Raw genomic sequence first — 72,089 nt, forward strand, 5'->3', positions numbered from 1 at the left:
AGAAGGCTGGGTGAGGAACAGCCAAACTCTGCTTCCAAGCAAAAGTTAAGAAAGACAGTTTGATTACAGGTCATACACCATGGTGAAACTGAGCACAAAGAAACCAGTGCGACCCAGCTACACCCATCTGCTTTCTTAAGAAGTCTGGAACAGAAAGTTGAATAACACGTGTCTGAAGGAAACAGTGAAGCATGGTGGAAATTTCTTGCAAGTTTGGGGCTACATTACTGCAAATGAAGTTGAAGATTTGGTCAGCATTAATGGTGCCCTTAATGATGAGAAATACAGACAGATACTTATCCATCATGCACCATCATCAGGGAAGCATCTGATTGGTCCTAAATTAATTCTGCATCAGGACAACAGCCCAAAACATTCAGTCAATGTCCTTTTTCAGGGAAGTGTTGGTTTTGGACCCCACAGAGCCCTGATCTCAACATTATCAAGTCTCTCTGGGATTACATGAAAAGAGAAGAATTTAAAGCAGCCTACAATCACAGAAGATCTGTGATTAGTTCTCCTAGATGTTTGGAGCGACCTACCTGCTGGGTTCCTTCAAAAACTGTGCGCACGTGTACCTAGAATAACTGATGCTGTTTTGTAAGTAAGGGATGAACACACCAAATACTGATCTAATTTGGATTTCTCTTCTGTTCATTTATTTTCCATTTTGTTAAATGCTAAAAAAATTGAACTAATAAAATAAACATCTATTTTTCTTAAAGCATTATTACTTTACAGTATCATCTTTAACACCTGCCTAAAATATTTGCACAGTACAACACTAAAAAAAACCCCAACAACAACAAGATATACATACATTTTGTAGTAGAACACCTTAGACTCTCCTGAATTAGCAGCTGGAATAAGGTGCTTGTCCAGCACATCAAGGATGTCGTTGCAAATTGATTTCAGCTCCGTCTCAACCTGAATATGAAAAAACCATTGCGAATGAGACAGACCCAAACTGAAAATTGCTCTGCGATTTGATTAACTGGATTATAAAGGCTTACTGTTTGCCTGTACTCCCGGATCATCTTCAATTTGTCCTCTCCACCCTTGTTTTCTTCTTTCTGCTCAATGCTGCTGATTATCCGCCAGGATGCTCTTCTTGCTCCAATGACATTCTTGTAGGCCACCGACAGCAGATTTCTCTCCTCGACTGTGAGCTCGACATCCATCCCAGCCACTTTCTTCATGGACTCCACCATTTCTATATATATAAAAAAAAGAAGATATAAAATAAATAATTTAATAAAGCGATCTTTTACCAGTGGTATTTAATTCACTGCACTAATATCTCTCTCTCGAACATTTATTCATCACTGAGCCACATGGGGTACACATTAAGAGACAGAGTCGCAAATATTAAGACTATTTAAATACCTTTCTCTGTAAACAAATACAATAAGCATATGGTATGCTTAAACTTAAAATATATATATATTTTTTTTCTAGAACAAAACAATACAGTAGTTTTTAAGCACGACTGTTTGGATTTACTGTTGTGAACTTGTAAGTCCCCATAAATGTGGACATATTTTCAAAGATTTGACTGATCTACACAACAGTGAACACTATTCAGGATATGCCACACCCAGTTTAAACATAGCCTGGTAGTACCTTAGTGAACTAGCGCATTAAAAAATAGTTAAGCGATTAATGAGACATACACCCCCACACACACTGGAGCATTTCTCCACTTACACACTTTACCAAAGAATAGATGCGATGTAAATGATGACATGCCAAATTCAACTGTCAGCAGCACAAATGTAATGAAGAGTCATCAACTGGAGTAATCTGACATTTGAATACCAGATGATGGAAAACCCCTGAATGTGTACAAAGACAGAATGTGTGTTTGTGATGAGCGCATGGCAGAAAAAGACATCCTGCCAATAAACAGCAGAAACCTTGGTTAAAAAAAAACCTCATCTATAATGTTTCTCTCACATAACTAAATTGCAGAGATTTCTCCATCTTGAACTCCAACCAAAGTTTTCCTTCACTAAGGCAGAGATCAAGTAAAAAAAAAAAAATATTCAGAAAATCACAGACAAACAATGCTTGCTGCTGTAAAACAAGACCCACCCCAGGAGGCGGGACTTACATTCCTGACATCATTTCATTGGAGGAGCACAAGTCAAGTTCAGGATGAGTCATCAAAAAATTTAATCAGAGAAAAGATTGAATACTATTTTTATTTTGTGCAGTCTTATCGGTGTCCGTTACACTAAATGACAGATGCCCAAAAGCTCTTAAGGACCCGTTTTGATTTACAGTCCTACGTTTTGTGCGTGTGAATATCCTGACCACGGCTTCACAGAGCCAGATTTGACTGAATAACCGGTTCTCATTATTAACAGCTCAGCCATTTTTTTTGGAAATAAATTAAACGACAGATCACTGTATGTGTTTCATCTATCAGTCAGTTGAATTCACCTGCTCATTGTCATGTACCACGCTAAGAAGAAAGCGTCGTCGACATGCAGCAGTCACACACAACACGAGCTCAGCCTGCTGCTGGGGTGACTGCATGCCTTAACCTTTACTTAGTGAAATGAAAAGAACGTTCGGACGCCAGTATTGTGTTGACAACCGAGATGACTTCAAAAAGTAAACCAGCAGATTTGTATAATCACGATTACTGCAGCCTATAATTAAATGTGTCGGTGTCAGGTGGGGTGTAGAGGTCTGTTACTCCCCCCCGTCTTGGCTAGCAACAGCTCGCCTCGCCCAATAACTATCCGCCATTTTGTCTGCTCCACTAACGTCTCCATCTTCATTCCATCCCTCATCGTATTCTGATGAGCCAAGTATTTTTCATTCACCAGACCCCTATTCTCGTTCCACAACCCACAAGCAGGCTAACTACACATATTTATACCACCCACTAACTAGTCCCAACTAAGCGCTCACAACTGCTGCATAAGCTAGGTCGCTAAAACGAGCTACGATGCTTGCTACGGCTAGCTAGAAAGCACTGCGCCCGACAAGCTAGCAGGCGGTGTAAGGGAAGGGGGTAACGGGGCTGACTACACTCCTTTCAAATTCATCTTACCGTCATATCGCTCCGCTTGTTCAGCAAGCTTGGCTTGGTATACTAAATCATCCCGGTTAGCCATGGTGGGAAATGCGCGACAAGTGTACTTCAGCGACGGACTGGAAAAAAAGGAGTGGGAGTTAAGCAGCAGGCCCTCGCGCAAGCCAGCAGCTGCAGCCTGAATGATACTGAAGCGCGACCGCCGGTCAAACTGGAGGAAAAATGGCGGAGGCTCTCATCCGGGTATTTTGGACAACAGCAGCGACCAACCATAGTCCTTACTTTATCCTTCAACCTTCTACTATTAACATTAATATTAAAATTATGTTTATAAATTATTTATCATTAAAAAGGGGATATTTATTGATTTATTTTAAACAAATTAGTATTTTATTTTATTGTTGTGATTTATTGTGATCTCACATTCTCGTGTTCATGAACAATAGTGGACTCAAAAGGATGAGATTTTAATATTTATTATAAATATTTATTATAAAAAGATACACATTAGAGTAAACTTGTAAATATATAAAACATTAATGTTAGATTTTTCTGTCTAATCTGCACTGCAGGGACATTAGGGGTCCAGAGACTTCTTACCTGGGAAATTAATTATTGACATTTTATAGCTTTTATTCCTGAATTGTTCACTGACCTTTGGATTAATCCTGTCTGATCCAGTTAAACTGCCTATTATTATTAATAAAAATAATAAACTATAGATTAGTGGGTTGTGATTCATGTTTAATAATTATAATAATTATAATAATAATAATAATCAATTATATATTAGTGGTTTGTGATTCATGTTTAACACGAACAGTGATTTTTAGTTTCGTACTCCATTCCCTCAGGGTTCTCCATGTTTCTTTCCACCACTCAAAAAGATGCCACTTGGTGGATGGGATTAAGTGACCCCTGGTGTAAATGTGTGTGTAAGTGTGTATGTGCACGGTGGCCTCGGCCTCGTCCTGGACCGGTGTGTCACTCGGGTGTATTAACAGCATTTACTGTAAATGAGTCACTAAATTAAATGTAAAAAAAAAGCAAACACAAATTTTAGGAAGGTTCTCATTTTCCATAAATACTTATATAGAAATAGATTACAAATAGGTGGAAGGAGAAGAAGAAAAAGAGATGCTCCTAGATTATTTCTAGGGCTTTAAAAAAATACCTCAGGCTCTTTACAACATTAATGATCGAAATGGACACCTGCACCATTATTAATAATTGATACTGGTATTTGATTATATTAATCATTTACTAAGTCACAATTTCATTCTACTTTTTAAACAGTGCTGCTTTTTTAGTCACAGATTGATGGCATTGCACTGGAGTATGAGCAGTTGCACTGTCTATGCTTTTCTTATTTCTCTCTTGATTTGTATATAAAATATGTAACCCAACCCTAAGGCTGCTATTATTACCCAGGCCAACTTGTTATTCACCAATATAAATTAAGTTGAGCTAAATGATTTCGGCTACATGAATCAGTACTAATTATCTCACACTAATTAATTCAGCATTGTTAATTCACCTAGTTATTGTCAGTGAGAAAGTTAGAAAGCCAGTTCTCCATAATAAAGTGATGCAAATGTACACTGAGATACAAAGTGGCCATTAAATTCCAATCACATTGAGCATTTAAACAGGAACACCAATATTCACCTATACACTTACACATTCATGCAATTTTATAATCAGCCAAATCATATGGCAGCAGTGCAACACATAAATCATGCAAACATGATTGAGAATATGAGAGAATGAACCCAATCACAGCTTGAATTCCACAGACTCTTTTAGAGTATTGTTGTCAACTATATGCATCTATTCATCGCCATAATTTACCCATTTTTAAATGGAAATTCCCAGCATGTTATTGATCAGTCACAAAGCAAACGATCTCAAATTGGTTCCATGAACAGTGGTCTTCAGTGGTGGAGAAGAAGGGCATACCCAGTGTTACTAGTATCATTCCTAAAAAATGCTCAGTGTACATCCCTAAAGTGTTCTAAATGCACAGTACCAAACACAAGATCCAGTAACTAAAGGTAAAGCAAATACAATATTTGCTTAAAGGTTTTATATGAAGATATTCTAAATATAGATATAGCTAAACAACATTTCAGCAAATATGTATTTCAGTCATGTATGCTTCTTAAAATTACCTACACAGTCAAAAGAATGGGGTTTAAATAGTTTACTATTGGGGGTTATCTTCATTTCATGTACAGGAACAGGCTGATCTAAAAAAAAAAAAAAAAAAAACCAACACATTTAGATGTTTTATGAAGGACTTAGATGAACATAGATTAAAGTCACAAGTAAATATGTCAATTGAACTAAAGGCAATAAAAATAATACTTTTAAGTACAAAAACATCTGGGGCACTTTTTAACCAACTTGGATATAGCACACTTCTTTTAGGTGCATAAAGTATTATAAGTCTAAAGAATAAAATCGTCGGAAGGTCATCTCTTGTAGTGTGTACGAGAAAACTACCAAACAGCCTGCAAAACTAAGTTTGGTTTAAGTTTCTCTTGGATGTGAACACCCGATATTTTATGACTTAAATGTGCAGAATTCAATTTCACCATAGAACTTTAGCAACAGGACCTTGTGAGATTAAAATACTATTTGATGCTCCATTGCTGAATACTTGTCTTACTTGCATTTCACACTAAAGCTCAAACAATCCTTCATTAATGTGACATGTATACATTTGACTTATTTCTTCATTCCCAAAATTCACATTTTAGATATAACAGAGGGAGAAATTTATCAGGTGATTGTCCCTGTTCAAACGATTAAACATGTTGCAGATCATTCAAAGAATCGCTAACAATAATCATACCCATAGTGTTTTTTTTTTCTAATGACCTTAAAATCAGTATTCATTTGCTCATTAGATAATTTTTTAAAGTGATAAGCAGTTACAGTAAGTGTAATACATTGTTTTAAAAATTCAAGAGGGCTCATTACAATTCTTGTACACTTTGATCCATGGTTTATGAAGCTATATTAAAGATAATTTGCTTTAGTTATTCTGAGCTTCTGCAAAAAAAGGCAAACAGCTGGTTAAACGAACTATTATTGTTATATATAATAAGTGATAACATTGGCACTATGAAGCAGTGATGTGTGATTGCAAATACTGCTGTACGGTTAAACTGACACTCAGCTGGCTTACAGATACATAAAACAATCATAGATGAAGACTACTGTAGTGTCCTATACACTTCTAGAGAGTAGTGTTTGAGGCATTTACATTTTACACACAGTGACACATACAAACTCTGTGTATATCAGTGATAAAATTGGTTGCATCGTCGTATGACGTTTTAGCGGGGTAGCGGAAAAACTGTTTTGTACGAGTACTACTTCTTTTAACAGACACACAAGTTCAATCACATGACCTTGTGCTTTTTCCCCTAAGCCAAACTGATTTGTAACTGCTAAATAAAGTGTCCAAGGTTCAGATACCCTCCCCAGTAGTGATCGATAAGAAAGGGACAGTTTAACTAAATACAAAACACAAAAATACTTGTGTGCACAAAAGAATGCTTAAAAGTAAATACAAATTAAGCATGTAATAGTAAACAATATGTGAATGATCAGCATTTTTCTCTCAGACTTGTACATAATCACATGGTAGATTAATTGTAGTGTGATGGAAGGCTTCCAAAAAAAAAAAAATCCCCTTCAATGCAGCCGGCTTTTAGCAAATCAGTACGAGTAGTGTATGCTACTCAAACGCAGAGCAACAGTCCCTTATAGCAACACCAAAACTGCTTAAATATCGAGTCCAAGCAGACGTATGTGTGTGTCCCCCCCTTTTTAAATAGGCAATATTCACACCGACATTCCATGTATGGTAAACTATAGTAATGTCCATGGTCTTTAGTGTCTAGTGAACGATTAACTTCAATCGTTGCACAAGATGTAGTCAGTAAATGGCTGTATCTATTGGCATGAATGACATGATGGCACAGAATGAATAAACATACAGGAAAATGATCTAGTAGAAGAGGCTACTGCTGGGCATGTCAGTTATGAGGTGTGAGAGGAGAGGGTGTGTGCATTTAAGGGCTGTATAGGAACACCAGTCTCTAATCTCAGCTCGGGTCGTCATCAGGGTTGTGCTGATCCAGTAAGCGCACATGCGTGAAGGGAAAATGGCCTCTCTTTCCCCTGCACTCGCCCTCCCATTGCCCATTCACGTTGATCTTCGTCACTGCCACCAAGTCGCCGACCTAAAGCAGGGGACAAAACATCAATATACAACCACATAATAAAGAACAAAAACCACCAAGTTCAAGCTTCAGTTATTATTTACCTCTAAAGCCAAAGCTGTCTTATCATAGGCATTGGGAACTCTTTTCTGAACCGCTCTGGCCAACACAGGCCCGTTTTGCAGGTTGGGTAAAGATGAGGGCTGGGCGTACGGGCCTGGCTCACCATGCAGAGGAGTGGATTGGGAATTGTGGCCATCTGAATTCCCAACAGGGCCTATTCCTCCACCGCACATGGGTCCTGACGTGGGAGAAGCTGGTCGGAATTTCTCCACATACGGTACAGGAATCATACCCACACGGCCGTCCGAATTTTGCGCATTCCACCACTGCTCTTCAGGCTTTTCCAAAACTCGCAGGACGTCACCCTTTCGAAAGGGCAGGTCCTCGTCATCGTTGCCAGGGAAGTCAAACAGCGCACGGACAAATTCCTCTTCAAGCCTCTGAGGGACCCCTCCTGGCCCTGTGCTAGCAACACCAACTCCAGAGTACTTGGCTTTGTTGATGGGCTCGATCAAAGTGGTGGTGTCCAGGTAGTGTATCTTATAAAACTCCAGCAGGGCAGGTAGTGCGTCAAATTCCTGGTCTCCAATACGAAAGCGAGATGTAGCCAGGCCTGGCGAGATTACACAATGCAGAGTGAATACATTGCAAATTCATAGAAATGTCCACACTGTTCTGAATCAGAGGGAGACTGAAGTAATTACGCTTAGCATTTATATGCAAAAATACTTATGTAAAATATGTAAGAAATGGAGGACCTGCATTCTGTTTAGCCATTTTGATATCTTTAATGGGACTTGGGTTGCACTGAAATAAATCATTTTAAACTTGTCAATCTCAAAGGCTTAAACGTTTTACTTGCAACAAAAATGTACGTGTTAATAATAGAGAGATTCCTTAACAATGCGTAGAAGACAATTACACTGATACCTCAGGTCACGTCTAAACAGGAGAATTGCTAATCTACTGCATTGCATGCCCATGGAATTGGACGAGGTAGCAATCCTTTGCTACCTAGCAAAGCTTTAGGGATTCTAACTAATTATTTTCAACTTGATTTGTCATTTATCACTCCAAAACACTCCAGCACTTCACTCGACTCATATGTACAGGGATTAATCTTCTAAAAAAATGTGCATTACGTCAATTAACGTTAGTTGCTAACTGCAGGCAGCGTTAGCATGCGGCTAACTAACATAAGCTAGCCAGGCTAATGAGCAAGATTTATGAATACTCCGTTTATTATCGTTTAGAAGCTATTTAATTTGGATAAAACTGGTATGGATATTAAAAAAGGACACTTAAAATAAGTGCATTAAAAAAGACGCTAGCGCTAGTCAGTGTGTAATGTTAGCCATTAGCACAGGGTCTCACCCGGAGCGGACTGCCGGCTGTTGCTGATGCTGTTGATGATATAATGAGAGACTTTCGAGTTTTCGGACACAGACAGCACATAGTCTCCGGGGCTGGTGATGGAGTCCCGCACTAAAAACACACCATGTCTCTGTCCCTGGAGCAGGGACACGGCTTCTTGTCGGCTAAGTCTGCCCCAGTACCAGCTAACCCGGTCCTCCGCGTCGAAGTGTCCGGCCATGGCTGCCACCCAAAAGCCGAGGCTTTCACCCGGGCCTGCTGTGTGTCCGGATCCGCCAGACGAGCTCAGCTCAGTTCATACACACACTGACTCGCTCGCTCACTTACACACACAAAAACTTCAGCGCCTTTCCACCATTCAGCTCGTCCCGAGCAGCCAGCAGCATTCGCCTTTACTCACAACCAGGCCGGAATGAAAGTCGCAGCCCCAGCGCACATGTGCACAAGCGACCCGTGCGCCTGATGTTCCCGCAGTCGGAGCAGAGGAATGACGGCCCTCTGACCTGCACTGCAACTTCTCACCGAGGAAGTTCAAATATTTGAAATGGCGGACCTGCTGAAACAATCTTTGCCCTGATTTCCCGGATGTGACGTCACACACCCTCACCTCCCTCTCGACACCTTCCAGAAAATCCGTACCTTCCAGAAATAAACGTTTTTTTTTTTTTAATCAATAACATGTATAGAACATCACAATAACGTTGTCATTAAAAAGGGAGATGTAGATACGGAGAGCAAACCAGATCCCGCACATCCGCTTCATTACTCACTCATCACTAATCATTCATTCGGGTGTAGTTTTATTTGCAAAGCGTGACTCATGCTGAGGCTTTCTATCCGTTCGACACTGGGAAAACTTTCCACAACAATTTTAATCTGCTGTCAGTCTGTCTATACGAACTAAATGATTACTATTAGATGTTTCCACACGCACTCTTTAACAGAGCATTGGTATTTTTTGCAGTGGCTTGAATGACCACTGGGTGTCGCCATCGCCCGGAGATGCACATTCACATTTTCCACGACTGATTGATCATTACAGCCCACAAGCTATAAAACTATAATAAACTATAATAAACTATTAACCACTAAGTATCACTTACACATTTTTCAGATTCGAGATTCAGACGACATTAAATGTCTGACCAAGACACGATTTAAAAGTTACAAATCATTTGTTGTGGTTGCACATCCTGCTGATCCATGTCAAGATCATTAACATCCCTACTGAGAAAATATAAACCACTATGGACTTTGTAATGGTTTTAACGATTATAATAGGAATTATATCTGGTTTAATGGTCCCTGTGGGCCTAAAGTGGTAATTTGTTGCCTTATCTTGGTGGCATGTTATGTATAGTGTGAAGACGCCCAAACGAGGGGTCGGCATACCAAATGTGGCTCATGGTAACTTTGATTTGCCATGCCATATATGAGAAGAGAGTAAAAAAAAAAAATATTATGCCTTTGGAAAACTTTTGAAAAATTATAACCAACTTCATGTCTCATTAGAGGTCACTGAATAGCTGTGTTAGGCATTAAACTTGATTGTACCATATGCACCATATGTACCACTTTTATGTACCATACATTTTTATTGTTTCTTATTGTAATATTAATTTTCACTGGACTAGAACTTTGGAAATAAAACTGCTTTAATTAAGAAGATCAAAGTAATTTTTTTGTTTTATGTTTTGATTTTAAACCATAAATGAGAGGAACCATGTCAACTTAGTTTTTGTAATATTATGTTTGGTATAATACAACATTTATTTGCAGCCCATGGGCCCTCAGTAAATTTACATTTTTGGCACTTCATAGGAAATAGTTGGCAGCGGCCAAAAACCTTTTTTAATTTGTCGATCAGTTACTAGACACCAAAACATAGTATCTCATACAGATTCCAATAAGTTTTAATAAATGTTTCGTTGGTTTGATAATAATAACATAATTATATACACATAATGCATTATAGAAACCATTTGGCAATGGTTTTAATGGTTAACAGCCAATGGTAGGTAAAGTATTTGTAGTAGAAACCAATGAGGGTACTTTGATAGTTTTACATTTTTTCACTAGAAATGATTAGATTTGTTGCTTTACCTGAGATTTGGCAAATCATTCAATAAGCTCATTGACTAGGTTTGTTTTAGTAGATCCTGGTCTAAAATCTGTTTACTATTATAAATTCTAGTTTCCATCAATGATTTCTGTGTGGTATTAAACCTGCAGTGGTGTTTGATACTGTGAATCTGTAGAGACTACTTGTTGTGTGTTTAGTGTTAATAGAGAAATATGTACTGTTTTGATGTTTGTGATATGTTCAGTGATTTTGGTACTAATATGTTAGCTAGTGTGCATTTTTATTGTTCCTTTGAAAAGCCAGTAGTTGTCTGGCATGAATTTATGGCATGGATGTCAGATTTTATTGTTTGGTGCTTTAAAACAAAACAGCAAAAGCTTCTTTTCTCACTCCCCATTTTAGAAAGGTTCACTGTCACATACACAAAAGAAATCCAATGTTAGTGCTAGCAAAGTAACACAGATGTCCTGAGTAACTGCTGAGACCTGATTTTGCTAGTAAGTAACCTACATGACACAACACACGATTGTATTGATGGTGGTATTAGTAATGGCATTTTTAGCTTTTAAATGTTATCTTTTTGAGCAGAGTGTACAGATGAGAAGGTGAGAAAGCTGGACAGACTAAAAGTCAATTCTGAATTTAATTACAAAATAAATCTTGAACACAACTGCAGATTATGTCCCAGAAGGAGTAGCAATTTTTCAGGGTGATTTTTTCCCCCCTTTAATATGTTAATAAGCCTGTTAGACCACAGACCCTTTGATAAAGGTGATCTGAATATAACAAAAAAAATTTTTTTTAACCTTCAGAAAAAAGTAATTGTGTGAAATAAGTGTTATCTGTATATATGTAACATGATGTATTCCTGACTACCTCACTATGATCATCAAAGAAGGTTGCAGAAAACAGTCTACAACAGAAATATGGTCCTTACAAAATAATATATTTATTATAGAATCTCTGTACAAGAGCAAAATAGCAGAGCAAGACCTGATTCACAGATTTTATAAGTATTATAGTGGGGGATAATATTAGCCATGTCATAAACCGTCTTCAAGAGATCGAATATACTGTAGACGGGACCTACTGATGTATGAGTATGTGCTGGTGAGGTGATACTCAGTGAATAAATGGAAGTTATAAATGTGTCATAACTCGTAAATTAATATTTTAAACAAATACTCTATAATACAATGGCTGGGTGATTATATTAAAAATATACCAAAATAATTACAAATATAAAGCAGATTAGAATGACTATATAAAAGGAAGAGCAAAGCTTTGATACCTTTCAATATATAGTAATAATCAGGACGTTTATGTTTTATTTTTTATGTTATTCTGTCCTTCAGTCTTTGGTGCCAGTCCATCATACAGCACAACAATTTTCAAAAGTTGAACTGAGGGAATCATCAAAGTATTTTGGTTTCCTCTTTCCTTTCTTCGGGAGTACAGGCTGTTCTGACACTGGGGACATGCATTTCAAAGTCTGCTGAATGCATAGGCAGAGAAGGATATGTCCAACCTAGACCTAATAATGTCAAGCTGGTGAGTTTGTCCCCATATCTTAATCGCCGCATGCGCACCAACCCTCAGACTACCGTCACACTTCTGCACAAACATCCTTCTTAACAGGGTCAGACAGGCACATAGGTAACAGTCTGTTGTTAGGACCATACAATATAACCAAGGGGTATTACCTGAAAGAGAAGCATATAAACTGCAAAGGGTATCTTACCTTGCTCTAAATAATATGATTGTTATACCTCATAAATGGTATAGGTTTTAATTTTTATCAATGATATACACAAAATATAATTTATTTACCACATAGTGCCTTACTTTTAAGTGAGTCACCCCCCTTGTCTTTTACTACCTTGATATTCATCACTCTAACCTGTAAACACTCTAAACCAAGGTCTGTTCTGACTCTTGGGACAAGACAGGCTAAAAGGCTACAATTTCTAAATTGGGCAAATCTGCTCAGGTCAGGTTTCCAGGAGAATGACACCCCTTAGCCATACAAGTGTTCTTTCTCTCGCCGAAGGCTGCTGAAGAGTCCTCTGACTGACTAGAATACGACAGCTGAGAGCTCTGGCTGTGTGTGTCCTCCTCACCTTCAGCTTTAGTTGCTTTTTTTACACTGCTTTGTGTTTCATTTGGCCCTCTTGCAGCTCTCAGCTCCTCCATTGTCCACACACTTTCTTCATCATCTGGTCCTCTGACCTCCCTATCAAAGTCGAGCAGCTCTTCCATCATCTCTTCAATCTCCATCTCCCCGTCCATCTCACAGTCCACCTCAGACCTGAGCTCACCCAGGCTCAGGGTCTTGTTTGTATCGTCAGTGTTATCCGTGTCATCCTCATCTGGCCGGCCCTCTGGTTCACTTGCCTGGCTCTCACCGAACTCCAGAATGGTAGGCAGGTTGCCCTTCTTAGGGCAACGTTTACGCAAGCTGACTAGGAATGACTGCGGAAGCGAGAAGATGTCCACGTTGTTTCCAAGGTCGATCCATGTGATGCTAGGGAAACGATCAGGCTCCTTCAGTGTGTCTGTCAGCTCCTTGAGCACGGCTCGTGTCAGCCTGTTGCCGTTGAGTGCCAGTGTTTCAAGTCGAGGCAGTGAGGCCAGAGTAGGCAGGAGCACAAGAAAGGCCTCGTCTGTGAGCTCTGTGAAGCCCAGCTCAAGGCTGGAAATACGAGAGGCATGCCGCTGCAGGTGCGAGCACAGACGCTCCATATCCTTCACCCCCAGAGGAATGCTGGAGAGGTCTAATGCTCCATTGGCCGGTGGATTAGAAAGAATGGCTTTCAGGCTGAGAAGAGAACAGAAAAATAATCAAACACTAAAGATACAATTTTAAACAAATACGAGATTAATAGTAATTTTCATAACTCTTGAAGCAGATACAAAAAATAGAATTTTACTGTGAGGTACTAGTGAAGTATTGTGTAGTCATATTGAGAGCCGGAGCTTTTTTCTTTGGCATATCTTAATCATTCTGTCAGCTAAGTACCAACCCTTTTATTAGCTGATTTAACTGTGCATGACTAAGCTGAACACATGCCTTCAGGAACAGTACTGTGTTGAGAGTAGATTCGAACACTTTCTAACTGGTAAAATCTCTTCAGCCTGAAGAATTTTTAGTACTCTTCAAGAAAATGAAAAAAAAAAGTTATATATTTTAAAGGTTGTTTTGATATATTAAAATACTTAAGCAAATAAAATACATTTTATTGCAATGAAGTAAAAAAAAAAGTTGTGAGAACAGTGACTAAAATACAAAGGCAAACAAAATCAGACAATCAGGTTTTAAAATCTAATAAGGTGCCACCTCCATAATAATGAGCTGTTTGAAAAAAGCCCTTGCTTTGAACATCACATAAAAAAAAACCACTACCTGATCCTCAAAGAAGCATCAGTGGAACCATAATCGAAATTTGAAATACTTTGAGACCTTTGCCATGTTTGAAAAAAAAGAGGATTGAAAATAAGGAACCATGAATACTTTTGTGGTTATGGTACAGGGGTTATTATAAGAATTGATAGCTTAATAGATTCTTACTAGGATATTCTGGTTGCCTCTCTCATAAGCTTACTACTTGTCTGTGGGTAGAGTGTGTTAGGCCAAGATGAATTGGGATCTTGTCCAGGGAGATGCTAGTCCATCTGCCTTTTGCTATTGTTTTAGGAATCATGTCCAAAAATATGACCCTGACCAGATTAAAGCAGTTTTAAAAAATACAGTACTCGGATACAGCATACATATTTGTTTATTAGCTATTTATTATTATTATTATTATTATTATTATTATTATTATTATTATTATTATTATTATAATAATATGTTTTGTCTTTCTTTTAAGTTTATAATGTGAGTGTATTGTGTAATTTTAATGTCCATATCACTAAAGAGCTCTAACAGCATGTCCTACAGATGTTTATCTGGAGTTAAAGCATTAAAACGAAGCCAGCAAATTAAGCATAACACTTGCTGCACACGTTGAGAGCTAAAAATAAGCAAAACTGAGAGCACTGACATTCCGATAAACCAGCTCAGACATAGTCACAGAGATAGAGATGACAGAAATCTCTTGCAGCATTAATTGCCATAAAAAGAAAAAAACAGAATTAGGTTTAATAATCTTTTTGGCACCATGGAACACAGTGAACAGGCAGTGTAGGGTGGAGTAGAACTGATTTCAATTATGACCCAAGCTCTGAAAAATGTTGCTGGCCTCCGTATCTATGCTGTTGTAGAAAAGAAATGTTTGGCTTTTTGAGCGAATTTAAATCTTGAATGGATTTATAAAGTGCCTTAATAAATGCTTGTTCTTGATGTCTAAAGAACCACTAACAAATCTCAAATTTGTAAGCACTAACAACCAGAGATGTATTATTTTAGCACTTAAAAGAATAATTTTTTTGCATTTTGTTTAATATTAAATTGTTTACATATTAACAGTAGAAACTGCTATTATTTATTCTGAATTATCACAACCAACTCAGTAAATAAATGTAACCAAAACTAAACTAAAAAATAAAGGAAAACCACACAAATACAGTATACTGAGGCCAAGAGGCAAAAGAAGAGCCATAATCAGTCTCATGATTCAACAAGAGTGAGCTAATAAATGTTTTCAGTCCCCTCTGAAAATTTATTACTATAAATCATCTAGCCTGGACCTTCAACATTTTATTTTCCCATGTCTTGGTGAGCTGCTATTGTTTTCTTTATCACATCACATCACACACATCACAGAGCAATATATTGGAAAATACTTTGCAACATGCATATGCATATACAGTATATATGCCTATTTGCAGTATGTACACTTTGTCTAATGTAACTTATTACTGAACAAATAAATATTCTACATTTCTGCTATGTGGTACAGAATATATTAAATTCATACTCCTCTATATGCTGTATAGCTTTATTTAGTGAAATCTTGCTAGTGTCACAGTATTTATGAGGAGGTGAATGGAAGTGCAGGTATTGATTATTTAAGTAAGCCAACATGAAACACGAAGAAGAAAAGACAAATAAATGTGCAAAGCTTCTAGAAAAGATAGACATTGTTGTAAAGGTAATGGATTAAATTTTACTGCTGATATACATGAACATGAATCTGCTGCAAAGCAGCCATGTGACATGAGTGCCCTTTTCATGTGGTGTGCAGTGGCTTATAGAAGATGGAATCCTATGTTGACAGTTATTCCCTTATAGTTAAAAAAAAATTAAAGCTATAATAGGAATGGAAGAAAATTGGTCAACTAACCACAAGTTTCTTCAAAAGTAGGAAGTAAGTTTTCTTCACAAATAATTTATTTTTTGGCAACTGACAAACAATTCTATATTGCTATATTTTTTATTTCACTACATTTTGTGAAAGAAGTTGAAGCCTACAGAACATAAAAACCATGCATCTACATTGATTGTAAGTGTTAGCATAAAAATGCTGACCCAAAGAAATGTCAATTGTTTAATGCTTTTCAAAATAATGTATGTGCAGTAATATAATGCATTGGCATAGCACTTATTCTGGATATTTGTATTAATAAACTGAATATCAGTTCCAGCAATGCTACACTGAAACTAAGTCAAATAAAGATAAAAAGATTATACTTGGTCACATACACTCAACAGATTTATGCATATAACATTAACATTAATGTATGCAATATATAATGTTAATACATTAAGATACAATATATAATTGCATTAATATATAATCATAAACCCTTCTCACAATGAAAATAAGCAATAATCTATATTGTAAAATATATTTTCAATGTATGCAATTTAATCTATTAGACAGTAATGTATTGTCATATATTTTTATATATGACAATATATAAAGGATGACTAGAGCCATAAAGACAGGTTTTGTAATTGTAGGATTATTAATCCCCAAAATCAGGTATAACTAAATAATCTTTGTTAATGCAAAACAGTACCTGGTGTGTGTGTGTGTGTATCAGAGATGTGATACGCAAGATATGCAAAAACCTCCCTACAAAACAGGAAGACAAAGAGGACACACTTAAACAGTTGCTAATTCTGCTATTATTTATTGAGCACTGGCTTTCGCTTTGCAGTATCTTTAGTTCTCTTACGCGTGATCATCCCCCATGAAGCAGGCCTGGAGCCTTACAGTAAATGGTTTCCTCTTTCCTGTGTGAGGAAAAAGCACAGGTGGTGATAGCAGTATTTCCCATTAAAGTGCACAGCATGAAAGCCTGGGTTGAGGCAACACTTCTCTTCAACAATCTGCTAAACAATAAAGGTGTGAGGATGGGTCTTGGGTAAACAGCCCTGTTTGCATTCCAATGAAAAAGAGATGTTTGTAGTGAGAGCAGATAGGTAGGTCAGTGTAGGAGGTTAATCGTTTATGATTCTTAATGAACCACAAATGCTTTCTTCTGGTTAGAATCATTGTGGACACAAGGCATATCTAGGGAACACTACAGCAAACTAAGAATATGCCTTAGATCACCTGCATGTGTGTAAGAAAGGCCTCATAAGGCCTCCCACCAGGAAGGTCTCACTCTAATTAAAAGGTTGTGTAAATATATTTGGAATAAAATAAATTACCTTCAATATGAAACAAAACAAAACAACTAGTGGTGTGAGGCAGCCTGGCTCAAACAGAGTTACTGTTACCGCCTTAACAGTTTGCTTTACCTAAACATGTGTTAACCAGAAGTGTTTTATTCCTCCTATACCACAGTAATTTGTCAGAAATTGGCAGCATTTGTTTTATAAATGAATAACATACTTGTTATTGTATATTATGGTGACTCGATATATGTTAGTCATGGAACAGCAGTGAAATTAATGTGTTCCTGTTATCACTCATGTCACAGCTACTATAAACAGTTGTTGCCAGACAATCAGTATTTTAACAAAAAATGCAGTTGAGGATTAGGTCAGTTCACCACACAATCTCTGTGAAAGAGCTGTTTCCATAGAAACAATAACAAATTAGAATAATATAAACCTTCGATTTGCCTTATAGGCGCCACTATTGTCAGAGCTGCGGTTATAGAACACGAGTCAACATCTGTCCAATAAGATTCAATAATCTAATGGCACTCTGATATAAAAACATCTGCAGTGAAAAAAGGTTTTATTCATTCTGATTAGGCTGTTTGGCACCAGCATTCAGTAAGAAATATTGACCAAAAATGTCTACTGCTGCTCTATTGAAGTGTTTTATGTTTGTGTTTGTATGTGTTGAGTCATTTCTGATTGTAATATGTAGATCGGTCACTGCTAATTCACTGAAGCAAAAATTATGCTAAATACCCTTACAGCAAAAGGGCATAAACATCAAACAGAATGTCTGTTTATATCCTGGTTTGAAATGGATGGACATTGCTGTCAGAATCAGCGTGGGAGGAAAAGAGCGAGAAAGCAACACACAGGAGGCCAGGAAAGAATACTAATGCGGCAAGTTCATTTGCATATCACTCCCTGACCCCAGAGCTGCTCCCACATTGAGTAAAATGAGAAGCAGAGAGGAGGAGCACTAGAAGACAGATACAGATAGAGTAAGATAAATCATGGCATTTGAAAGTGTATGGAAAAGGAATAGGATGACATTGAATAGAACCATAATATTAAAAGAATGAGTATTGGGATTGATAAAAGAATGAAAATATGTATGAATGTTGGTGGGGAGAATGAGGGAATGTCAGATGAGAGGAGAAGAAAAAAAAGACATGCCGGAAAAATGACGCCATCATTTCCAACAAAAAAAGAATGCAGATGCACCTCTTTGAACCTGTATCGATCTAGCTTAAAGCACACATGCACACACATGACCTATACTCAAGAGCATGTTGAAATGAGATGGAATTGATGAAAAAAAAAAATCCATGACAATTCTTAAGCAGGAGTAAACTAGAAAATTTTGCCCAGAAGTAACCAAACATCTTGTGTGCAGACATTACAATAATTCCACTTTATCTGGTGACAGCACAATGCTAGTTATTAGGAGTTATTATAAACTACAGACAGCAGTGCAGACAGACCAGACAGCTGCCATGTCTCACACAATTCAGTTCGTTCAAAACACTCTGCACTGCCTGCACACATCAGCTGCAGCAATTTTCTTTCTATTGTGCCAATTCTTTGTCTGTTACAATGGATACAATGGATAAATCACAGATGAAATGCAAAATAAACATTTTACATTTACATCTATTATAATAACACAGAACAAACTCAGAGCGATCAAACTTCTTTTTTTTTCTTTTCACAATTAGGTTCCCAACATATAGTTTTTTTAGGGGATTTTAAGGTCAAACTGCTTTGAGAATTATAGAAATAATAGAAAATGGACATTAACATTTGATTAATGATTGGTATTATCTAGAGCAGATAAAAATCAAGCAAATCATCACTACACAGATCTTATGAATCATTACAAATGCACAGTGCAGCCTTTGCAGCTCTTATAATAAGGCTTAATGTCTCTCATTATCCCCAATGAGCCATTCGGAAGTGAAAATGGGGTTTATCTCTGCATCATGTCCTTAACCCTGGTAGGAGGCAAGAGTCATGTTTCCATGAAACATGTCAGGAGAGAAGCCCTGCCTTGGAGTGGATCATTAGCTCATGCTAATGTCCCTGTCCAATAAAACACTGGACGGAGTTTTTAAATCTAATCAAGGATCATAAGTTTGTAAGACTTCCAGAAGTTTTGCCCGACATGTAAGATATCCTGCCAAATGCACTGAGGACACCAACCTTGTTTATTTATTGCTCAAAACCCCAAACTGCTTTCTAAAATGACACAAAACCTTGCTATAGATATGGAAACATCTCTTTCTCTCGTTATACTGTTAACTTTACTCAGTCTGGTAAGTCACATTTATTTATTTATTTATTTTTCTGACTACATTTTGATTCTATGTTTTAAATGCTGGCATTGCCAGTCCAGCTAATATGGACATGTTCTCTCAGAGTGACTGTGTTTTACCCTCCATTGCCTCTAGATATTCCAGAGCATATCTGAGTTCATGTATGCAAATGAGGGCGGTTAGAGACTCTGAGTCTGTTAGCACCAGTTTCAAAATTTGTGTTGTCTGGCTTCACATGTCTCAGAGGAAGCACATGCTAGTCACCACACTTTCTTGACTGGTAGTAATTATGCGACAGATAGCTGAGAGTGGGCAGGAATTGGCAAATTGAAAAACTTTGAAGACAATGGGATCAAACTCCAGAATCATATACAGTAAAAAATCTAATTAAATTAAATACATAGATTTATTTCCTTTATAACATTATAAAGGATTGGTTAGTTTCTCCATAAGAGCCTCTCAGGTTGAGAGGTTGAGTCAGCACTCAGACATTGTCTCTACAGTCAAAAACAATATATCAATACCTTGGCATCTGACCTTGTTGTAACCATGGCGATGTTTGGATAAATCCCAAAATATAATAATTGTATCCACTGGTTGCAAAAATAATTCAATATAAAATCAAACCATGTGTTTATCAGCTAGAGGCAGAGGCATAAAAGTTGACCAGATACCTATCACTGTACAGTACCACATTCATTTTAAGCCTGTATCTTGACTAATCCATCATCTCTAAATATACATTAATGCATTAAATCTACATTAAGTTTATTTTCTGTCGCAGGTGGTGCATTTAAATTCCCCAAACTACACCCAAACACAAACTTGCAGTACTACATTAACTACTTTCAAACAGGGTTTTTGCATAATGGTATGCTTAGACCCTGACCTACTAGCATGAGCATATGTTTTGGTTGGGGACTAAAATGCACTCGAAGTCATGCTAAATCAGGGATCTGTTGAATTCTTCAGATGTAAATCTGAATGCACACTATAATAACTTTTTGATGTGCTACTTGTTTTTGGTGTACAAGGCACAAGCATGTAAAAACAAGTACTTCACTAGATGTGTAGAAAATGTTGTGTGGCAATTTGGTTTCATCTATAACAATGACTAATACTGCTGTACAGAAGCAGGAGGCCAGGAGGCCTCATTACGCAGTCACCTGTGTGGCTGCAAGCAAAGAAAGATATCTGATGTCCAGAAATGGACCTCTATGCCCACATCAACCCACATAACAGGCCATTAAACTTAAAAAAGCAAGTAAATAGCTTATTACTAATAATAAGCATAAGCATGAGCACAAGCTCTGGGATTACAGCAAAATGATGATGACAGCAGACATTTATGAAAACAGGTAGCTCGAACCCTTCAAGGCTTTTATCTTTTAATTTCTCAGTCCAGATATATATATATATATATATATATATATATATATATATATATATATATATATATATATATATATAGCACCAGGCTATTGTACCTTCACTCAGGTCGGCACTGTCCCAGACGCCGGCTTGTCCCCAGCTGCTCAATGTTTAATGAGCTTGAATGTGTGCATGTAGACCCTGGGGAGTCACTAGAGCTCTGACCTCTATGCCAATTTCATTTGAGCACTGACCTTCTGCTCTGCCTCTCTGGACTGAGAAATTAAAAGATAAAAGCCTTATATATATATATATATATATATATATATATATATATATATATATATATATATATATATATATATATATATATATATATATTAGTATGAAATAACTAGCAACCTAACAATTTTTTATTGGCTTTTTAAAAACAGTTTAAATTTGCCTTATCATTTTCAAAAAAATATAGAACACTTATTAAAGTAAAGTTTTATATTACTTTCCATATTTTTATTTTTACATTTCTGTTCTACTTTGCTTATATACTGAAGAAGTACCGTAATTTCCGGATTATTAAGCGCACCTATATATAAGCCGCACCGACTGAATTTGACAAAGATTTTTATTTTAAACATAAATAAGCCGCACCTGTCTATAAGCCGCGTCTACATTGAAACTAATGAACTTTACACAGGCTTTAACGACAGTGTCTGTTACACGGGTGAAATATGTTGTGGCTCCTTTAAAAACAGAGCGGCATTTTGGGAATAGCATGCTATTCCTGCATGTGTGCAAGGCCGAGGAATATGTCCTTAATATTTTCTGACGCTCATTTCTAAGTTTCTTTGCCTAACCCGTAACGCTGTTGCCAAGAAAAATAAAAAAGCATCAGTTTTTGAAACCTGTCTGTGCTTATATGATTTCTGTTGCAAATGGAGTTAGTGAGCTCTCCCTTCACCCAGACTCAACGTGTTACAACGACTTGTATCTAAACAGTAGCCTACCAAGAAAGTCATTGTTCACTGTCTTCCTCCTTCCTTTCACAACTATTTCTCTCGAGAGTTTATCTTTTGTCATCGTCGTGCGTTTAAAAAAAAGTTTTTTCTCCTGAAGCCGTGCAGCTCAGAACACAGGTGAGCTGCGTTTTTTCATTTCCCTTCGGAAATTTCATTGGTCTAATGTTATGTCGCTCAGTTTTTTGGCTTGAAGTTTGTGAAACCGGGAAAAACCCAGGAAAAATTTATAAATAAGCCGCTTCGTTGTTTAAGCCGCGGAGGTCAAAAAACGTGGGAAAAAAGTAGTGGCTTATTGTCCGAAAAATACGGTATATTTCTTATAATTCTTAGCTTTTGAAATATCTCATTCTATTTTAAAAACTCACAAGGCACTCTATAATTAAATTTAACTAATTAAATTAATTAAAAAAATTACTGATACGATTATGAACACAGACTTAGCCAATGAACCTTCACATGACTGTCACAAGTCATTAATCAATCACAACTGCTTATTTGTCACACTTGATTAGCACATATATTTAAGTGTCACCTTTCACAGCACACTTTGTCTCACATTTGTCTGCCATGATTTTTGTGATTCCTGTTCTCAGATGCAGGTATTGTTCTTTGTTTCCTTGTATTTTTTGTGTTTGGTTTACAATAAGAATATTTTTGCACCTTCTTAACTTTATCTGTGCTTGTATATTTCAGCAAATTATTTTATTTATTTTTTTTGTAATGGAAGAAGGGGTAGCTTAGTGGTTAAGATGTTTGACTTCTAAATAAAATATTGTGAGTTCAAACCCTGGCACCACAAAGCTGCCACTGCTGGGCCCTTGAGCAAGTCCATGAACCCTCAACTGCTCAGATGTATAAAAATGACTAAATGTACACCACTCTGGATAAGGGTGTCCAAATGCCATAAATGTAAATGTAATGCAGACGATTTTCCTTAAACTATGGGAGCAACCTGGGAGGGACAATTTGAATAGAGATCTTGAGAGTGGTTTGATTCCATTTGTCCCTTTAGAGTGTCTTTCAATAGAAGAAGTGCCAAACCAACCAATCTAACAAACCAAAAAACTTTTTGTATTTTTGCTACTTCTCATTATATTTGAATAAGGTCTGTGAATAATCTGTGCTATCTCTGGAAATAGAGAATCACATACTGCCTTCTAAACTCCACTGGGGATCTCTCTGTGTTGTTCGGAACCTAAAGGCCAGTATGAGATCTCTTTTATTGCTTCAGTATTTAATTTGTTTACTCTCCTAGTGCTAACAAATCAGTGCTTTAAAGAAGCAGCTGGCCCAGTGATGACTTCAGCTGCCTGTTACGAGGAAGCTGAGAGTGTTTTGATTTCATAATTTATCTAATGAATGAAGACTTGCGTTTGGCTCTTTTGAGTGGATTTGGAGATTAGTCCTTTCAATCATCTGCAGATGAATTAAAATAGGAATTCAATAATATGAAAGCAGCAGGCCTTGACCATTGACAAATGCTGATGTTCTAGGAGGCTATATTACTGCTGATGCTAGAGGAGGTTATGATAACCTAATGGAGAAACAGAATACATCATACAAAAAGAGAGAAAGATGGAGAGAGAGAGAGAGAGAGAGAGAGAGAGAGAGAGAGAGAGAGAGAGAGAGAGAGAGAGAGAGAGAGAGAGAGAGAGAGAGAGATGGCACAGGATCAGAGGACAAACAGAAAAGCCATTACTATAAAGCCAGTATCAGATGCTTCCTTAGGTCAACCAATCGCATTCTGGTTCCTCAGTTTATGTGCACTATGTACTTACCAGGCCTGAGGTTTCCTCTTAAGCAGGCCCTGGCGTCTCCACTGCGAGTGTGGACTTAGATGGTACGTCAGCTGCCGGCACACCTTCTCCATTGCTCCCAGAGAATCACCCTCCTAAACAGGCAAATAATGTAGGAAGCAGAGAAAGAGGACAAGCTATCAATCATGCAATATACACAATGACTTCATGTTAACTACTGTGATGGCAGGAACATTTAATTTCCCAGGCAACAAAAAAAAAATTGAAGGTAGATTGCCTGTTAGTTTATCTCAAACAAGTAGTGGTGGCCCTATATGTGTGTGTGTGTGTGTGTGTGTGTGTGTGTGTGTGTGTGTGTGTGTGTGTGTGTGTGTGTGTGTGTGTGTGTGTGTGTGTGTTGTCTTTGTGTGTGTTCATGTTAAGATTTCTGAGTACATAATGCATTTTCAGACTGTGGTACTGCATGGTGCTACATTTTATGTATTTTATGTTTAGTTGCTATATGAAGCTTGTCTCTTTAATTGATAAATGTTTATTAAAGCTGCAATGAATTGTGTAAAAGTCATAAAATACCAGCTCATAAACAATTTGAGGAGAGACAAATCAGTTTGACCGAATTGACATTAAATTAAAACTCCATATCTGTTCAAATCCCCCAAAAATCAAAAATAATAATTAGCACTTGTCCCAATGTCTACAGCAACAGGCACAAAAACACGTATATACAAAAATCCTTTTAACACACCCTGAAAAAAATTATTGCTTCACTGTAACACATGCAGCTTACTCTGAGATTAGTTGCAGCTTTAGGGTACTAATATTATTAATACATCAAAGTATCAAGAAATACTGACATTTCTTAATAATATTCAGACCAAACCATTTTTTGTGCCTGTTATCAAAAAGAGTTATCAAAAACTGGCAAAGATAAAGGTATTTTATGGATAGAACAATGGTTAAGTGTCAAAGATTTACTGCTTTCTAAGCTGGTGTATTAAAAGAGAAAATAATTGTTATGTTCTGCAGTATACATTCTCTAGTCTTGCATCATTAGCAGTTTTTAGGTGTTCCTAATGCAATTATATTGTTCTTGTTCCTGTTTGCACTGAGAACTGCTGTTTTATTTGAAATCAGCTGTACGACAGCCATTTCCACAGAGCTGAGTTGTTGTTTTTTTCCGTGTTGTTGGGTTTATTTTGCTCCATTAAGTGCAGCAGCATTAGCAGAAGTTGCCTAGTGTAAACTCACTCATCTTCTCAACATGACTCATCCACAAGCAAAAAACTAGCCATGTCAATCAAGCACAGGCCGGCTCATAATCCCTCCTATGTCTACCAATATGTTTGCGACTGAAATTGCTTTTCTCTTCACTGCCGTGTGTAACATTCACTAATGCCTCTGAAATCTGGTATGATTGGAAAAATAGTCAATATACTGTATACTTCACTTAGATTTGTGATAGACACACCATTAAAAACTAGACCTTACTGACAAAAAGAGAGATTTGGGATGTGTGTTATTGCACATAGATAATATTAGTGGTTTGATAGGAAAAAACCAGCATGTGTTTTTTTTACTGAGCTGATATACAATATCAAGGCTTATAGTTATAAGTATCATTCATTTCCTGTTTCTCCGGAGCAATGAATCAGAATACAATCAGGACAAGAAAATTATAAATTGACCGTTTAGCTGCCTCAAGATATAATTAAATTTCCATTTCAGCTACAAAGAAAGAGTAATGATGCAGGTGAATATGTTTGTATGCATTTTTAAGAGTAAAGTTCTTTTTCACAGAAAGTGTCTTTTAAAGAAATTGGTAAATGCACTTGTATATGCATTGCATCTACTTCATTGTTTAGTACTGTGGTGTTCAAGCAGGGTCAGCATCCTCTCCAATATTGACAAATACAGCCAGGTCCTTCACATGTGATCCAGCTGCACATGCCTTGAGCTGAAGATAATGGCTAGTAGTTGTGAATACTGCATGTGTCAATCATTTTCAATATTATAATTCAAGGCTGCTATATTGGAAGCTTCACCAGGCTTTAAACTTGCACTAGGAAGGGCATTACTATAAATGCTACAGATCCATAAAAATCTTCCTTTCCTTTATTTTCACCCTAATTTGATCACCTGTCAATTCTTACCCAATTGACAGCTTTTCCCATGTTAAATAATAGCTTTCAACCTGGGAAGATAAGGGCTAGGATAAAGATAAGGCCAGACATGCTAAGCTACTGCATCTTTTTAAATTGTTACTCATGCTGTCAGAGGGCAGTGTACAGAGGTTTCCTCACTGCTAGTTTAATTAAAACTGTGAAAGACCGAGAAATGCAACATGGTACTAAACCAAGACTGAAACATGTGGTCTGGTTTTGGCTGCATTGGAACCATTACAGGATTACTGTGAGCATGAATGCAAATCATACTTGGGTGTGCACTTGTTCAAGAAGTAAAATAACCTGTGCATGTGTTTTCGCCGATTACTTTAGGTTATTTTACTTCCTGAACAATTTGCATTCACATTAACAGAAATTGAGGCACGGTGCAGCACAAAATGCAACAAAATTCAGTAGAATCAAGTGACCAAATTTAAAGATCACTGTCTGCCCTTTTGTGTACACAAGCTCAAAGACACTCAAGAATATATAATGGTGCTTTGATTGACAAGAGAGATTAAATATCATCCCTCCCTCCCAGAGAGAATATGGCCAAATTTTGCTCAGTTGGCTCCTGGCAGTGAATATCTATGACACTGTCAGGGATATGAATCTGTGATTTCCCAAAGATAAAACAAATGATTTTCTGTTGCAAAATGGCATAAACCAACATGGATGCTTCTGGAAATCCTTTCACCACAAAGCAAATCTTTTTTAAAATATTAAACTTATGTTATAACATTTTTCATGTCTGTGTTAATCTTCTGCTTTATTTGCACACATTTTTTACATTAATCCTATCCACCACATTATCATGCATTATTTAATCCATGTATAGTCTTAACACTTGACACCAACGCTTAAGAACCAAATGTCCAATTCAGCATTTAATCTGCAGAACTGGATGAGAGTTTTACAAAATTATTAAATGTTTATCAGTGATATTTAAGAATTTTTTGTTTTGTTTTGTTTATATGTGCAGATATTAAAATAAAATGTAGCATGAACCTTTGAATCTTTACACAGTAATCCAAAAAGGAACCTAATCGTAAGAATAAAGATTTGTTTTTGGTAATAAGTTTTAGTCCTCTGTGTTATGAATGAACTTTTTCAGCCAACATTTTTACATTTCAATGCAACATAAAAACTGTACCGTTTTCGGGCAATGAATGTATCTTGCCAAACTGATAATGAGGTCGTGTGTAATGGGATCCACCAGGTTCCGAAAACTGGCGTAGCGATAAAGGACATCATCCAAAGAGGTTGACTCCATTCCCAGATCCTAGAGCAAAAAAACAGACAAAACTGATTTTTAAATGAATTCCACTTAGCAGCAACCTTTTAGTTTTGTTAAAACTTTTCAAATTATGATCATAATCTTTTTGGATTACAATTTTAGTTTACAGCAAACTAGTGTTTTAGATTTTATCAATGAATATACTGTGCCTACATGTAGATTTTCAACTAATTTAATGCTTGAAATTTACTTATTTTACATACTCCAAGTCTTTATTTGTTGTAAGAATTTTTTTTTTAATTCATCATAATCCTAGAATGAGAATAATACATAAATTACACCATGTACCATTTCTTTTCTCTGTAATATATGTCTTTCTTCTGTAAAAATAAAAAAGTGACTGTTCAAACCCATCACTTCAGAAGATGAAACTGTGAATTATGCAGTGAAAATGTTTATTTGAATCTGTAAATGTGAAACCACTGCTTACGATTATGAAACCTGAAAGGTTAATTGACATCAGCTTTTTTTTTTTTTGTTAAATACAACCAAGAGTTTTGTTATGTGTCTCAAACACTGAACATGTCTGCATTCCTCTGATAAAGCTTATAGCATTTCTCTCTCAGTGTAAAATCCTCACACATTTCACAAACAGCCATTATGTGTAGAAAAAAACCAAACAAAACAGTTCTGCAAGTGGACAAAGCTAAAAGTGAATTTAATCTACTTTACCCCAGGGTCTTGTTAACAACACAGCAACAAGACAGGAAGAAGAATCAGCTCAACACTTCACTTATTATCTTGGGTAAATGGTAAAGCAAAGCAGATTTACTATATCAAGGACATGAATGACAGGAATGTGAGAATGAAAACATGTTTTTTTTCAATTATTACATTATATACAAATGCAAAATAATACACACAAGGACAGAAAGATAATTCATGTTTTCTGAATGAACCCAGTAAGGGTGTTCTCCTGATTAATGTTTTTTTCCCATTCAGTATACAGTCCAACAATGTACAACCCTCATCCATAAAGCTACATTATTAATCACCTTCCTTTCAAACAAAAGTCCATCCATCATCACAGTTCCTGTGGAAAAGGGTGCACCTAGCAATCAAAAGCATTTCACCTTCTTTCTCTATCTCATTAACTGATCTTTCAATTTACATGGACTAATAGACTCAAATACTATTGAACTGAGCAGCTGAAATGCCACACAGACTGAAATCCGCCAGACTATTAATTATGGGTTCATGCTGTTAATACATATGGAGGATTTTAAAAAAAAACCTCTGGCTTTTTGCCTTGATCCCCAGGCTTCACAGAAGGTCCAGTGTTCACAGCTTATACTTTTAATTTAAAAAATATATATAAACCTCATCATATGTGTAACATATGTGATTAACACAACGACGAATTTCGGCTAATAAGAAAAACAAATAAATGAATGTGTTAAGGTGATTTCACTTGAATGAAAGTCATAAGGTAGTTGTTGAATTTTGTCCAATAATGTTTATAATAAAGTGTAAAAACTATAGTGTACTAATCTATAGTATGCTAGATCAAATCTGTCCATCTAAACCATTGAACCTGAGCCAGCTATGAGTGTCTTAGCTGATAGTTTTGTTATATTTTAACACAGTACATTTATTTACTTAATCATTCATCTTCAGTGAATTGTGCCTTTCTCAGAGATAGATCCATGGTTTTTCACAGGAACACTATGCATGAGGTGTGAACACACCGTGGATGTGACTCCAGTCCATTGCACTAGCATGCCTTTGTTTGGTGGGAGGAAACTGTAAAAACATTAAGAAACCCGAATGTACATGGCAAGGACATGGAAAAAATCTACACAGAGAATAAGAGGAGAAACCCTGGAGCAGTGAGGCAGCAGCATTAACAACTATCACCACGAAGAAGACAAGAGAAATGTTTCACAGTTGCTTTCTGTATACATATGAGTTCTAATTGCAGAGAGAAGTTGAAAACTATTGACAGCCCTTCAGTGGTAGACACAGACAGACTGCTGATCATCATCAGCAAAATAGGAAATTATATTTTCTCTGTCAGAATTTCATTTCTGCTTGGCTTAATTGATCGTCTATACTCTCACTGATGAGTATAAGCCACAGTAGGTCCTTCTTTCCATCCTCAATCTCCCTACAGGAAATCCTGCTGCTCCTACAGTCTCTTCTTGATTCCTCTATCATAGGCTGCACGATCTAGAGGGTAAAAGTGTCTACACAGCACAGTAATAAATCGCACAGCTATTCTAATTGCATCAGCAACACAGGACAGTCCAGCCACTGGGCAAGTATCTCAGCAGCTGTGAAGGGCCTGAAGTATGCATCCACTAGTGCATAATGCAGACATCGCAAAACAACACATCTGGTATGTAGGTGGGCTTGTAGCAGAAGCCCAGTGGAGCTTTTGGGTCTTCTACAGGGGAGTTCAATGCTTGGAACCACTGTAATTGACCTGTCCACGATAGAGGGCTTCCTATGTTCTTAACTCCCACATTTTAGATATCTACTCATTTTGACCTTGCTGATTAAAGACATACGATGAAGAAACTAGGGTTTAAATAATGGTGTATTATTCCATTTCCCTCTGTGGAATGATTGTGGATTAGTGGTAATGTATGCGATACCAATAGAAATGTAAATAAATGCCAAATATAGGGCACTGTGGCACCATGACACAGCAGATGCCTCAGTTCTATGCTCTTTTAATATCATGTTCTCACTGTAATCAAATTGCATAGGTTTCCATGTCCTTGTTTCAGCCAGCCCGAAACAAACAGCACTAAAGGTCTAAACAAAACACTGGTTGACTGAAATAGTCTTTAGTCCAAGAGGAACATGACATTAGAATATTGCAACCACATTAATACTTCTAAAAATGTCTTCAAAAATGTATTGTGTCCTATTAGAGCAAAAAGAAGAGGACAAATATTTAAAGAAACAAGCGATTTATTGGAAGGTTTTTTAGATGTGCCCTTATATTATTAATTCATTATTAATTCTTCTTCAGTAACCTCTCCATTCTCAGCAGAGTCGATGTCGATTTTGAGCCTAAACCCTGGGTGAAAGCAGGAGAATTCATTAACCCTAAATGGGATATCAACAAGGCAGTAAGTAAACACTAAAACATTTACACATTGGGCCAATTTAGTACAGCCAGTCTGTGAATTACTTGATCAGTGGGAGGAAACCTGAATACCCAGAGGAAACACGTGAACCATATAACCATATAATGAAATAAGTGATAACAATAAATACAATTCTCTCTCTCTCTCTCTCTCTCTCTCTCTCTCTCTCTCTCTCTATATATATATATATATATATATATATATATATATATATATATATATATATATATATATATATATATATATATAGAGAGAGAGAGAGAGAGAGAGAGAGAGAGAGAGAGAGAGAGAGAGAGAATTGTATTTATTGTTATCACTTATTTCATTATATGGTCAATATATATATATATATATATATATATATATATATATATATATATATATATATATATATATATATAGAGAGAGAGAGAGAGAGAGAGAGAGAGAGAGAGAGAGAGAGAGAGAGAGAGAGAGAGAGAGAGAGATACGCCAGTCTCGGAGCAGCAATTGAATTGTGTCAGCTGTAGTTTTCACCTCTGCTGACTTTGCTCTGTTTTTACATGCAGTCAGTCTGAGTCACAGTATTTAATGCCCTTGATGCAAAAAACAAACAAAAAATATGTGTGCAATATTTATCTGTCCGACATCATTCTTTGAAATGAAATAGTTACATGGCTTCTTTTTAACTAACAGTCTTGTATTTTTCTGTAAGGTGTAATGACTATAACAACCCTGGATCCTTTGGTGTTCTAAAAGCACGATTATGGACTGTAATAAGACTTCATTGTGAATGTCGCATGTCGACTCTCGTACCTGTCGCAGGGTTCGGAGCATCTCCGTGGCCTCGTCTTGTTTGCCCTGCTTAGCCATGAGCATCATGTCCTGGATCATGCCCACACGCCGCTGGTAGGGAGGCGGCGGGCCGGCGCGCGCGAGTCTCTCCCCGGCGCGCAGCACGAGCGAGGCGCGCATGTCATTGCCGCGTTCGCGCGTCGGCGTCCTCCTACAGCGCGCGCTTTGAGGGCTGGCGCCCGCCTCATCCGGGCTCTTCGCCTGCTTCGCTCCCATGACCGAGCCCGGGATCAGGGATACTCACACGCACTCACTCGCGTCTCGCACCAACCACAAGTTTGCCCAGCATATGCGAAATGCCGATGGTCGAATAACACAAGTTTTTTTGTTTGTTTGTTTACAGCCGCGTCACCGGTTTGTTTACATCACACCTTGTCCCGGAAAGAGTGCTGACCATCATGCGCATGAATCTGTCCAAACAAAGAGAACCAAAACTGGCATGTGCATCATCGGTGATATAAAAAAAAAAAAAATACGGACAACACGCATGAACTCTGAGAGATTTCATTCGCGTGCATTCCAAACTTCATCAATCCATCCCCTGGTCTCGCGCCTGAGACGTTCAATCTACCCAGGTGCTGCAAGACAAAATCCTCCCTTCAGTTCCCAATACCTTCGAAACTACCTTGAATGAATAAAACCTTCATGCAATTAAGGTCAATGCGACAAACACGACATATTCGCTATATATAGGTTAGAGAACTAGAAGGCTATTTTCTTTCGCGTCCCTCAGGTAGGGAACAGATCGGATGATGATGCCTGGAGCATGGCCGCAGACGGGGAGAAAGAAGGAGAGATAGAGGCAGAGACAAATCTCTCCGATAATGCTCAAACTCCCGTGATGCAGTTATCCCTGCACAGCAATCCCAGGCGTGGAACAGATATGCACGTCTATCGGTTTCTTTCCCCCGAAGCAAAGTAAGAATCTTCTTCAGAATGGAAAAGCAGAAGTGCTAGTCTCGGTAGGGTCTGTTTTCCTCCTCGCCAAAGTCAACATCTCAGCTTTTTCCATCACGTGCATTTGAGCCTATATTTCCGAGACGTTCGTTTATTAAAGAAAATTCCTACATATCTGGTTATGTTTGTATCAATGCTTTCTTTACCACAAGCTGAGTTCTGTCCGAAGCCTCACTGTTTACTGTGTATTTCTCTGAGTCTAATTCAGGCAGTGGATCATGGTGCAGAGAGCCTCCCACCCCATTCCCCCTCCAACTGGGAGGGGTCGGCCAATGTGCACATCATCCTCTAGCAACTCGCCAAACATTCAACTCAGTCATAACACTGAGCAAAATTTTTAACACGAGTGCTTATCCAGTTGACCCTGACTGGAATGATGATGCATTAAGGACTTATAGCCTATAATAATCTCGAGAAATAAACAACCGATATCTAGGTGACAATCCAAGGGGAAAAAAATAAAGTCGATATTTGCATTTAGGTCAGACAGTGTAACTGCGGCAAAGAAGCTCAACCAATGCATCTGTTTCTCATCTACACAGTGCAAATCCGATGTCTTTGCACAGACCGTACTGATTACCATTAAACTGCACGTATCTCTCTCTCTCTCTCTCTCTCGCTCTCTCTCTCTCGCTCTCTCTCTCTTTACTGACACCTGGCGCAAGAAGAAGTGCATCTAAAACCCAGATAGCTAACAAATAGATATTCTTGAAAGAGTTCCTGTGTTCTTGTCTGGAGCCCTTTTTTGTGCACAAAGTGAAGTCTGTAGACAAGGTAGGAAAAGACACCTTGGATGGAGCACTACTAAACACAAATTCTCAAATTCTTTTTTTTGAAGCATTATGGATGACACCTGAAAATGCAGAAGAAACCCACATGGACATGAAAAGTGCATGAACAGAATATCCACATTGATTAACCCAAGCTCAGGATCAAAGCAAGAATCCTGGAACTATGAGATGCCAGAGATACCTAATGCACTGTGCCATCATTGCACCTGTTTCTATTTGTCTATTGTGTTTATTTTGGTCTTTAATTCCCTATTAGACATGGCACCGCAACTATGTTGACCCTCTGCAGATAAGATTATATATGTCTTGACTTTTCTGAGAGTTTTTTGGGACAGAAATAAAGAATGAGGGGTGAATTGTTTCCCAAAAAGTGCTGAAATGAAAACACATTAGCATTTTCCAAATTACTGGGCAAGATTCATGTACATAACATAGAGTGGATTAATAGATTTAAAGCTGACAATTGTAAGAAATCGAGCATAGGAGTGAACGAGAGTCACAGTTGGAGGATTTACACATTTCTATTTTTAATAAAGGCTGAAAGCCATCATTCAACATACACAAGGAAATACTGTATGCACATATAAATGTATTGAAAATTAATGCAGTATCTTGGATTATTTACTTAAATAATTACATCAGTGACATACTGTCAGTCTGTCAACAGCCACAGATTGTGGAGGGGGTGATATGATAAATTCCCTTGGACACACACTCAACCTCTTCCATCATTACCATTTAGCTCCAATAAATCATCAGTATTTTCTTTTCTGGCTTGTATTTATAAGCAATAAACAAACATATAGATTTATTGTCGACAGATATGCTATTGTGCAAGCTTGAAATTTCCAAAAAGCCATCTGGAACCTTGGATGCGGACCAGGATCCCCTCATGTCCTTTGCCGACAGACATAGCTGACCATGAATAGCTGATCACTCTCGCAGTTTCATGGAAATTAAGCCCTGTCCTGCAGTTAAGTGACTGATTTTCACAGTTGCACACCATTAAAAGTAATTTGAATGGCAAATTATAAAAAGTCTACTCAGTTTTTCAGCTTGATTAGGTCAATAATGTGTAATTCAGTGTTCTTCAAAATTTTTAGGAGTCTTAAGCATATAACAGTGGACATCTTACAGTGACAGCTGGACAGTAGGAGCACACACACACATACACACACACACAAACACACACACACACAAACACACACACACACACATAAACTGTGACACCTTCCAGCCAATCAGACTATAGTATTCAGTAGCGTATGTATGTATGTATGTATGTATGTATGTATGTATGTATATATGTATGTATGTATATATATATATATACATATGTATGTATATATATATATATATATATATATATATATATATATATATATATATATATATATATATATATATATTCTTCTGAATAAAACAGAAAAGTATAAACAGAAAACAGTCACATCTGCAAGTGTATTTCACAAGCAACTATATCATTGATGATGATGTATTAAGGATGTGTCATGTTTATGGGCTAAAATATATTATACTTATAGTATAGGCATTAACCAGATTTCAGAACGTTGTATCTGATAGCAGACAACCTTCAGAGGACACGAAAAGCGCTGATTAGTCTACGTCATGTTCCAAGGAGGGGCCCAGTGTTAACGTCATCACTATGCGACAAGTCAGCTGATCGGGTTCCCTAAACTACAGAAGCTAGTCGGTTGTAAACAGAGATATATCTATCGGCAAATATGCCATTAATATAAAACACTATATATAATTTATAGCTATTTAGCAGTACAATGTAATCCTATCTGAATGCAATTTTGTTTCGACTGGAGTATACGGAGATTCGCTAACTGTACATCTCCATCAGCTAACAGCTAACAGATTAACTGTGTTGGTAAGAATTCAGATCACCTGAAAACGATTTTTTTTTTGGCCTCATTCAGTCTATGATGCATCCGTTTAATTGTGATTCGTCCAAACGCAGGTTCTTTACATACAACCCTGAACGCCATGGCGAATTCATTTACACTTGGTGAAAGATTTCATGAGAGGATAAAAGAGTTGCTGGAGAATAAATGCTGTAATTCACCGGATCTCCTTGAGGAATTAGAAGCACTTAAAGAGCAGACCTTCATCTCATTCAAGACTGTCAGGAAACTGCACAAACTTCTTCAACAAAATGGTAGGAGGAGTCTGGATCAGTGAGAAACATGCTCTTTAATGTAAACAGGCAAACTATAAGTATCAAGTTATCTTCTAATTTTCTTGTACATCCATATATGTTTTGTTGTTTAATATATCTTGCAACCACTGATGCCTTTGCCTTTGAAGTTAGCTTCATTATTATTTGTATGGCATTTTAACAAAGGACATCATCCCAAAGCAGCTTACAGAGATAAAGAGATCATATGATTTTAATTTATAAGTGTTTAGTGCCTATAAGTTTATCTCTTATAAATGTATGCCCAATGAGCAAGCCAGTGGTGACTGTGGCAAGAAAAAACTCCCTGAGATGTACTGAGGGAGAAACAAGACCCAAAACAGAATCCATCCTCATCTGGGTGGCACAGAATATCCATTAATTACAGTTTTATTTAGTACATTATATTTAATAGTAAGAAGTAATTGCATATTTCTGTAGTTTGTTTTATTGTGCATAATTGCAGCATGCCCCAAGACTCTCTATACATAGGGGATATGAACACCTTTTAGCGACATGTAACTTTTGTAACTATTTAAAAAAAAAAACAAAAAAAAAAACATTCTCAACATTATTGACTTTTCTTTTCACAAACATACACAATTGTCTCTCAAAACATTTTATTTCCCAGTTTAGTAACAATGTAATATATGCTTTCAATGTTTCCTTTTAAAGTCTCAGAAGTCATAACCTTACAACAATTTCCTGATCCAGCCATGAGAATAAATTCTATTCATTCTTTTCATTCTAAATGACTGAGTAATGTATAAAGACATTTCACTAAATAGTGTTGATAGCATTCACCTGGACACACTTTATTTTTTACTATTCAGTATAATGCAGTACCACAAAAGCCTACAAAATCGCATTGTTATTCAGGCTAGTTATTCAAGGACATCTAAACAGTGCGTTTGAATAAACTATAGTTATAATACTTAATCTAGCTATAATGCCTTACCAGCGAAACTGATACAGATATAAATTTGCTGCAGGATATCCAGTTTACCTTCATGAGCTGCTTGAAGACAGCATGCTTCATCTTCCGAAGGTGAAACCACCTCCAAGAGTAAGTGAAAAATGTAGCATTGTTGAATTTTATTCTTTTTAAATATAAGCGAGCTCATTTCCACAACTGTGCCCTGTGAGCAGAATCCTCAGTTAGTAGCTCGTCTGGAGAAGATTAAAGCTAAACTGGCGAATGACGAATATAGGAGAATCACACGGAATGTAAATCCTCAGGTAAGTGCTGATTTTATCATGTGACCTTTCTGTGTTTTGTTATAAACATGAATTTATTATTAACTTTTGTCAGTTTACAGTTATAATTTTTTTGCATTAACAGGAAATGAATAATCATGGAACCTTAGCAGATTTTGGAAAACAAGGTCAGCAAACTCCTATTTGGGTGATGTAACTGGGGATTTTTAGGAAGATGTAAGGACCACTGTCAGTTCACTTGTCATGAAATTTGGCAGATTGAACGAGTGAATCCTAAACTTATCACATTTGGTGCATGTACCCACAGCAGTTTACATTTGAAATTGTATGAATTTTCAAGTCTGGTTTAATGTTATAAATCTTAATATTTTCATCTTACAGGTTTTATTCTACCCACCGTAGTCAGGTTTTAATTAGTCTTGAAAATACATTTGTTATTTCAAAGTATGCATCCATAAAACCAATGTAAAAAAAACAAAACTTAAAATGCACAAAGAAACATTTAACCTCAATTAAGGAGGTTTTGCATCATGTAGAGTTTGTTTTAGTTTAAACATTTCTTTGTATTGTAAAATTCTGAAGCATATAAAATCGTTCACACTACGGACCATTTTTAGACTGTTTGAAAAGCCTGTTTAACCGAGAAAACACACAGTATGTCCTCATAAACACCCACTGCATCATCATTATTATTTGTGCCTTACAGTGCGATCTGTCAAGGCAGTCGTCGTTACAGTGTTTAATTTCTTAGTGACGGTGGTCGCAGCCTTCGCTTGTGCCTACATAGGTAGTCAGTATCTCTTCACGGAAACAGCAGCGGTAAGAGACGTACTTAGAATAACCACCTACTGTTTATGTTAATTGATGCTGTAATTAAATAATTAATTACTCTGTTATTTTCTTACATGCAAATCTTCTGAACTGAGAAATTTTGTCCCCCCCAAGAGAGTGTTATCAGCAGTGATCGCAGCATCTGTAGTTGGTCTGGCAGAACTTTATGTCCTGGTTCGCACAATGGAGGGTGAATTAGGAGAGCCGTAACACCAACCATCATCAGAAAAAGCTCAACATTTCCAGGACCTATTCAATAACCGTATTCTACTGTATTTATTCCGGATTTTTCATCTGGAAAGGAATGGAGAGTTTTAAAATAAAGGTTTTCTTTTACTTCGTTTCCTCAAGAAAGGTGAAAGCTCTCTAATGAAATAATGAATTCAGATAGTAAATGTACAACTAGAGACCTTTGTGTTTCACCTATCGGTGTAGTGGATGTCTGTGTGTGGGAATTTATTTGTATATATCATGATGAGCTTTATTAAACTGACTCTTACAGGATTATGCAGTTCAGTTTATGTCCGCTAGATGGTACATAGACCAAGGACTGGCATTCAGATGTACAATGACATATCAGGATCATACCAAGGTGTTTTTTTTTTTTGTTTTGTTTTTTTTTTTTTTGTAAAATTTCAATTTTTTGTTAATTTTGTTTTTTTCTTTTTGTTCGTCATTAAATAATTCAGGGTTACCAACGCTCTCATATTTGTTTGTATATTTATTTCTGTGTCTCCAACATAAGAAATTCAACAGCTGACAGCATTTCAGTGTAGTTTGCATGGTCATACAGTTATCATATAAAAACTCATTGTGTTCATCCTTTAATATGAATCAAATTCCACAAATGCACCCTGTGCTTATGTAGAAACAAAAGTGCTGAAAAGATGAAAATTGTAATAGATACAGAGCCATATCCACTCCTTTTTTTTATCCCAAAATTTACAGCATTTCAAACTACCAGGTGACGTTTGTTTCGGATGCAAACACACAATAACTGTTCATGGTGTAAATACTTTGGCAAGAGTTGTGAAGTTTTGTGACATACAAATGGATAAACTTATACCACACTTTTATTGGATAAACTTATACCACACTTTTATAACAGGATAAATAAAAAGCAAATTTAAAAAAGCTTTTCTGTACAGGTCTATCTCTGAGTTTGGCAAAACCTTTGTCTTTGCAGTCTAGCATTGTAACAGGTAAATTTTAATTCCTTCAAATTCCTTGCCTTTTGTAAAAAAAAAAAAAAAAAAAATACATTGAGGCATAAAACCTCCATCAAATTCCCCCGTACTGATCACTAATATTTATATTAAAAAAATAATAATAAATAGGCTCTCTGGGCCTTTCCTGGTAAAAGCATAAGCAAATCACACAGGTGTTCCTCCTCATCTTTCACCTCTCCCTGTCATCATATGCTGAAGTAAAGTCACATCCAGTCCAACAGGGGGCAGTGTAGCACTTCTGGCAGTTTCTGAACAGGCAAAAAAAAAAAAAGTCTCGCACTTTTAATATGGCTCACTCAAACTTGCGCAGGTGGTTATAGAGAGACTGGACGTAGGTGAAAACACACATGGGGTCTGGTTTTCTTCCCATTATCATCATGTCCTCCACCTCAATGAGTCTGTCACAACCAGCCTTCTTCCTGTTTTGTAAAGAATGAATGAATCAATTCAAGGTTTAAATTTGCCTTGAAGTTGATGTACCTTTTGGAAATATAGTCAGATTAAGCAATAAAAGTTGCAATTTCTGTTCTTTGTTCTTTGTATGAGTGGACTAAATAAAAAAGTGATGAATAACCATCATTATAAAATTGCCAATTTATTCAGCGTGTAACAACATTCAAATCTGAATTATAAGCTATAAACATCTAATAAAATCCCTGGAAATGATGTAGGAAAGGTCATCCTGGCCCTTCATAACAGATACAAATCTATCAGATTTGTGAAGTAACAAAGTACAAATACTTCGTTACTTAAGTAGATTTTTATGGTGTCAGAAATTTACTTCACTATTCATTTTTCAGAGAACTTTTTATATCTGTGTAGAGGAAGTCAGCGATGTAAACATGACTGAGAACAGAGACATTCCTGATAACCTGATCATCATCATCATCATCATCATCATCATCATCATTGCTCTGCTTATGTTCTATATGCTGGATGTTCAGCCTGAATACATTCATTAGATAACACAATCAGAAATTCGTTTTCTATTAATATATTAATTCGGGCTGTCAAAATGCGTCAACGCAAATTATTTTTAACGGCACTAATTTCATTAACAAGCGATTGATGCATTCCTGTTTGACCATTTTTATAAAAAATATAAATATTAAAGATGCAAAATTAAAACCTTTAATGCAACACATTTATTTACGACTTACTTTCTTTACTCAGATATATATATATATATATATATATATATATATATATATATATATATATATATATATATATATATATATATATATATATATATATATAACTCCACTGAAAAATAATTTTTAATCAGTAAACATTTGTTTTATTGGAAAATCTGCCATTAGGGCACACAATTAACCCTCTGGGATCGACAAACGCGCCGGCGCATTTTGTGATATTTATTCCTCATAATGCAGAATCGGACATAAACTACTTGTCTTTTTTGATCGTACAGATAAAAGCAATACATTATTCGAATCTGATATGAATAATCTATCGATATCTAAATACAACTTTTATTTGTTTACACTCATAATATCATGCTGTGCTTTTGTAAAATAAAGAAAACAGACAGGGGGCGCTCTCTGTCGTCTCTCCTCACAGACACACAAATAAAACAACTCAATGAATCTCAATGAATACTTGCCTCACTGACATAATAAATATATACATAGGAAGACCAAAATGTCGGGTTTTAAACAAAGAAATTCCCATCAAAAACAAATATTCTCTGGTTATGTAATCCGTATGAAAGTTAGAAAAGGTACAGTTTCTTCGGTATCACTTCATTAGCCGTCCGTGTGGAAACATAGCAAAGGTATGTAATTTAGAATTTTTATCTCACCATTTTATATCTCATTATTATTATTATTATTATTATTATTATTATTATTATTATTATTATTATTATGAGGATGATGATGATTAATGCTATTACTTATTCTACTACTACTACTACTACTACTAATAATAATAATAATAATAATAATCAAAATAATCCATTCTGTGCTTTTTCTACCTCTGAAAGAAACTTATGCACATGCACACAAACATTGAGAGAGTTACAGAGTTCATTTATATCTGGCTCCAGTTATGGAAAAATTGAGGCTGTGGGCAAAAAGAGGCCTGGGGTTAGTTGCCTTGGCTTTGTGGTTTAAAGAGCGGGATACGTTACAGTCATGCAGTTCTCAGATGCATCGGAAAGTCGGTAACAGTATCTCTATTGCCAAACTAAGGAATGACGTGATGCAGCTCAACTAGAAGATCAGCACTTTTTAAAAGATTCAGCTAAGGTCAACATCCTCATAAGTCAATCTGCACTTCACATTTTAACACTATCTAAAGTAATGGATATCTCGTAACTGATATTTTTTATCTACGGGTATAGGACTTCCTTGGTCCAGCAGGTTTGCTGTGGTTTATGTGCAGCTTTACCCACTGCTGAGTGTGAAGATAAAGGCAGTTCACTAATGCCTTGCAGATGACTAAGGACATTATGGCACCAGATGAATATTTTCACATCAAAGCTAAAGAGTGAGGAGATTGCAAGCACTTACTCTGCAGTGCTGAAGGCCACTTCGAAGTTGTGTTTGCGTTCGGTAGGGGACAGGGCGTTGTAGTCGAACTCGGTGGGGAAGAATGAGTGGACTAAAGCACAGAAAGCCATGCCATCACTCCAACTTGATGAAAAGTTCTGGATGTCGATGTTCTATATAAGGTGAAAGAAAGAGTAGAGAATGTATTATATAATAGCATTTTCCAATCCTGCACTTTGGGGTTTCCCTGCTCTTATTTGTCCCTTTTAACTTGGCACCAAACTAACAAGAACGTCACAAGATTAATCTGGCACCATCTTTAACCAGAGTCATATGAAAAGAGCTTAGCTGTGAAGAAGTTCAACTTGCATCTGACATAAAGTCAAATGTTTTTTCCCCAGTTTACACAGTAACACTTTGCAGCAGGTCAACCATAAACATTTTGCAAGATTCATGTTTAAAAATAAAAGGTTTAAAAAAAGTAATGCCACCCAGAAAGTGTTCCCAAATTTAAAATGGCTGTTTTAATAATTTTAAGTGTAAACTAAAGATCTTAATGATATTAATAATGAGATTATAATGATAAACCAGCGAAATATATTGGCAGTCAAACAATCCATAGCAACATGCAGAATGCATAAAGTCATAAAAAATAAAGATAAAGAACATAAGATAATGGTTACAGCAAACACAATAGGCAAAAAATCTGAGCTCTATGACTTTAATTGTTGGTCCCAGATGTGTTTTGAGTATTTCAGAAACTGCTAGTCTTCTGGGAATTTCACAGTCTGTATAGATTTTGCATAGTGCAGTGTGAAATACAAACTGCGTCTATTGAGCAGCAAATCCTTTTACCGGTTTGATTTTTCAATCTTTGATTAAAAACCACAATTGTCAGTATGATTCCATAATCCCAAATGATATACACTCTAGCACACAGGCAAGTGTGTAATTTGAAATATTTCAAAAACATTTTACAATTTAATCACAAATGTTTTCCCTGATTTATTAGATTAGAAAAGTAATGAATTCTTTATGCTGACAGATTAATTAATTATTTACTTTTAATGCAAAATATGGATTAATCTTTAATCAGATTGTATTAATCAAGTTCATATAATGTGGATATTATACCATTTTTTATGTATAACAAAATAAATTATAATCTGTTATTTCACAGTTTTTTCTCTCTGTTTTTTTTTTTTAACCATTTGGCTTGTAGTGTACTTGACATAGTATGGTGTATGAATACGTATGTTGCTGCACTAAATGTTCACCAGCAGGGTTTACACGCTGGAGTTCTTACACAGGAATTATAATCCAAAGCACATTTGGAGAACTTTTGAGGTTTAGGTCAAGTGTTGGTTGATGTTATCTGTCAAACATTATTTCTGACTGCAGGATGAAGTCACCGAAAAATGAATAGCTGGTTTCATAACATTTATGAATGCTGTAATATTTTACATCAGCCCCCTCCATTTTTAAATCTGTCTTTCAAACCTTGCCCTTTAATTCTTTGCCTATACTCAACCTCATTTGATAGATACAACCCCAGTGTTCAATGTGAAAACATACATCATCCGTGTTGTCACAAATCCATGGTTCTAGTGCTCTGTGTTTATGCTGTATATTGTTCTGTTTTTGTGCTAAATGTGCCTTGACCATGACGGCACCATCTTTAACCAGGGCCATATGGAAAGACAAACTCAGCTGTGAAGGAGAACAGAACACGCAGTGCGTAGTTCAACTCACATACTCCCCATCTGACGCACAGAAAAAACTTTTTCCCCCTCTCAGTTCACACTGTAATACTTTACAGCAACTGCTCTATAAATCTATGGGGTAAAATTCATTCTCAAAAACAAAAAAAATTCAAATGACACAGGCAACGTAGCCAGGAAGTAATGTTCCATTTACAGTATTTAGCAGATGTGCTTATTCAGAGCAAGTTACAGAATTTCTTTACAGTTTAAAAAAAAAAAAACCCACAACTTTAATTTGCTAAAAAAAAGGTTAGTGTCTGAGTATCATTAATCTGCTTAAAAGAAGTCTCATAATTTCTTATGCTTTTTGGATCTTCTATTGCAAGTAATATTCATATGAAATGTCTTACTTGATATCCAATAGTTTTAGAGCGACACCACTCTAATAGAATCTGTTTGATGCTGCTTGCACTGGACACACCAAAGCTCTGAGAGCGCTTTAATTTGGGTTTAGAGTCCACAGGTTTGGGTTGACTGCAACAGACAGGAAGCAAAGACAAAGAATGTGAAAGCTTTGATGAAAGAAATATGAGGATGAGACAAAGAGATTATGGAAACAAAGCTAAAAATCCTTTTACCTGCTATTCTCAGAATCCAGTCGTTCAAAAATGGACCTGCGTGCCTGAGCACCAATGCTGCGGGGGAGAGTTTGTGACCTCACGAGCTCACGTTTGCGCTCCAAACCCTTGCCAAAGGACAGCTCTCCTGCAATATCTGCATTCCTGATACACACAATATCCCTATTATATGCTTCAGCTATTCAGGGGGTCTTTACAGCATGTCTCTGGATTGAAGTATTGTGCTTGTGTTCTTTTGCCAAGATGAATATAGCATTCAACTGAAATGAAAAAATCTTCTTTGATTTTACCAACCTTTCTGTGTTGTGCTGATTGAGCGCAGAGTAACTCGAATAAGCCACGGATTTAGATGGCACAGAAGAAGACGTTCTTTCTGCAAATTATAGAATATATACTTTAATGCTAGACATTTTCTTCATCTGCAGATTTCTACACTTTATGTAGTCTCCCGAATTTAAAAAAGCAACACTACAATAATACAGCAATAATACCATCACAAACAGCAAAAACCTCATCAGTTAGTTATTGAGTATATTAATAATTTGCCTAAAGCCACTGATTGGATGCCTGATAAGCAAATTTGATTTCCATCTAATGCCTACACATAGCGACAAATACAAAGGAGCGATTGTTCATCAAAATTACACATTCTGCAGTTATAAACAATGTTTTATATATATATATATATATATATATATATATATATATATAAGGGGGAGTGGTGGCTCCAGCGGTTAAGGCGCTGGGTTGCCGATCGGAAGGTCCGGGGTTCAAGCCCCGGTATCGCCAAGCTGCCACTCTTGGGCCCTTGAGCAAGGCCCTTAACCCTCTTTGCTCCGGGGGTCCCTTACGAGGGAAATATCAAGGTCCGTGACGTCGGAGTGACGTGGGGCCGCCTTCCCGTGGGCTCACCACCTGCAGGAGGATTGGGCAGCAGTCGAAGGCGGGGGCCTGCTTAGACTGCTGCCCCCGCGACCCGAATTACGGATAAGCGGGAGAAAATGAATGAAGGATGAATGAATGAATATATATATATATATACTTTACCATTGATACTTGAATAGCCCATTGTCCTCACTGGACTCGGAGTCCATGTTTTCACAGAAGACACTATACAATCAAATCAGACTCAGGAGTTAAACAGAAGAAGAGAAAAGGCACAGAAATCATTAGTCTGTGATGAATGCCATGTGTACCTGGATGAATAGGAGATTCAAGTTGTGGCTCGCTATTAGGAACTGGTTGACTGTTGGGCTGTGGATCTGTTACAGTTGGCAATATCTGCATTGGGCTGCTTGGTGATTCAGGGCCTTTCAGGCCAGAGGACTCGGCAATCTTGGTAGTGGCAGTAATTGGCAAGTGTGGCATTGTCATAAATGCAGAAGAAGAGTTTTGTCGTGACACACCAATGGGTGGAGAACTCTGCCTTGCAGGCACAGTGGTGTTTTCTGATAAAAACATAAGAAGCTAAATTATAAATATGGATAATTAATAATAAGTATTCTGTCTCATAGAAAAGCAGTGGAACATTACCTGCTGTGGATGTGTGTCCATTCTCCAATTTAGAGGGGGCTGGAGCTGGATCCACCTCAATGGGCTCTTCTCTCTCAATACTCTTTAACACATAAGCACATTATTCATTCATTCATTCATTCATTCATTCATTCATTCATTCATTCATTTGTTCATTCATTCATTTAATCAGTCAGTCAGTCAGTGATCATTTGGATCCCGAGCCTATACTGGGAAAACTGTGCATGAGCTGGAATACACACTGGATGTATCTTCTGTCCATCTCAGGGCACCAATTTAGCATATCAAATTACTGGCATGCTTTTGAGAGCTGGGAAGTAACCAGAGAGCCTAAAGCTCCAAGTTTCCAAATGACTTGGACGAGGGGACAAATATACTTGAACAATATAACAAAAAGAATATGGTTTATGAACCATTAATAAACCAGCGTCCAGTTTCCTTGTGCCTGTTTTGTTTGCCAGGAGGTTATTTTTGTGCTAGGACATTTGGATAGGTAAATACTGAGTCCCTTGTGTTATCTTCTGATGCTGTGGTATTAACAAAACTAAACAGCTGACCATGTCTGTGATGAGTGGCTGTTTGGCATCACTGTGCTGAGAATACCAGGCTGCTATTGATACACATTGTTTCTGAAGAAAGCAATCAGGGCTCATGGAGACCAACAAAATATGTTATCATGATAACATAAGCCTAAATAGGTTTTGTACAATTATGCACTTATTATGGTAATGTAATATAGAGAAAAACCTGTTACAGTGAATTACACCTATCTTTTCACAGCTGCATGTAAACCAAGTTCAACGAGGAAGAAAAACCCAAACAGCTAAGCATGAAATTTAATGTAATTATCCAATAAGGCCTAATCAGTAAGATCAAACAGTCTAACATTCCTCAGAGGCTCCATATTCTTGGTGAGAACAAGATCTCATCTCCTAGAGCACTCAAATGGATAGTTAAGAGATTTAATCTAATCAGTCTATCTTGACAGCCAGATTTATGCATTTCCTATCAGAACTACTAGAGCAGTTTGTCTGCCGCCATCACTTTCAGTCTCCTAAAACCCAAAATCACTAGATTCAACGACTAATCAGGGCAAAACAGGGCTCTGAAATCACACTCACATTATGCAGAACCATCTGTTAGTAATCTTGTGCTTAAAAAAAAAAGTCACTTTCCCAGTCTGACTGGTACCAGACACAGCCTTTATCCAGACACTTCCTACTCCATCCAGATCCTACTCTAAAAGACCTAACTGACAAGGAAATCCACTTTCAGTTTATCTTCGAAACTTGTTGCTTCTTCATGTGTGTCCACACAGGCATCGACACGCAAAAAAACACAATGTGCTTTCATGCAATTCGAATTTAAAAATCAGCGCAATATAGATACATGCACACACTTGAATCGCAGTAAATGAAACCTAAATTCCAAAACGTGATATACAGAGGGTAATTCAGTCTGTGGAGGAGAACAGAAGTGACATAAGTGTAGAGGAATTTTGAAGGGTGAGTGTTTTGGAGGGTGAGGGGCTTGAACAGCTGTGAGGTAGAGGAAAGATAGAATTCACCACTGAACCATGAAAATCATTCAGCTCTAGTTCTCTGGCGGTACACCCTGGCCAGGTTCATGTCAATGATCTGTGGGTTATGTGGCATTAGCCTTAGAGGGAGCACTGCTGACAGCTCAGGCTCTCAAGCTGGCAAAGATAGAAAGCTTGCAGTAGTAAGCCCACCATGCATTCCCTGCACTTGACTCATAAAAAGTACAAGATAAGTTTAAGCATCTTAAGCCTTTCTGACATGTTTACCTTCTCCATTGAAACATAGAATAACTTAATTATTTTAACTAATAATTTCAACTGGGGAAAATTCCCGACAAAATGAATATAATGTGTACTCGTGGCATAAATGGAAAATCATGCATCTTGTTAAAATACCGAAGCCGAAAATACAAGCTTGTATAATGAAGTCCAAATGTGTAAATTTATGCTGATTACATTCCACGTTTTGAATTTGAAAACACTTGAATTTGAATTCGAGCCATAAGTGTGTGGTGTGAGCACTCACGAGAACGGTTTTCTTATTACTCTTTTGTTTTTAATTAACAATGTTGTACAAAATGCTCTATTTTCCACCATTCATGGAAAGAAGAAGGCAGCTTTGGTTTTAGCAACCTAGCCAAAAAAGTAAGAACGAGAGCCTGTGAGTGAGACAATAGAATCCACTCAGCAAAAGGCTTTCATGTGAGTTTAAATGTCAGACTTGTCCCATGTGAGCATGCTGTACTAAAATGAGAATTCCCCTATGCTGGCTGTCTGCCCAAAGAAATGTTGGGGTGCGAACAGAAGGATTATGCGTGCATGATCTCCGGCTCATGCTGGACGTGTTTTCACAGCAGCCCTAGTGGTAAAGATAACAAGAGTCCCACAAAAAAGGGAGAATACACACTGTGGCCGAGCAGGCATATAACTGCCTAGCTATTGTACCAATTCTCCAAAAAATGCACAAAGAAAACTCAATACTTTCATAAAAATATAGGGGAAAGTTGGGATATTAGACATATATGGGATGAATATTTAACTCTCAACATGGGAGCAGTGTGGGTGAATGGAATGCTCACTACAATGAGAACATGTTGTGAGAAAACATTGGAGACACAGATGATTTCACAGACTGACACCAACACAGTGACGCCCACTAACCATTCTTTGACACATAAATGTCATAGTGAAAGTGCATGTTCCATCATATAGTGTGCTGGATGGTATCTATTAAACCTCAAAATAAATGTACTGGGAAATAATAAATTCTTTAAGGGGAGATAAATCCTAAATAGCATGTATGGAACAAGAATAAAATTGCTTGTTGAAAGTGTGGAAAATTTACAGTAAACCTTGTAAAACAGCACGCAGAAGCATGCAATGAGAGAATCGTCTTATTACAAGTGCCTACAAAGATCTTTGCTCTGTAATTTCCTCCTGGAACTTGTATCTTAGTAGGGAAAGAAAAAACACCTGTTTTCCAAAGGGCACAAAGCCTACAATTTCTACTTCCAGTGTAAGTTACAGCCTGGATAAAGATGGATTCCATTGAAGATATCCAGTGGCTTTAGTGATTAGTGCAGCACAAGTTACAGGAACACACAACACCCATTTTATATTTACTGTAGTTGGAATTCAGTGCTAACTAGGATAGGATAGGATAGGATAGGATAGGATAGGATAGGATAGGATAGGATAGGATAGGATAGGCTAGGCTAGGATAGGCTAGGATAGTTTAGGATAGGATTTGAAGTGCATGGAAGAAATGAAACTATGACAACATCTATAATTTCTGTGAAATCACTGGATGATGTAAAATATATTGAGGTTAGGTGTAAACAGAAGTCAGAATTCAGAAACTTTTCAGTTTAAAATTGGTGGCTAATTTAAAACATTAGCACAATTGAAACAATTGAAGGTATCAAAATCTTTTTTGTCCCACCTGTAGGGAAGTAAGACAAGGTCAAGCCAAGGGTCAGACATAGCACACGGGACAAGGAACGGGGGAGGGAGAGAGGGAGGAAGTTTTTAGGCCCTCTTTCCATGACGACATTGCAGTTGGCACCCTGAATCTAAGAGCCTTAGGCTGGTTTAGGGTTTCAGATCACCAGCTGCAGAAACTCTCGGTCCTTCAGCGGACTCAAAAGAAAACAAGAGACATACTGGAAAAAGACACCGGGTAGAGAAAGAGTTGAAGCACAAGTGTCACAGAACGTCTTGTGTTAATAAAAGTTATAAAAGCACAGAGCTCTATATCAGGTTAATTCCAAACATAGCCAGACTGCTGGTATGAGCTACATGTGTGTAGGTGCATGCGTACATAATCTCACACACACACACACACACACACACACACACACACACACACACACACACACACACACACACACACACACACACACACACACCTTTATGGCAGGAACAATACGTTTTGAGGCCAGTGAGGTCACTCTATAACTAGGAATTATTTACCTGTAACCACGGAGATGAGAATACATGGTATTGCCTGGAAATAATCAGGAGAGCCCTGGGGGGGCTTGTTTGGGGGGTCATGGGAGTGGTCGAATTCTTCAGCCCCCTTACCCACCTCCCACACACACACACACACACACACACACACACACACACACACTGCTCTCTCAGGACTCTATATTATTGACTACCCAACAGTTTTTTGTCTATTCCTTGTACTCTGACAAGACCCAGTGCAGAACATACAAGACAAGAGGAGATTATATACTTAATTCCATTGTGAGAGTACACTGGCACATGTCCAGGAACCTTTGTAGCCAAGCTTAAAATTTCACACATGCACACACACACACACACACACACACACACACACACACACACACACACAGACACACACACACACAGAGAAAGAGAGAGAGAGAGAGAGAGAGAGAGAGAGAGAGAGAGAGAGAGAGAGAGAGAGAGACAGAGAACATTGAGAATATTAAAACATAGTCTGTTTAAAAGTATGTTTTCAAGACACTATGTTTATAAGCTTTTGCTATTATAGGTATATGATCAAGATTAAATCTTTGCCAGTGTAAAGGCCTGTTGGTTTATGTGAAAATGCAGAAAGTAAAGTAAATTAGGGCAAATATAGATTTAAATGTTCCAAATATAGATCTAAATGAGATTTATAAACATTTCACAAAGAGATCTATTCAGCTGAACTACCCAGGATTAAGAAACGCTTTGGCTGCATTAAACGGGTAGCCATAAAATCAGATTCTGCTGGTACACTAAGGTAAATGAAGGTAATAATATACACTGTCCATCCAAACCCCATCACACTCACATGTGCTAACCATGTGAGGTGAAACCTCAGAGCCAAAAGTGCCGTGGAAGCATTCATCTTACACTACCGAGGCCCATAATGACGTAATGCATCAGCTTGATTATGGTTCACTGCTGATTGTAGCATAAAGAAGCAAAGGTGATAAGACTGAACATGGATTGGACCTAATGAAGCCTATCGAGCCAGTAATTTGTGGTACAATCACCTCCTGAATGACGCACTTTAGTCAGAGTTCATACTGGGTATTTTGTGTTAGATATATGTCATCAGTTCCGTCTTGATTTAAAAAAATTTCATCAGTGGTTAAGAATTTCAGAGTCAGATACAGGACAGAGTTTGGGTAAAAAAACAACAACTCTTGTGTTCTTAACAGTGCTAAAATATTTTGGTATCAGGTGTGTCTGTATTCTCTCACTGAGACACACAGTGTCCTCTGGTGCAGTTTCCACAGATAATGGCTATGCACAACTTATCTCACTCCACACCTCTCCCACACACTCACATGCCCCTGCACAATGCATGTATGCACACATGCACACACACTCACACACAAGACACTTTCACAAATAAACTTCCCATCAGAAAGCACAATGTGATAAATGTTCAGTGGCAGTGATATGCAGTGGTACTGAGTAATCTCAGATAACCCACTGACCCAAAAGCAATTTGTCGGCCATTACCAGGAAAATGCAGAGCTGAGCACTTCAAGGTACAGCACTACAGTTTCTATTCTGAATCTGAACCATCTGTACCATTAGTCATTTATGTTTTTATACTGTATTATTTTATTTCTGTATTACAGAGTACGTTGAACACTACTGTGTGTTGCCCTAAATGTAATAGAGTGAAGAATAAAGCTGTATCTTCTTCAACTCCCCTTTTCCGTGTCCCTTTTCATTACATAATGCTACTCAGGAAAGTTTTCCATTGTATACAAAAGAAAGTTAACGAGCACCATGCTTACATACAATTGAAATACTACTAATGAAAATGGCTGTGCTATAATGACCGGTAAAAAAAGTTCCAACTATCTAAATATCTAAATTCTTTCTTAATATATAGGTTGACTGACTGAAGAGATACACAGCACCGTCTTCTGACCATAAATTATGGTGGGGCAGGATGACATAATAATGACACATTAATAATAGCACCTCAAACAAACTAAAGTTGACAGGTTATGACACTTGGCATTTGCTATAGGCTGCAATTTAGAGCATTTTTAGAGTAACTCCATAATGGGCGGTTTAGAGTCCACAAAGTACAGCTGCAATGTACTGTACATCACAATATAAATATTAAAAGCTCAGTTTGAGTGGTTTTACAAATGCTTTGTCCTTGTTCACTGTTTGTTATAAAGCGGGCGTGTTTTAATCAGATTTTAACAATACCTCCAACCCAATATATTACAAAAATGTGCACAAAAAATTAAACCATAATTTTTATTACTCAGCTTTTGCATGAGAAATAAGGTATTTCATGGTGTATACGCATTTCTGCTGTTCAGACATTATCTTTGAACTATATTTTATTTTATATAAACATACTTACAACTACACTTCCACATTTATTTTGCTTGCAGAAATGTTTTAGATTAATTATGATTGTTTGCTGTCAAACAAGATCTTGACAGCCATGATAATTTTGTAACCCACTCAATTCATGAACCTTTTCATGAACTGTTCTGTCAGTTGTCTTTCCTTGAATGAAAATGTTCACAGCTTGAGCCTGGAGCAGCATTATGCCTGCCCTAATCTGTCTCTGTTAGCAGTGAAATAACTCTCTGGAGATAAATACAGCCGTGAGCCTGCTGTCCCATTATTGCACAGCTTTTCAAAATGCAAGCAAATAAATGGAACATCATGTTAAATATAGTACATGTTGAAAAAGAAGTCCTTAGTATTTCAACAGTTTAAAATGTTTGGAGATGTTCCCTGGTGGTCTAGTGGTTAGGATGCGGCGCTCTCACCGCTACGGCCCGGGTTCAATTCTCGGGCAGGGAGTCAATCCCAGCCATTAGGGTTGCACAAGCCAGTGCACTCTTAGTGCCGGTCCCAAGCCCGGATAAATGGGGAGGGTTGCGTTAGGAAGGGCATCCAACGTAAAAACGTGTGCCAAATCGAACATGCGGATCATGAATACGAATGATCCGCTGTGGCGACCCCTAATGGAAAGTTTTAAAATGTTTGGAGATGTAAATGAAGACTACATGATCATTAACATTTGTGAAATGGCTGATATACCTGGTCATCTGCCCCTAAAGACAGGCAGCCACTGCAGCGTCAAACTAATTTCAGGTACCAACTAAAGTTGCAAAGTGGCAAACAGTATATAAAACATATAAGCACGTGTTTTAGACTTAGTCCTAGAAATCAATTGGATTTGTTGCTTAACTGCATTAATCCTAGTTTGCGTCAAATTGTAATAATCTCAGATTCAGATGTACTGTATTTTATTGTGCTGATATTTTGTGGCTTGTCGCAGTTGATGAAATTGCAGCTCTGTCGGTGTCACCTTACATATCTCTGCCAACAGGATGAGTGAAAGAGAAGAAAAAAAACAGAGAAGCTTAATGACACTTATAACTGAAAAAGCCCAGTGGAAAAACAGGTGCATTTAGGGAAGTTCTGTCCTGGTGTTCACCTAATACTCACTCTCTTAATGTACTTCAAATGAGGCAGAATGTTGACACAATGGCCAATTGAAACTGTAGAAATGTAACAGTAATTGGCAACAGCAGCACAGGCACAACAAAGAAGAAGGGGGGGGGGGGGGCAATAGAGGGGGTGAAGAAGATATTACTTGTAGAACATTGAGAGCATTCCTCTAGGATATAGTCCTGCTGGAGCCTGGCATTTACAGAGAGGATCCTAGCAGACCCTTGGCCTTACAAGAGAGACAGGGTTAAATCAACCTGAGCTGTATAGAGGTCACAAAGGCTATGTAGCAAAAAAGTAAATATGTGTGTTTGAGGAAGTCAACTTAAGCAGTGGAAAGGGGAAAGACTGGATAAATACATAGAATACAGCCCAAGATTGAGCACATGATAAAAAGAAACAAAAGCAAACATTGAGGATGTGAGACAGAGATAGCCAGAGCTACAGATATGGGAAGAGAAGTGAACGTAAGAGATAAAGTGTGATATTTGGTAGGTATGATGTCTGCAGATGTTCATCAGAACTGCGTCGACATCTGCAATGGGACAGGCTAGCACACATCCAAACATAGAGTTTGCCTCATCTCTGTCCTTTTCACACGCTCTCTCCAACACAGCATCATAGCCTGGAGCGAAGGGAGTGCTCCTCACACCTGCTTAAAACACTCTTTATGCTGGCCAAGGACAGAATGATATCTCTCTCATTATGGAGCTTGCAGGTGTGTGAGTGGCATACAGAAATACTTATGCTCACTTTAACTAGCTTAAAGAACAACGGTTAGCTGTTTTTTTTTTTTTTAACAGGGGTATAAGTGTTATTTATCAGTTCCGTCTTGATTTAAACAACTTTCATCAGTGGTTAAGAATCAGGACAGAGTTTGGGTTAAAAAAAAAAACTCAACTCTGTGTTCTTAACAGTGCTAAAATATTTTGGTATCAGGTGTGTCTGTATTCTCTCACCGAGACACACAGCGTGCAGTTTCCACAGATTTCAATGCACTGATTTGCATGCATAGCAAATTATCTGTATAAGAAAATGAAATGAGGGTAAGTGGCTGAGATTTAGAGATAGGTGAAGGCTGAAGAGATAACACATGAATCTCAGTCTACTTGTGTCTGGGTTTGAGTGGCTGAGTAAAGCATCACTTTGAGTTATAGACTACAGCTGCATGCTGAGCTCAGGAGTGAATGGGGTCACTTAATGGAATTTTTTTTAAGTGTTTTGTTGGGCTACGACTGCCAGATTGAGAGTAATTTCATGTGCAGGCAACATGGTGACCTCTAAAACCACAGCCTTAAGTCATCTTCCCAGAGGGGAGGCCATTCAAAGAACCTCAAAGAAAACAGCAACATAATTAAGCCTTAATCCAATTATGGGAAAATGACATCAGTTCTGTTTTAAATAAATCCAGCTAACTTTAATTTCAAATAGTTTTTGCTGGTTTCAGTCAGATTGTGACTGCTAATAGCAGAAGATTAAATTATAATGATATAGTAAAAACGAACTGGGTTTTCTTAGGGCCAGTTTAAAGTAAATCTGTAAGACACAAGCACATATGGAGAAAACACTAAACAACTCCATATGGCCAGTGGTGATCTTGCTGGGCTTTGCCTTTGGGACCCTACTTAACCTTCATAACCTTTGTATTAATCTTTTGCAAATTAAATCTTTAAAACCATTGTAGCTGTTGGGATTTTTTTTTTAGACAAGCAAATTGAAATCTAGCCCAGTCACGCACATACTTTTAAAATGGCTTTTTAGTATCTGCATGTCTAAATATTTCCAAGCTTCTCTTGTTCTCATAAAATCTGACATCATATGCACTTCTTGGATTAGGAAACACATGCTGGTTTCAACTTTTCTAACCCATAAACCCCCACCCTCTTTTGACTCATGTTCTTTCCCCGCTGAGGTGCACATACTTACGTTTGTCTTGCTGCTGACAGAGAAGGTAGCTCGGCTGGAAAAGCGTGTGGCAGTGGGGCTGGACGCCGAGCCACTAGGGCTGGTCGCACTGCTGGGTGAAAGGGGTGACTGGGTTAATGGTGTGCTACTTTGGGGGAGGGCTGGCATCGGCCCTGAACCCAGCAGAGCACTCCTGTCGCACACTGTGCCTGTCAGCATCTCCACCTGCCGTGTAAGGGCCTCTAGCTGGCTACGGAGCTGTCGGTTCTCTTGCTGCAACTGAGCTACAGCTCTGCCAAGCGGGCCACTCATGTGTAATGCTTCATCCAGGCGCCGCTCTACACCCAGCTTAAAAGCACTGACATCCACGTGGATCTCACGTACAGCATCCTGCAGAGTGGTTTCGTAACGTGCAAGAGCAGCACATACCATCTCACCTTCTGGAGGGCATTCGCCTGCCAGTGCCAACTCTGGGCCAGTGTCCATCTTGCCCAGGCCAATGCTCTGCTGCTTTCTTCACACACTCTATTAGAGGATTGTGGTTTACTTTGCTACAATGTATTCAAATATTCTTCTTTGTTAGTAGGCCACTTAAAAATCCCAGGTAGGTCCTCAAAGATCCACCAAGCAGTGTCCTGTTGAGTCAGCACCAATTTGTATTAATTTTTCATTCAATCAACAAAAACAATTGGTAAATATTATATGAAATATATAGACACTGCATAGTGAAAGTGTTTGTGCTGTGAGTAAAACAATTTTTGTAACACTGAATATTGTGTATATGTCTACAAACCTGTGTTGCAATTGTGTCTTCTTTAAGTATAGCAAGTGTGTTCTGCTTTCCCAGTTGGGTGCTAGTGAGTGCTCTGCCTGCTGTGCTGTTTTAAAGTACAACTCTCACAGTCAGGTTAATCTCCCCCTCCTCAGCCTGGGGGAGGGAACAGAGAGAAAGAAGGAGGGAGGGAGGGAAAAGGGGAGGAGAGATGAAGTTGCACTCTATCCCAGCTCTCTACTAGCTGTTGGAAATAGTTCCCTGTTGTTGTTGTCTGTTCCCTCCTTTCTCTCCTGTCCCTCTTCTCTGTCCAGTGTATTTGCCACTCTGTACTTTTACAATGCTGCTTCTCTGTTACTTTCTCTGCTGCAATCTTTCCCTCTCTTTCTTTCTCTCTGTCTGTCTCTCTTTCTCTCTTTCTCTTCTGTACATCAGAAGAGAACAGACAAGCCTTTTGTTTTAGTTCTAAATCTCACTTTTACAAACACAGAATGGTGAAGGTCATAGGGCACTCCTCCACTATGCCAATGAGTCGATTAGTTAGACTTTTTGGTATCAAAATTTCTTGTCAAATTGTTGAATTTCTTGTTTATCAAAAAGTTTAAAGACAACTGGGTTACCTACAGACCAGTGAAATAAAACACAGACACATTTACCCTCACAGACATCATGTAGGACTTTTTAGTGTGCACATTTACCTGAATGATTAAGTATTTCTATGTCATATTGTAAAACAAAGAAAGTGACAGACGTAGGAGATTTCTGTATTTTGTGTGTGCATCTATGTGTGTGAGATACCAGATCTCAGGGAGAACAAGCTCTCCTTATCAAAAGAATGGCACAGAGGAGGGGTGTGAGGGTATAAGGAGGCACAGTGCCAGTGGCCATGCAGACCCCATAATGAAGCCAGGCACAAAACCTGAAACAACTTTAAATTCCAACCCTCTGTTTACTGTAAACAATGATGGGCTGAGGGACATAGGAGGTAATTTATAACTGCACAACGTCAACTTGGACAGTCAGAACCTTCAGAAATTACATTACAGGTTTTTGCAAACACTACCTATATGATATTCACAGGAAGCATCCATGCTGAGCAGGAGTAGACAGCTTGTCACTTTCAGAGGACTGAAAACCTAATATCAACGATGAGTGAAAAACACAACTTTGACTCTTTAAAGCTTTCAGTCTCTGACTAGCTCTTATTTGATGTCCATCTTGCAATTTTTCATGCTCAAACTCAGACTGTAAATGTCTCGCAAGATTAGTAGGAGAAGCCAGGCAGGGAGGTCCGAACTTGTGCAATGGAGGTTTGTTATTGTATCTTATGCTCAGGGCTTTCTTGCCCTCCCGTATCAGATGTGGTATGAAAGCGAGGAGGAACTGATCCTAGCTGCCCAACTGCAACCAAGTGAACTCAGGAGTCATCACGTAGGCCTTGCAGGACCTCACAGGCCTTCACTAGAAAGAGCACACTTATCAGATCACCTACAAGCGATAGCTCACTCAGGCATTGCTACATTTTGGAATACTGAGGAAGTGACTGAAACCAAAAAGAAAAACATGACAATATTTTCAGGGGGAAATTCATAGGGGATTGGAAAACACAAAGGCAATTGGGTTTGTAAGTCCAAACCCAAGTTACTGAACTTAACACTTCACATGGCTCTCAGAGACTCATAAATGAGCTAGTATAAATGCACTTGTAGAATTGGTTTTCCATATGACAAGACAAGCAATTACAGGGTTTGCAGTATTTGGTATTTCAGTACTACAGCATTTCTAATATAAAGTATTGGGAACAGCAAATACACTTTCTAACAGCTGTGCATAGTAACAAATTCTATCAGCATGCTGCAAAAATCTTGACTATTATTAATGGTCAGTTAATAAAAAATCTTTAAACATGTACTTACTCAGTAAATCTTCTTTTGGTTGCCCAGAAACCTAATTACCTACACTAAAAATGGAAGCTAACATAATGTAGTGTACTTTATGGTCATCTGTTTGGCTCATTACGTGCATTAATGCCGGCAAAAACAAGTATATAAATTCCTCTGTAGAGAATGACGCAGCCATATCATTATCCTTTTTGAAAAGTAGGTCTGCGCGTCAGTGTTTTTTCTCACATATTTAACCACAAGATGTCTGCGCTAGCTAGCCCTAAAAGAAAACTCATATGGAGGCTTACTGCTGCACTTTAGTTTGTCTGGATTGGTCTATGTTTCCACACATGATCTGTGCAGGATAATGAATCTAACTTAACACAGATTTGTCTGGTGTAGTGCTCGGAAAGGAGAAGTGGATGCTAACATGCATGTTTGGTTTAATACAAATGAAAACTTAAACTTAAAAACAAGTAGGCATTTTCCATATTATGGTTGTTGAACAAAGAATGTGCTGATGACTGCCAGCTTACATTTCTCCTTTTCCACACAAATTTACTAGAACCCCAGACATACCATCTTCTTGTCCTGGAAAGCCTAGTGATTTGTCCACTCCTGTGGTTAAATGATCTTATGTCAGTAGTAATGCCTTCAGTTTTTACTAGTAAAAACCTGATGTATAGCAATGAGACCATGTATATATATATATATATATATATATATATAGATAGATAGATAGATAGATAGATAGATAGATAGATAGATAGATAGATAGATAGATAGATAGATAGAAGCAGATTAAATGTTGAACATAATACTTATAGGTAGTTATAGGTTGACCCTTAATGAAATAATGATGACCACCAGTCTGGTTTCTTAAAAATACCGAGCATTTGCTAGCATCCAAAGGAATGCTAACAGTAGCTGATGTCATGCAATCCTTATAAAATGTATTTATTATTGAATGTATAATTTTCATTGTGCTCTATTGTTATAAATGTATCGTTAATGTATTTTGGTTTAAAGCATTTACATATGATGTTTTATACATTATGCATCAAAATATACCTTTATTCCATTTTGCCACCTCCCTGACTATGTTAATTCATTAAAGTTTTTTTAAATGTGATCATACTGAAATTACTATTACACATGGTTTCCTCATTAATAATACACATTATTTTTGTGGAAATACTTTAACTGTTAGGTCCTTCTCACTTCCATATTTTATAGACTGTAATTTAACTTTTCTTAAATCCCAGCTCTTTACTACATCTGTGAAAGATCAGTGTGAAGTGCAGTATGATGTGTATAGCAGTAGTAAACATTAATGAGAGCAGCTGAAAGTACACGTAATGCGTCACTGCACTTTTACGCATATACACAGAAAACCAGAGAATAAACCACTCTCCGTACTTTACAGCTACACTATATACACACCGATATTAGCCTCTACATACTCTCAACAAGATAAACAAATGTGTAGGAATGTGGGGAAAGATGTAAATCCCTTGTAGCTTTTATTGAGAAGAAAGCCGAAGACAACCCGCTAATCCTTTTAAAACACAACTTCGCTTATTTCCCTGCATGCTGAACATTGCTGCTTTTCTACATAGCAATTACATCAGTGTTTCCATGAAAACCATAACATCCAAACATGTCCAAAAGAATAACAACCATTTGATGATGTCATTGTCACCTCAAAAGTTGTAATGTAATTAGGTACATATGGTTCCAAAAGACAGAGAGGTGAGGGGGTAGTGAGAGGAGGGTTTCTCTAGAGGTAGACAAGAGAACGATAAAAGTGATTTAAACATGTTTTTAAAATATTCTTGGCAGTGTGCATAATGTGTGACCACAGGCAGCCTTTGACAGGCAAAGGCAGGAGGTGATTTATGAGGAAGAGGAGGCTTTGCTCATGCAGCAGGTCTGAACTGCAGGGGGTTCTTGCATACACATCCGTATGTACAGTCAGCATTAGTCATTACACACTTGACTAGCAAAAGACAGACACACAACTGAACACATCTTATATATTGCATTAATCCGATGTCTGGTCCTGCTACTGTAGTACACGGGGGTTCAATGAGAGCTGGTAGAGTTGACTTTTTTGTAAAATGAGACATAGAGGAGAGGAGAGAGGATTGAGTGAGAATGAGGTAGAAGGACAGAGAGCAAAAGAATGCCTTCCCCGTAGCCTAGTTGACCTCTTTATAGGACTGTCTTCGAATAACTACAGTTCTGCTCACCTGTTTCAGGAAGGGGTGTGAGGAGACACCGCGCTGTCCTTCCCACACTGAGCTCCAATTTTAACTTCATCTTTATCCTCATCAAACCAAACACACAGTCACACTTGTAAAATATGTGTAACTGCTGTACACTAAACAACTATGTTAACTATATTACATGCATGTTACTTATCTGTATTTGTATCATTTTCTGTTTCCAAAATATTCATGTCTCTATCTGTATTCACATTTGGGCATACATGTCTCTGACATTTTCTAATCACTCATATTTGGTTTCAACTAGAGTTATTTCTGTTTGTACATAATCAACAATTATATACATTTAAATACAACCTTTGTTTACCCAAATATAAACAAACTAGTAGTCCAATTTTAAAACATTGTGCCCCTACTCCTTCTATCAATATGTAAATGCATTATGCAGCACCACACATTCTTGTTAATGAACATAGTCACTTTAACGAAAGTAAACACCACACACTTACTGAAATTTTTATTGCACCCTATGGGATTCCGGCCCTGATGCACTTTTCATCTCTCAACTAGACGTCAAGTAAACCTTTCTGGCAAGCTTTCTAAAATATCCTATGTCTGTATTTGTAGATGTTTTTCACATTCTGCTCAATCCAAATGATCTATTACACCCCTAGTTGTTTACATAAAGACTTACTTAAGCTTCCAAATCAACACTCCCTTAAGTCATGCTTCTTGCTGTCAGATGCTGCCAGGATGGGAGATGAAAAGACATTCATATCAACTATATATAAACTTCAAGAAACAATAAAAATCACTGTTAATCAATAATGTATCCACACATTATTTATCATGAAATGGATTCAGTTTCAGCAATTCAAAAGCCCCTTTTAATTATAACAGGCAATAAAAATAGCTGAATAGTATTCATTCCATCATCCTCAGTAATCACTTTATCCTGGTTATAGTCATGTGGATTTGGAGTATGTCCCAGGAACAGTATTCATGAGACTGGTATACACTCTAAATGGGACATCGCATGGCACTGTGCACTTTCACATTCATCCACTTATTCATACCTAGGAGCAGTAAAACACAGCCAAGCCACTGGCATATTTTTGGGGAAATTGGAAAGAGGAAACTGATGCAGACACGGGAAGCACTTTCTAAGAAATCCAGAAAATACACACAGACTTTAATATGAGCTCAATGTCAAAGCCAGGACCCTGGAAATTTAAGCAGTGTGAAGCTGTGGCGGCCAACCACGTTGTATATGTTTAGATATTAATAGCTTAAAAAGCCTAACATTATATAAAATGATTGCAGAAAGGATTCTCAGTGTGACATAGATATATCTTTGGTAGTATATTCACCATTTCCATTCAACTGCCATTTGTGTGTTCTCCAAGCAAATTCCAAGATGTAATCTTATATAATAAATAAAAAGATGCAATCTAATGTAAAAAAAAAAAAAAAAAAAACATAAAAAAGATAATATTTAATAGAAATGGTTTTTACCCAGACATGCATCTTTTTTTTTTGGCTCAAGGCATAAGCAGCAAGTTGAAAGTGTGTGATTGTGTAAAAGAAAACATCTACATATAATTTAGCTATAAATAATAGGGAAGCACATAACTGGCACTGTTGCTGACATTCATTTAGACTGCATAAAGGAAGGTGGAGAAAAAACATCCTTTCAACACATAAGAAAATGCACATAGCTCTCTCACAGTTTCAAACAGAAACTAAAGTAGTCAGTGTTTCCCTGAGAAGCAGGAACCATCAGTCATTTGGTTGTTTAGACTAATACTGATATGTCTTCGATGACACATTCTCAAGGAAGTAGTGTGTGTGTTCACTGATGTCATAGTTGCAGCTTAAGCCAAAAGACATCTCTATCATATCCCTTAGTTGTTCCCACAATCTGCCTGTCATGTTCCGAAACCCGACTAAATCCCTCCAGCACTGAAAGTCTTGTTCAGCATGACATCACCCTCTGCCTTAAGCTTGTGGTGGATGAGACTGACCAATCTCTAGCAGAAAACACACACATACTCTTTAAACCATCATGGCTATTAACACAAACAGTAAAATCTCAGTAATGGTTACATTATGGCTCCTTGCATAACTGAATTTGAAATGGTCGGGTTGTTGAAAAAGTTTTAAACCATGTAAACAGTCTTTTTGTAAATTTCATGTAAATTGTCTGATTCTACACTGCAAAACAAACTGGTGCTTTAGCATGATTAACTTTCTCCAAGTTGCTGAAGCAGGTGAAAATGTTCACTCTTTAACCAAACTCAGCCAAACATGGGCTTGTGTAAGAGAGCTGCCTGCTGTCAAACATTCAAATGGTGTGTGATATTTACAAGCATGAGGCCTTCTTTGGGTTGAAACACAATGATTTCTACAGGTGTGTGTGACCACATTAGGTGTGTAATATCTGAATTTGTATGTGCTCATATTCCATAGATCATTGAGTAATTTTTCTGAGTGACAAATTACAACACCTCTTCTTTCAGTTAACATTTGTACATCAACACATCCTTCACAACACCTGTAGCAGAAGCGTTAGTGGTACGTGCGATGAGCAATCGTAAGCTGTAGCCTGTTACTGTTTGCATGCCGTTACTGACGCTTGTGCGTGTGCTCACCTGCTGAAAGGAACAGTGCCAGGTGTTGTTGATTACTCTGACACTTATAGACGAGTGAGAGTGCTCTTTTTGGCACTGCTCAAATGAGCTCATCCGCTGCAGCTCTCAGATTCGTTTTGGTCTGAAAAACAATGCTGGTGCCAAATCTTCAAGGAATTCCATTTTTACAATGGAAAATGAAGTTACTCCTTCTGATGCAGCAGTCATTAGTCATCCAATCACCTGAGGTAAAAGTCACACTTTAAAGCAGCATTTAAACATGAGCCTTATTGTAGCACCTTCACTTGACTAAGTAGTGTTCACTCTAAAACTCATTATTTCATTGTTACAATGGCATTTTTTTCTTTTTCAACTAATGTTGTTTATACTAAAATTTTAGTAGGCCAAGGGTGTCCAATCTTTTCCATCCAAGGGCTCGGTGTGGGTTTTCATTCCAACCAAACAAGGGCCACACCTGATAGTCAGTGAAATAGAAAATCATGAGATTTAAACTGAATTTGGTGTAGACTTGCATGGTTGGAATGAAAACCGGCACCCACCCCGGCACTTTGTGAAAAACATTGGACACCTCTGTGTTAGGTCATTTAAACATATTAACACTCATCTGTCCAGACTGATCCTCTCTGTTTTTGATGATGATGATGATTATGATGATGATAATACAATGGCTCAAGAGCACTCAACTGTGCTGATTTCACTGCAGCTTTCAATGACACAGACTTAGATATGGTAAAAAAACATTTGGATAATTGTAAGCAGATTTACTGCACTTAATGTAGAGCATTATAATATTTTGCTTAACTTGTACAGTATGTTTACCATTAAATAGTTTAGCAACAGATGTGTGGCAGAAAAACAGGATAACTGCAGTGTTTCATTCCAAGGCCTTTACACCTAAGTATTCTTTCTGTGCTCTAAGATATATCACTATCTGCCCTGCTCGCATGCCAGTTATGATATCATGCCTGAAACAGCTATATGCTTGTTTAAACTTAGTTAATATAATTCATTTATTCGTGTATGAACAGGGGCCTCTCCAGATTTTTTTCTTAGAAGTGGCAACAGCATCAGGAGGTGGGAGTTTTTGGGAGCCTCAAAGTGGAAATAAAAAGAAATGCTTTTAGCACAGATGCTATTAAAGTTTATTTGTGTATTTGTTAAGTCTGTGTTGAAATTAAAAGTTTCCACCATATCACTTTTAACCTTCTACTCAATTAAGAGGAAAATACGTTTGCCAGTATCAGCAAAAAACCTTTCAAACAAAAAAATCTAGTCTAGGTATAGCTAGTATAGGTTAATTGTTTTTTGTCATGAATAGAGGCTACAACAACAACAACAACAACAACAACAACAACAACAACAACAACAACAACAATAATGCATTTAAAATGCTGTTCATCTATAGAAATCAGAATTAATCATAACAAAAAAATAATAATTTATGTTAAAATATACTGTATTACCAATGTGTTTCTGTATGATTACAGGAATGCTTACTCCACATTAGCGAAAGTCTGCAAGAACCGGCATTCCTAAATAAAATGTAATCTGCAAACCATGATGGACTACCATCCCCCATAGTTACCCCACTCCCGTCCCTCCATTTTACCCTTTTGGCTTTCGTCATTGCATTTGGATGGTTGGGTTGTGGTCAGGAAGGCCTGGTGGGCGTCAGTCACTGTTAATGATAAGAGCAGGGGAAAAGACAGTCTGACTGAGAGCCTGCTGGAAATGATCACTGTGGGGAAGAGAAGAGCTATGAACAAAGTGTTGGTAGAAGGTTTCCTTCTGCCCAGTTTTGCTGACACTTTTAAAGTAATAGGCCAATTATTTTTTAATCTCTATCTACCACATTTGTTTTATACTTCCACAGACAACCGTTTTGCTACCATTACCCACTAAAAACAAAGCCATTTTCTTTTTAAATTAGTATTTATACATAATTCAAACTTTGAATATACATTCAAATAAAAGCATTGTACAAAAAATTGTTTCTTGACTACTTAAGCAGCTTCCCATAGCCATCCATTATTGGCAAAATGATTTTCTGTTTATATGTCAGCATAGTAAATCATCATATTCTATGGAAAACACATGCACACTAGATTTGTTGAATATAGAACTTAGGCTAAATATGACTAAATAACTCCTTTAATGTACGTCTAAGTTTACTGTACTTAACCAGCATAGCAGGAAGCTATACTTGGTGATTATGGTTTAAACAAATAAAGCCAAAGGGAAACAGCTCAGGCCACAGTAGGGAGATATTGTGTCTTAGCCAATTACCTCTGTGTACACACCCTACACTCCCTCTTTAATGATTAGCAGTAGGTCTGAGATTCAGGGCTTGGCTGCTCTGACTCTAGGCCACGGAAAAGGAAGATCAATAGGTGCAGTGCACCACTGAGAAAAGAATGCATCCCAAGTGTATATAAACCAGTAGAGAATGTGAGATTTATGGATATAGGAGCAGAGATAATGAGCAACTCGTTCTGCCTCTGGGCCTCTACACTGTGATTCTGCCCTCAATTCTGTGGACGCTGATTTACATCACTCTTAGTTGTGAGCAAAAATGAAGAGTGAAAGAGTAAATGATGTAATTGTTTGAGGACAGTGTCATTCTTGTTTCAGAACAAAATCACCCATGAGAGATAAGAGATCTTTTAGCTTTAAGAGAAAGTCCTTTATCAGAAACACAGAGTATAATAATAATATTATTAATATTAATAATAATAATAATAATAAAGAATTCAATGTCATCAAAAGTCTGAAATTGACACTGTGTGTAAAAGTGTAAGATTAAAAGTCACAGAAAAACAAATATAAAGTGAGGAGTGAGAGAATGAGAGAAGTGCTGGCCCCTCAGAGGCCTGATAAAACGTAGTGTGCATGACTTCACTTCCCAGCAGTGAGGTCTGAGGGCGTACGGGGAGACAGCAGGCCTGCACAGTTTTCCATCCCAGTTTACTATTTTACCAGCTGGGAATCTTTTCATGTGACCTTTTTTGAGAAATAGAACAAGGGAGGGGCCTGATTTTGACCTTTGACACCTCAGCTGGTTCTCTCTCTCTTTCTCTCTCTTTCTCTCTCAAAAATAGTGAATGTCTTTCCTTTTTTAGCAAGTCATATGGATTAAATTACCTGTCTAAACACTAGCAAAGTAGGATTCCTGGTAAGCATTAGTCATTTTGTCAATTCATCTTCTGAGACATCAAACACTGATCCTTCCTTATGAGGCTCAAAGCTCATTCAAATCTCTATTGGAGGGATCTGCTGAAGAAGAAATATCAGTTGTTATTCAGGGGGTTGAGGTATTTCAAAGTTCCTAATTTGCAGCCTAATCTTTCATCACAGCAATAACAACTAAATGTAAGATTGCTGCACAATTACACTGCAGAGTAATACAGATCCATGTGGAAGTATGTGCAATCAACCAGAGCACTGGCATGAACTTATTCCAAAATTTAATTCAACAGCGTCACCTTTCATTGCTGTTGCATCAGGAGGTTGAAAACATTTGAGAGAAAACTAAAAGCTGTAACCATTTTTTTGTCAGGCTTCAAAGCTATCAGCTTCAAGCTTATCATATGGAGCCTGAATACTAAAGCTAGGAGCAGTGCAGTGTGTTGCAATATGCCTGACTCGTGTATAACTCTTTCATTTGCCATTGTTTACTTATTTGCAATTTTTTTACATAAGCACATTGCTTGTGTTACTGCTACATCTCGCATCTGTGCTGGATGGAGTATGTTTATTTATGTGAACTGAACCTGTTATGCTTATAGTCAAAGAATTTAATATTGCCTGAAACTATTCACCCACACATTTACTGTACCTGCTTTCAAAATCTTTCACACACCAGCAGTGGAGAAATTGTTTCATTCATTTATACATACTGTATATCCATCTTTAGGACTTTTTTTATCCTGTTCTGGGTAATGGCAGAATAGCAATGGGAATACTAGATGGGATGCTGGCCAATCACACTTTGTGGTGATTTAGTGTAAACAATCGAAAGTTTTGGAGGTGTTAGGAAATAAAAAAATCCAGAGCAAACCACGAAAACATAACGAGAACATGAGGAGAACATAAGGAAGAACATGTGAACTCTGGAACCCTGACCCTGGAGCTGTGAGGCTGTGAATGTTCTAAATATAATATTTTAAATGACATTACATTTGATTCCCTTTTTAAATGCTAGGAATTCTGGACCTTACTATTCCTATAGAGTAAATATAATTTCTGCACTAATATCGATTAGTGGTGTACTGTGAATGTCTAATGAATCATGTTTCACCATAAGACTTACATATTCAAAGTGTTAACATAATACACTGTGCAAGAGAACACACTGGTTTCTTGAACCTATTTATACATTTTACTACCAGAGTAGCTCCCTAGTTTAGCCCTAATGGTTCTTCTCCTCTTTGCCACTCTTAAGTGGAACATTAAAAAAACTTTGACCAGAAGTATGGTGGCCTTTGGCCATATTTAGAAGTGCAACCAATCCCACAAGTGTGTCCTCATAGTTACTCAAAGATACTGTGTATCTATGTGTATATCTATGTAACAGTGTGTATCTATGAGCTATTTTACTAGCCAAAAACAACCTTCCTATGGTAACAGCTGCTCAAAGAAACAGGTTTAAAGTTTTTCTATGCTCAGGACATGGTGGGGGTGATTATAATTAAGTTTGCAAGATGAGCACATGGACTCTGCTTTTACTGCAATGCCTGAGCTGAAGAAGGGGATTTCATTCTGGATCCAAGCACTTAACAACACTGGGACAGTGATGGCTGCAATAAGTAAACACAGACACATAGAGATTCACACACACACACACACAATGTGTTGAAGAGCAGAGCAGTAAACAGGGAGTAATGACGTTAGAGATTTTAAATTAGGTCTAACCCATTGCAAATGTTTATAAATTAAAATGGCTGGTGATTTGCATAAACGGCTCACTAACTATAAATGGTGAACAAATGTTTTCAGCAAAGTATTAGGTAATCTGTTTAAAGGCAAAGAAAACATAATTATTTTGCACACATAACCACAGGCCCAACTTTTTGTGCCTGGATCTAACCAGCATATCCGATCTCTCAACCATAATGAAATGTGATCTAATACCTTAAGCGTATTCTAATTTCCGCAGTCAATATCCAGTGCTAAATTTCCTGCTGGGTCCAAGAAAAGCTTTAACTGCCCATTACAAAACATTAATTCAGCCATTAGTGATTTTCCCAGAACTTTCAACCCTGTCAGTGGGCTTACAGGTGCATATGCTGGCTGAGCGCCCTAGACTGCCCGGCTTTGAAAACAAAACAAGCTCTCTCTGGCCACACGTTGACTTTTATTAGAGACTCCCTCCTGCTCCCAGTGTGAGCTGGGCCTGTTTGTTTTTCCTCCCCATCTGTAATTAAGTCAGAGCCACATGCTCTCTTACTGAGAAAGAGATGAGCCGAAGACTACAGACGATTAAAGGCAGCCTTCCTCAAGAACTCACTAACACCACTCAAGAGGATTGATTCAAGCAGAGCTGGTTTTGAACCGTCCTTTTCAGGGTCTTAATTCCAAACAAAACAGTCCATAATGGAATGATTCTAAAAATGTCAGTTGACTAAATGGAAACTGATGGACGCAAAAGCAGGATGAGATCCTTGCTGATGTAATGCAAACTTTTCATTTTTCCACCCTTAATCTGTATTTGAACTGTTCCCAGAGGAGCTGCTTCCACTCCAGCCATTTAAGCACAGTGGTGTGTGGCCAAATGCTGACCTGCTGCTCTTCTAGACTGCTGACCCTCCAAGCATGTCTGTTTCCAGAGATCCTTTTGCCTGAGTCGTTCATCTGCAGTTCATTGTACATTTTTAATCCACCCTCAACTGGTTATTCACAGTCAATGTCAAATGGTAAACTATAAAGGTAAGAATCTGGTCACTGTAGAGGAAGTCGGATTTTTGTATTAACAGGAGACACTAGATCATAAACCAGTGACTTCAGTAAAGATAAGTGATTGATAGCTGTCTGAAGAGATATAAGGCATGTTGGTGTAAGGAAATATACCAAGAGGCATTGAGGAACAGCTGCCATTCCTAACTGAAGTGTTTATAGTGTGGTAGCTAACGAAATATCGGGGAGGGAGGCACAACACAACTGCTTTATATACTGATGTGAGGATTTAACCAAGCTTTTGCCAGGATACCTCAAAGCTGGCCACTGGAGTCATCTTTCAGCCAAAATGCAACAGGACAATGTCCTATTCATTCCATGTAAAAACCTAATCTTACCTAAAGCGCTGACGTTTACTAATGTGGAGAATCAATGTCATTTTTATCCAATATGCAACAACTTATCATTCTCAGATGTTATTGTTAAGGTTCTACCAAGTGATTTTAAGATATTCCACTTCAATTAAGTCAAAGCAGATATTCAGCTTTAAAAAACCTAGTGTAAACAAAACAATACAATCTTTAACATATTTTTATAATTTTACTTTTATTGAATCCTGGAGAAAATAATAAAAGTTCAAAAAGCCGAATAATTCGAACATCAAAACCATAAACAAACTGTTTAGTTCTGTAGTTTTTTTAATGATGGCCCGTGTTATGAGCCAGCAAGAGTCATCACAAACAAAACACAAATTATTCACAAAATCTCTTTGAATTATTAGTATTTCATTCTTTTACACTTTGCAAATGTACTAATAAAAACAACGCTCGGGCAGCCATCTTGCAATTAGACTCAAAGGACTTTGTTATTCCTCACATATGGCTCCATTACTGAGTGTAAGTGCCCCCATAAACCACAGGATCAGACACTGGCGTTTACAACGACGTCTTTAGCTGAAAAATCTGTTCCAGCGATGCAGCAGGTACAGCATTTGTGGGTTTGAAGGGAGAGGGGAGAAGGAGGAGGTAGAGAGAGGGATGTGTTGTTGTCTGTCTCCATGGAGCGGACCTATAATTCCTCTGGCATCGACCTTCAATACATCTGCACACAGAAGACACTATGTAAACACACAATGTAAACAATCACATGGCAAACATATGCACTTAAAACCCCCCCACACCCAACCACACACACACACACACACACACACACACACACACACACACACACACGGGCTGCCACATTACTTGCAGGCTAGTGAAATATGTCTTCATATGTTGCTTTTTCCCCTTATAAGATTATATTATTCAGAATTTAATGGCAATTATGTAGACTGATTTAATACCCAAAAATCTCAATGAAAATACCAAAGCAATATTTTTTTTATGTATTTCATTGTAAATTTTGCATATGAATGAAATCAAATTAATAATTTTTATTTCCTATTTATTCCTTTCATTATAGGGACCTTTTGGTTTTTTTTCTTCTTTTTTTCCCCAAAATACTCTAAACATGCACACCACTGACATCATTATTAATGCGTAGTGCTTAATGCTATATCTACACCTAAACATATCTCCAACCTCCAACCCCAGTGCCCAGTATTGAAGGAAACCTTTCCTTTAAGAAAAACCTTAATATTTTAAATCAAACCTGGTTCACAGAAAAACACCTAAATGAACTTGCCAAATATTCCCACAAGGTCAATACTGTCAGACATTCCTATCATTGTGGGGACATTTGATTCCCACTAAGATATATAATTATCCCCCCCCTCCCCCACCCACACACACACAAACACACACACACTACATAGACACACATTTTTTAAAAGGTTTCCCTTACCTTGTGTGCTGCTTCTCTTCTTGCTGTGACAGAGAAAACATTTTATCACTTTTTTAAGGACTACAATTATATTGCCATGAAAATTTCTCATTTATTTAAGACAAAGAGCTTTTTTCTACCTTATATATATATATATATATATATATATATATATATATATATATATATATATATATATATATATATATATATATATATATATAAGGTAGAAAAAAGCTATAAGGTATAAATCCAGGTATAAATAAGGAAGTAGACTTTTTTATTGCAGCCTCTTTTTGTGGGTTCCATTTAAAACAACTGCATATACAGTGCTTTTAGTTTGTGAATGTATATATATATATATATATATATATATATACATATAATCAACAGACCAAGTGATATTGGATTAATAATTTTTTGCTTGCTAAAGGACTAAAAGCAAGAAGGTATAAGAATGTTTTTGAGAGCCAGTCTAGTGGCCACTTGAAATGAATCTGACACAGGTGTGGAGGCTATGCAGCCATTTCCTGCCTCTACTATTGCTTGATACCCAAAGGAATATTTGTTGAAGTCGATACACCTTGGCCTATCAGGTGACTTCAGCCCTTAAAATAAAGGCATCTTGTTGAGGCCTGTTTTATTAAATGCTTGATTTTAGGCCAATTTATTTTTGGTTCCATGTTTTTGTTCACCTTCCAGTGCACCTGTACAAAATCTGTACAAATTGTATTTATTGGAATGTTCCCCATTATTCAAATGATTAAACTCTATTTGTCATTACATACAGCTGTAATATCTTTGATAATGATGGATTGTGATTTCTACCACTGTACCAAAATAAATCCTGTACGACCAACCTAAAAGCCAGATTTATACCTTAGTATAAAAACTAACCAAACAAACAAAAAAACAAACAAAACAATTATCAATTTAACATGATTTTACACAAACTCTTACCAGAAATAAACTGAGGTACCAGCCATATGAGAATTCCTAGCATGATGATGATGAATCCAAACACAGAGAAGTACCACAGTGTTGAATCTTGCTCTAAACAGTGAGAAAAAAAGAGAAATTCAGGAAGATACAAATATACAGTACAGTACCTAGTCAAATGTGGTATTCAAATATCTTACTCCTTGTCTGCCATCTAGTGGTAGACATACTGTATGGTATTTTAGGGGGTTTCCAAGAAGGGAACTCCCAGTTTGTTTTCATGATACATAATGAACACAGTATAATTTTCTGGTCAGTGTAACCGAGTCTGTTTTGTTCTACCTGTTACAATGAGTGTGAAGCTCTTGCGGATTGGCGTGCCCAAGGACTGATGTTGCACCCGGCATGTGTACTTGTACCCAGAGTACTCTAGTCCAGGCTGAAGCAGGAAGAAAGCTGAGAGCGAATATGTACCATCTTGATGGTGTCGATGGCTGGAGTACAGAATGTTCTTCAGAATCTCAGGGACGAGGCCTGAACCCACTGGCTCTCGCAGCCACTCGATGGTCACATCGAGCGGGTAGTAGCCCTGAGTTTCACACACCACCTTCTTCTCCTCACCCAGAGTTAAAGACAAGGTTTGGCCAACGTTCAGTGAAACACGAGGTGGTTCTGTTGGGACATAACAGATAGTAGCAAACATGATTACACTATTGATTTAGCTATTTATATTGGGGCATGTGTAATGACAAATAAAATTAGAGCTGTTTCATAGACAAGCTTTATGAAATTGTTGATTAATATGAAAAGCGTGCAATAGTTAATATAATGATTAAGCTTTAAACTGAACTTCAGCTATGAAAAACCATACTATCATTCTTAAAATCAGTGACATTGTAGACTGATTTTTCTTAAACTGGCTTTTAAACAACACAATATTTAGAAGACAACAAGACACGGTTATAAAGGAAATACAGTTATTTTCTACGCCAAATATACTGTTGGTTTCTTGAAGTTGAGGTGTCAAGGTACAATATATGTGGACCATATGTGCCCTTTCCAAAACCACAGGCATTAACAAAGACTCTCCTTTGTCATTATAATAACATCCATTCTTCCAGAAAGTCTTTTCACTAGATTTTAGTGCATGGCTTCAGGATTTCTGTTCATTCAGTGAATTAACAAGGTAAAGTTAGGAGTACTAGGGCTCAGTCAGCATTCAAGTTCTTCCCAAAGTTGTTCAGTGGAGTTTAAGGTCAGGGTTTAAAGTTCAACCTTTCATAAACCTTGCTTTGACCACAGAGGCATTGTTATGAAGATCAGATTTGAGCACCATAGTTCTAGCTTTGTGGCAACACATTTGTGTTCCTTTGTGAGGAATGCCCATGTATGGATGAGACCCTCTTATAGTGTATGTTGAAAGCTGGTTGAAAGATTTAAATACAGTCATAGACTACCACAATAGTACTACCACAAATATAAGTTAAGGACCTTCAATTGCCCTAACATATTTATAACTATCTATCTATCTATCTATCTATCTATCTATCTATCTATCTATCTATCTATCTATCTATCTATCTATCTATCTATATATATATATATATATATATATACTTCAGCCTCTGTTTCTTATCAATTGAAAATACATGCATGATTGTCCCA

General features: G+C 37.4%; 6 protein-coding genes across 8 annotated transcripts in view; 1 reads left to right on the plus strand and 5 right to left on the minus strand.

Moving 5' to 3' along the window:
* ywhae1 (tyrosine 3-monooxygenase/tryptophan 5-monooxygenase activation protein, epsilon polypeptide 1) overlaps positions 1-3,720 on the minus strand; it is a 9,644-nt gene extending 5,924 nt beyond the window's left edge. The window contains exons 1-3 of one of the 2 annotated variants that reach the window (XM_083547654.1): positions 3,065-3,720; positions 1,014-1,213; positions 821-927 (exon numbers count right to left, since the gene is read on the minus strand). In XM_083547654.1, coding sequence (XP_083403780.1) covers positions 821-927; positions 1,014-1,213; positions 3,065-3,128 — 371 coding nt within the window. In that variant the 5' untranslated portion in view covers positions 3,129-3,720. The remainder of the gene's footprint in view (positions 1-820; positions 928-1,013; positions 1,214-3,064) is intronic. The other variant, XM_083547655.1, reaches the window with a different exon arrangement.
* Positions 3,721-5,234: 1,514 nt separating this feature from the next.
* On the minus strand, positions 5,235-9,628 carry crk (v-crk avian sarcoma virus CT10 oncogene homolog). Its single transcript, XM_083547653.1, has 4 exons — positions 9,489-9,628; positions 8,719-9,357; positions 7,386-7,957; positions 5,235-7,302 (listed from the first exon to the last, which is right to left on the minus strand). Exons 2-4 carry the CDS (start codon positions 8,936-8,938, stop codon positions 7,165-7,167), a joined length of 930 nt encoding a protein of 309 aa, XP_083403779.1. The 5' UTR covers positions 8,939-9,357; positions 9,489-9,628; the 3' UTR covers positions 5,235-7,164.
* Positions 9,629-11,726: 2,098 nt separating this feature from the next.
* On the minus strand, positions 11,727-32,736 carry lrrc75a (leucine rich repeat containing 75A). The gene is made up of 4 exons (XM_083547656.1): positions 31,172-32,736; positions 27,135-27,263; positions 23,841-23,953; positions 11,727-13,619 (listed from the first exon to the last, which is right to left on the minus strand). The coding sequence occupies exons 1-4, from the start codon at positions 31,424-31,426 to the stop codon at positions 12,788-12,790; spliced, it is 1,329 nt and encodes a 442-aa protein (XP_083403782.1). The 5' UTR covers positions 31,427-32,736; the 3' UTR covers positions 11,727-12,787.
* A 1,861-nt stretch (positions 32,737-34,597) lies between these two features.
* Positions 34,598-37,916, plus strand: vma12 (vacuolar ATPase assembly factor VMA12). The gene is made up of 7 exons (XM_083548718.1): positions 34,598-34,855; positions 34,946-35,143; positions 36,154-36,227; positions 36,311-36,400; positions 36,504-36,546; positions 37,086-37,198; positions 37,325-37,916. The coding sequence occupies exons 2-7, from the start codon at positions 34,972-34,974 to the stop codon at positions 37,418-37,420; spliced, it is 588 nt and encodes a 195-aa protein (XP_083404844.1). The 5' UTR covers positions 34,598-34,855; positions 34,946-34,971; the 3' UTR covers positions 37,421-37,916.
* smtnl (smoothelin, like) lies at positions 37,914-55,174 on the minus strand. Its single transcript, XM_083548717.1, has 10 exons — positions 55,029-55,174; positions 54,257-54,870; positions 44,827-44,908; positions 44,490-44,741; positions 44,341-44,403; positions 43,588-43,666; positions 43,294-43,437; positions 43,066-43,189; positions 40,974-41,125; positions 37,914-38,858 (listed from the first exon to the last, which is right to left on the minus strand). Exons 2-10 carry the CDS (start codon positions 54,719-54,721, stop codon positions 38,732-38,734), a joined length of 1,488 nt encoding a protein of 495 aa, XP_083404843.1. The 5' UTR covers positions 54,722-54,870; positions 55,029-55,174; the 3' UTR covers positions 37,914-38,731.
* A 13,074-nt stretch (positions 55,175-68,248) lies between these two features.
* LOC310729908 (tapasin-like) overlaps positions 68,249-72,089 on the minus strand; it is a 6,102-nt gene continuing 2,261 nt past the window's right edge. For both annotated transcript variants that reach the window (XM_083548538.1, XM_083548537.1), the window contains exons 5-8: positions 70,767-71,096; positions 70,446-70,538; positions 69,507-69,529; positions 68,249-68,762 (exon numbers count right to left, since the gene is read on the minus strand). In XM_083548538.1, the coding sequence (XP_083404664.1) occupies positions 68,754-68,762; positions 69,507-69,529; positions 70,446-70,538; positions 70,767-71,096 (455 nt within the window). In that variant the 3' untranslated portion in view covers positions 68,249-68,753. The remainder of the gene's footprint in view (positions 68,763-69,506; positions 69,530-70,445; positions 70,539-70,766; positions 71,097-72,089) is intronic.

Source organism: Silurus aristotelis (genome assembly GCF_946808225.1).
Source record: "Silurus aristotelis genome assembly, chromosome: 8".
NCBI classification, from domain to species: domain Eukaryota; kingdom Metazoa; phylum Chordata; class Actinopteri; order Siluriformes; family Siluridae; genus Silurus; species Silurus aristotelis.

What these genes read in the sequence shown, in the direction of transcription:
- crk (XM_083547653.1), bottom strand. Translation starts at nt 8,938, where the DNA reads ATGGCCGGACACTTCGACGCGGAGGACCGGGTTAGCTGGTACTGGGGC. An exon ending in CAGCCGGCAGTCCGCTCCGG is followed by an intron (nt 7,958 to 8,718) that starts GTGAGACCCTGT and finishes TAATCTCGCCAG; the next exon opens with GCCTGGCTACATCTCGCTTT. An exon ending in AGACAGCTTTGGCTTTAGAG is followed by an intron (nt 7,303 to 7,385) that starts GTAAATAATAAC and finishes CCCCTGCTTTAG; the next exon opens with GTCGGCGACTTGGTGGCAGT.
- lrrc75a (XM_083547656.1), bottom strand. Translation starts at nt 31,426, where the DNA reads ATGGGAGCGAAGCAGGCGAAGAGCCCGGATGAGGCGGGCGCCAGCCCT. An exon ending in TGCTCCGAACCCTGCGACAG is followed by an intron (nt 27,264 to 31,171) that starts GTACGAGAGTCG and finishes TTTTTGCTCTAG; the next exon opens with GATCTGGGAATGGAGTCAAC. An exon ending in AAGAGGAAACCTCAGGCCTG is followed by an intron (nt 13,620 to 23,840) that starts GTAAGTACATAG and finishes TTCTCTTCTCAG; the next exon opens with CCTGAAAGCCATTCTTTCTA.
- vma12 (XM_083548718.1), top strand. Translation starts at nt 34,972, where the DNA reads ATGGCGAATTCATTTACACTTGGTGAAAGATTTCATGAGAGGATAAAA. An exon ending in AGCAGATTTTGGAAAACAAG is followed by an intron (nt 36,547 to 37,085) that starts GTCAGCAAACTC and finishes TGTGCCTTACAG; the next exon opens with TGCGATCTGTCAAGGCAGTC. An exon ending in TCTTCACGGAAACAGCAGCG is followed by an intron (nt 37,199 to 37,324) that starts GTAAGAGACGTA and finishes GTCCCCCCCAAG; the next exon opens with AGAGTGTTATCAGCAGTGAT.
- smtnl (XM_083548717.1), bottom strand. Translation starts at nt 54,721, where the DNA reads ATGGACACTGGCCCAGAGTTGGCACTGGCAGGCGAATGCCCTCCAGAA. An exon ending in CTGTCAGCAGCAAGACAAAC is followed by an intron (nt 44,909 to 54,256) that starts GTAAGTATGTGC and finishes TATGTGTTAAAG; the next exon opens with AGTATTGAGAGAGAAGAGCC. An exon ending in AATCAGCACAACACAGAAAG is followed by an intron (nt 43,438 to 43,587) that starts GTTGGTAAAATC and finishes TGTGTGTATCAG; the next exon opens with GAATGCAGATATTGCAGGAG.